This window comes from Hippopotamus amphibius, chromosome 9, assembly GCF_030028045.1.
Source record: "Hippopotamus amphibius kiboko isolate mHipAmp2 chromosome 9, mHipAmp2.hap2, whole genome shotgun sequence".
NCBI lineage: Eukaryota > Metazoa > Chordata > Mammalia > Artiodactyla > Hippopotamidae > Hippopotamus > Hippopotamus amphibius.
In genome coordinates, this window is record NC_080194.1 from 99,641,723 (window position 1) to 99,713,811 (window position 72,089).

The following is a 72,089-nucleotide window of genomic DNA, read 5'->3' on the forward strand; positions in this document are numbered from 1 at the left end:
GAGGACTCTTAAGTGCTCAGAAGTCCATGCTGATTGATGAGATAAGGTTGCTTGGGAAATGCCCCATAAGGCCTGTTGGCATTGCTGTGCTTGTGAACCCCCTGTCTCCTGGCGCCTTCCCTCCAGGATGGTGCCTTCAGGCAGGGATAAACCATTGCCTCTATGATGGAAAATTAAATACACGTCAGAAAAGCTCCCAGCAAGGCAGGTGGGCAAAACACTGCACAAAGAAGTAAAACTGCTTTCTTGGTAAACAAACAAACAGAAACAAAATAACACAACATAAATAAATCCCAAACCAAACTCCATTAGAAGGGAAAAGGCCTTCTGCATCCACTCTGGGAGCTTGACCACAAGATCTATTTGTTAAATGAGTCAAGCCAATTTGAACACTAAGTAGAGTTTGTCCCTTTTATGTTTCTAGAACACTGACATTACTGAAAAGCTTGTGGCAGGATATTTTCTCTGAGCTTCTTTTTCTTGCTTGAATGTAACAAGTTGCCTGCAGCTTAAAGAGCTGTTGGATCATTAGCTGTGGCCAGAATGCCGGCTCTGATCAGCAGCACGAAGACAAAGAAGCTTGCAGGAAGGGAGGACAGTGAGGAAGGGAGGAAAATGGAAAGTGGTGCATTGAAGCGGGGATCACAAAGGAAACCATGGCTGCAGGGGTCAGCAAGGAAGAATAAGAACATGTTGATGAATGGAGGGGAGTTGAAACTATCAGAAACGAAGAAAAGATAAGATTATTGAAAAAGGAACAGAAAACACAATATGGAATGTGGATCAGAGAAGAGCAAATGAATGTAAAAGTAGTTAAACAAAAATAGGTGAGGTGTAGATTAGTGGGAAAATTATATACTAAACTAGAAAAAATAATAACTTTTTTTAGGGTGTGTCTTGAAATACTTTAAGGCCTTTGGAATACTTGGCTGAGAATGATGAATAATAATGCCTTTAATGGAATGAACTTACTACGTTACTAATTTAACACGTGGTTGGAAAATCAGAAAAATTATACAATATATAATTTGTATAATTCATGAAAGTCACAAGGAAGAAATTTTTTTCTTCAATTACTCTAATTAACACCAACTTACTAACATATGTGCTTTCAGGGTAATCAGTGAGTTTTCATTGGTATTTCTACTAATAATGAGACCAAACTGTGGACCATGTAGTATTCCAAAACTAAATGTGAATAACAAAATGGAGAAAGCAAAGGGTTCTTTTTTCCCCCTAGCTGTCGCATTGAAGGAAGACTATTATTTTCAATTACTGTAGTTACATTCACAAAATTATAGGATAAAAAGTTGGAAGTTATCCTATGAGCACAGTTTGTCCATTTCCTCTGGCTCCAAATGCAAATCCAAAGAACTAAGATAGTTGAGACGATTTGATAATGGTCAAAATGAATCTAAAAAAGCTAAAATCTTTACTTACTAAATAATTACTGAGAACTCAGCCAATTTTTAGTGATAGCTAAACACCCATGTATCCATTCTGCCAAAAGTCATCAACCCAGGGGCTTCCCTGGTTTGGTGCAGTGGTTAAGAATCTGCTTGCCAAAAAAAAAAAAAAAAAAAAAAAATCTGCTTGCCAATGTGGGGGACACAGTTTTGACCCCTGGGCCGGGAAGATCCCACGTGCCGCAGAGCAGCTAAGCCCATGAGCCACAACTACTGAGCCTGTGCTCTAGAGCCCGTGAGCCACAACTACTGAGCCCAAGAGCTGCAACTACTGAAACCTGTGCACCTAGAGCCCATGCTCCACAATAAGAGAAGCCACCACACTGAGAAGCCTGCACACCGCAATGAAAAGTAGCCCCCACTCGCTGCAACTAGAAAAGCCCGTGTGTAGCAACGAAGACCCAATGCAGCCAATAAATAAATAAACTAATTAAAAATAAAGTCACCAACCCAGAAAGCATCAGTGTCCCATGGACCGTCCACACATGGTCAATCCATGGCCCATCTAGACTAGTGGAATGGCCAGTCTTTGATGTCTCCTGGGTAATTCACACCAAGGAGGGTGGGGAAATCATAGCATTATTGGCAAAACAATTAGTTGTTTTGTTTCATTCAAGTATTACTTTTGGTTCTTGCTGGCACAGTGAAATTAAAAAAGGTATCAAAAAATATTAGATTTGAAATAACTTGATTAGAAAGGGGCTAAGGACTTGCATAGACATTTCTCCAAAGACATACAAATAGCCAAGAGGTATATGAAAAAATGCTCAACATCACTAATCATCAGGGAAATCAAAACCACAATGAGCTATCACCTCCCTCTTGTCTGGATGGTTATCATCAAAAACAAAAACAAAAACAAACAAACAAAAAAAACCCCAAAGACAACAAGTGTTGGTGAGGATGAGGAGAAATTAGAACTCTTGTACACTATAGGTAGGAATTCAAAATGATGCAGTTGCTATGGAAAGTGGTGTAGAAGTTCCTCAAAAAATAAGAAACAGAACTGTCATATGATCCAGCAATTCCACTTCTAGGTATTTATCAAAAAAATCTTGAAATCAGGCTCTTGAAGAGATACTAGCACTTCTTTGTTCATTGCAGCACTATTCACAATAGCCAAGATGTGAAAACAACCTAAATGTCCATTGACAGATGAATGGATAAAGAAAATGTGGTATATTACAAACAATGGAATACTATTCAGCCATAAAAAGAGGAAAATTCTGTAATACATGACAAAATGGATAAAACTTGAGGACATTATACTAAGTGAAATAAGCCAGTCACACAAAGACAAATACTACATGACCCCATTTACATGAGGTACCTAGAAGAGTCAGACTCTTAGAAGCTAAGAGTAGAATGGTGGTTGCCAGGGGCTGAGGGATGGGGAAATGGGGAGTTGCTATTCAATGGACCTAAGGTTTCAGTAAAGCAAGATGAATAAGTTCTAGAGATCTGATGTACCTGCAGTCAACAAGACCATATGGTACACTTAAAAATTTGTTAAGGAGATACAGCTTATGTTGTGTTTTTACAACAATCAAATCGAATCAAACAAAAGAAAACAAAAGGTGAAGATCAGTGTATTGCCACAAATTTTTAATTGATGCTCCTTTGTTTTAAAGTCAGGAAGTCCAAATATATTTTAGAAATAAAGACAAAAATTCATTTGAGTGCAAAACATATATTAGATCTGAGTTTTACGATGGTTAGCTACAAAGTATCTGTCCATCCTCTTATACCAATGACCTAAGTGGCTTGTTCAGTGGCCACTTTTATACCCCATGCTACCCTGATCTAGTCTTTGGTTTCAAGGACTCTGTGAACTCATTTAGGTGGTCATGACAAAATGTAGACTCTGGGTAAGTTCACTCCAAAATATGGAGAAAGTTGGTCATGGCTTTAAACTTGTTTAAGAAGCCCCAAGAATCCTGGAGGAGGCAGTTGGTAATAGGTCTTCTGGGAGACTCATAATCTCTGGAATCAACTTGCCGCCGCAGTAGCTCTGGACCAGATTTTGGCTCAGGATCATAAAAGACCCTAGAGGGGAACTGCAGAAACATGGGGTGCCCAGGTGCTCCTCAACAATGTTGCCCATTACCAAGGCCACTTGCTAGGGGAAATAATTTGGGAGGGGAAGGTTACACATTTCCTTCTCAGAGTTCTCGGAGCAGAGCATCCGTGACAGAGAACATGATATGAATAAGTGCAAGCCCCCAAGAGCAGGCCTGTATTGCATCCTCCCACTTTGTGTCAGAGACAGGCACACTGAACTACAGAGGTTAAGAGATTTGCTCAGTTTTGCAGCCAATTGGGGAAGAAGCAGAGCTCTCTTCCTTCCACGAAACTGTATTCCTTTTGTATGACCAAAAATACTCTATGCCCTCACAGGACAAAAAGGAGCCAATAAGATAAAACCCCTAAGTCCATTCCTCAACCCTTGGCAGGTGGCCATGCTATATTGAGCTTTCCTTACAACCTATCTTCTCAGACGTGGCCTCCGTGCCTTCTCCCAGGGCAGCAGGCAGTGAATGGCACGCGCCTTGGAGAGAATGACCAGCAAAGCCTTTCATCAGAGCACAGGGCCGCTGTGTTTCGACTGACTCCACACTTGTCTTAACAGGCACAACCCTCCCTCTTGGGACACATTTTTCACGGTCGTGTCGGTCTTTTAGTCCGAATCAAGGCAGTGATTCATTTGCGTTTTTCACATTCTCTCTTTCATTATTGAGAGAATCCTTGGGTCATTTATAGTTTGGACCTCGGGCCCTGTCATTTTTTATTTAAAAAAGAAGCACGAACACTCTCCCTGTTCATAGGGAGGCCTGCTTCACTGACATCCTATTTCCTTTTGTTCACAAGGTCAGTATTTTTGTCTTCTCTCCTCACAAAAATTATTTCTACATATCTGATAAAAAGGAAGCTCAAAGAAGACTTTTAAGCACCCTTGTCACTCTGTGGTGTGTTAAATCCCATGTTGCTTTGTCTTTTGCCTCCCACCTCTCCTGTGGCCTAAAGTGTTTTCTCTCATGCATACAATGATGGGGGTGGGTTTTGACTCAGTACAAAGGTAAGCCACGAGCAGTTATAGGTAGTCGAAAAATAAATGGGGCTGTCTCCAAAAGTAGTGAGCTCCTTGGCTTTGAGGTATGTAGCCTACGTATTGGCAAGGGCCATGTGCCAGAGAGGACATCAGAGGGGATTCATGTACCAGATTAAGGGTGGCTCAATAGCACTGAACATTTGGGTATTTTTTATGCTAGGGACAAGGAAAGCACAAGTGAGATTGTCCAGCAGGGTTAGGTTAGAAGATTCCCCAGGTTCCTTTCAACCTGAAAATCTATCTAGATATATATGCCGGGGCCTTTAAGAAAAGTCTTAAATGCAGCACGTTTCTTAGAGTTATTGAATGATCTTTAGAGATCATCTTTGTTGAGCCAATTTTTTATCCAATAGAAGAAGAAAATTAGGCCAATTTTTTTCCAATAGAAGAAGAAACTTAGTTTCCAACAGGTGGAGTATTTTTTTCCAAGATCACACCACTGGTCATGTTTGTTTAAGAAACAAAAATAGACAAGCTCCATAGATTGCAGAGTAGGCAGAACACTCACGGCATGAGAGTATTCTAAATTTCCCTTCTGACCAGGTTTGGAAATTCCTGCCTCTTTAGCTGCTGTTATAGCTGCAGTTTGTCAAGGGGCCTCATTTTGCCCCTCTGTAAAACACCCTGATTCATTAGACATAGGGGAAGAAAGTGGTGGTGGTGGTGGTGTGGATTTCTGTTAAGACCTCAGAAGCATCACCCAAGAGGAAGTAGTGTAGCAACAAGCAGGAAGGTAGGTAATTGTTTCCATGGTGTGATTTGAGAGGGTACCGTGGTTATCATTCTGTACCTCAATGCCAGTAATCTTTCTATAAGAACAGTTTCATTGGGCCTTGAAGGCATTTGCAGTCTTAAAGAGTTCTCTATATAAAATCACAGTTAATGTGTCTAACTCTATCAGTTAATACTTTAGCTAACCGTTAGTACTTCGCATATCTCCTATGTGCTAGGCCCATATGTCCTCTTTTAATTCGCTGCCTGAGCAATCCTCGAAAGAAAGGCTCTGTAGCAAGTGGGATGCAAACCAGGCACTTTGAGGTGGAGTACTACCAAGATGCTTAGCTTTGGACTCAGATAGAACTAGGTTCTAATGTCAGCTCTGCCATTTATTTGTACTGTGACCTTGGGAAAGTTAGCTAGCTAACGTATAGAAGTTCAAGTTTCCTTATGTGTAAAATAGGGATAATAATAACAGCACCTGTTAGGGTTATGTTTGAGAATTGGTTAACCAGCCTCTGTGAGGCACTTGTGAGAATACCAGGAACATATGAAGTATTTCACGAACGTTAATTATTTCTGCTGTTATATCAGAATCAAAGAAATGGCCTGACTAGGGGACAGAGAAGGCCCCAAAGAAAAGCCATGCCTACAAAAGAGGTTTGCCTAAAGCCAGTTTTATCCAGACAGTCTTATCCTGAGAGGAAAGATTGTGCGTCAGAAAAAAGCCAAGGAAAGCAGTCCTGTGAACCCCATATTGCAGAAGGTCTTCTCGCCTTCGCGTGAGCCCTTGGAGGACGGTGAGTGCGTGTGGTTCACGTTTGCCTGGCGGCTGGGGTTTGGGTATGCCTCTCAGGGTCATTTTTTTCCCTCCTCATCCCAACCTTCATCCCAGGTGTTTGGAATTCCTAACCTGCTGATAATTACACTTGCTGCTTCTTCTGCCTGGAAAACATCCCACGGGATTGGCTTTGTTAATTCTGGTTTGAATGTCAGGGCTCAGCTTAGATGTAACTTCCCCTGGGAAGCCCCCTCCCCATTAGGCTGAGCTGAGTACCCCTCTGTGTGTTTTCCCACAGCACCCTGCCAGATAAGTTATGCTTTTATTATCATCATTTGATTACGCTGCCTTTCCCACTAGGTTGTAAATGCAGTGAGAGCAGGGGACTCATCTAGTTTATTCACTATACATATTGCGCCTAGCTTCTAGCATGATAACTGGTAGTTAACAGGAACACAATAAATGCTTATTCAATAAGTGAGTGAATGAATGAATTATATGCTGAAGTCTGAGGAAGAGGACGTTGCTTTGGATTTATTCTGGCATTTTGACCTTATATGTTAATTCTGATCTGAAAAGGTCCTTGTTAGGATAATATCGTTATTGTTCCCCTTTTCCCATGTAGAAACAGCCCACAGCTTATTTAAATGTCAAAATACTGGAAGGTTTTTCATAAGGTTACAAAATAATACATGTACAGATCATCTCTGCTTACCAAACCTATAGTTGAACAGAGTCTTGATATTTTATCAGATGAAGAAGAATGTATACCTGATCAGTTAGTGGTGAAGATGTCTTCTAAATCATTAAAAAAAAACCCAACCCACAGCACTAAATCACTGTGAAAGGAAAACAAACTTGGGTTTCTTCTCAGCTGGAATCTATTTGTGCTATTTTAACGACTAAAGACTCTCAAGCACTTTCCCCTATGCTTGGGACTTTTACAGTTTAGCACATGACCTTGTCTTAATCAGTGGTAACGTAGGGTGACCATACATTTATCATTCAAATCAAGGTAGTTTTGAGTTCCGGACGGTGCCCCAGGCCTGGGCACAGTTCCTTTTTGTGTCGTGTGTTCAACAAGTGAGAGGGGAATCACAAACGACTTAGTCTAGAGAGGGATTGGGAAGGTGCAACTACTAATGTGTAGTTTAAGATGCACGTGGAGTGAAAAAACTTAATCCAGTTGCTATGCAATAGAGATTTGGAGTGGAAGAAAAACAATGTGTGGTGGTATGGGTTTTATCTTTCCATTAAAAAGTAATTTATCTTGAAGTGATTTTCAAACTAAACAGAAAACTTGCAAGTCAGGTACAAAGAATTCCGAGATCCCCCTCACCTAGATTTCCCTAATTGTTAATATTTCGCTACATTGGCCTCATCTCTGTCTCTCTGTGTTTGCCTCTCTCTGTGTCGTGTGATTTGGAAAAAGAAAAGGAAAGTCCATTCTTTTTATTAAATTTGTGGGAGCAGTACCAGCAGGAAGACTTGGGAAACAACCAAAGAAGAAAGGCTAGGAACTGCAGAACAAAAGTATTTTTGGGGGCAGCCTCCATATGCTAACTGTGCTAATTGCTTTGGGAACATTCCCTCTTGAAATCTTTAGTAGACCCTCTGAAGTGGGTATTAGTCCCACATTACAGAGAGGAAACTGGGGCTCAGGAAGGATAAGCAGGTTGCCACAGGTTAGGAAACGGGCTGTGCCTGAGTGCACCGTTTTAAAGCTTTTAGAGCACACCTTGTCATTGTCAAAAGAACAGTTGGAAATAAAAAGGCCCAGCTTTGCCCCTAAAGCAGTGTGATCTTGGGCAAGCCACTTCAATTCATAGAAATTCAGCTTTCTAATTGTAGGAAGGCAAGATGAAATTTATCTTAAAATGCCTTCCAGCTCTAAACTCTGAATAATTTAATAAGTGTAATATTTTTGCTGGCTCACTGACAAAAGTGTTTTAAGCATATTGTTCACCACAAGAACTGGAGAGATGGCACTTAGAGCATATTCAATTCTGTAACAAAAGAGTGATTTTCCCCTATATGTTGGATTGTCTTCTATTTAGCCTTTTTAAAGCATCTGTGGGTCCTCGACCTTTGGCCGCTTTTTCTCCTATGCTGGTCCTGTGCTTGGAGCTTCAGGTGTTGGGATAATTCTGAAGGATAGGAGTTGAGTCCCTCTGATGGATGAATTGAAGGAATGAAGTGAAGGACTCTACTTTTTGTTCATGAGGTTGGTTTTGAACTTACCCTTGGTAGCTTAGAGGTCATCCTACCTAGGTACAAGTTTCTGTCATCTTGTCTAGGTACAAGTTTCCTTAGATAGGCCATTACATTCTCAAAGAGTTCTAAACATTTTGAAACACACCTTCTTTTAAAATATTTGCCCTTCAGAAATTGGAGTATGCATACCCACAGAGTGAGGCAGTGATGTTCTAAGAGGCCCCCAAACACACCATCGGATAAATACAGGACAGTGCTTCAAATTAAGTTGTTGGTAGTCAGAAAAATATTTTTTAAACACTGATGCATTATTTTAACATAAAAGCTGAATCCCAGGAATTTTTACTGTAAAAGCTGAGAACCGCTAACAACCTCAGCATTGGTATGGCTTCTTTTGCCTTGTCCCCTCTGATCTGGAGGTAAACCTTCTCTTTTTTCTGTCTTTAAATGTACTGGGGTTCAAAAGTTTGAGATGCAGTGATATTTCAGGAGTATAACGTAGTGTCTAGTATATAGTATGTGCCAAAAAAAAAAAAAATAGTCATTTTGGGCTTTCTAGGTGGTGCAGTGGTTAAGAATCCACCTGCCAATGCAGGGGACATGGGTTCAATCCCTGCTCCGGGAGGATCCCACATGCCATGGAGGAGCTAAGCCCATGCGCCACAACTATCGAGCCCATGTGCTGCAACTACTGAAGTCCATGTGCCTAGAGCCCATACTTCACAAGAGAAACCCCCACTCACTGCAACTAAAGAAAGCTCGCGCACAGCAAAAATGACCCAACACAGCCAATAAAATAAATAAATAAATAAATAAAAATAATAATTATAAAATAGCCATTTTTGTTAATATCGTTATACCAAGCTCAATTCTCTTTTAACATCATTTCCTAATCCCAGCTCTAACTTTTCCCCTATTGTTTCATTTCTTTACAGTGGGAATTATTTGACACCCAGTGAAAGCAGACCCAACTTCCTTTCACTTATTCTGAATCCCTCCCTTGATTCTGAACCCTATTGGTTCCAAATCTGGTCCTTGTAAAGACAGTGACTCTAAGATCATCAACACATGACAGAAATGTGATGGCAGCTAACCGATCCCTCCTGAGACCTTTCTCTCCTGACTGATATTCCTAGTTCCTTCAACATTTCTTCATATGATTTTTGTTATATGGTTTTATTAGGATGGTTCTCTCACCATCCTGATCCCCCCTTAAAAATACTTTGATTTATCTGTATCTCTCTCAAAGAACTGATCCAGTTGTGCTAAGAGACTTCTCTTTATTCATGTTTTATGCCTTCCACTGAAGACTGATTAGCTTTAAGAGGGGCTGATAGAAACCATCTTCATCTTACTGAATTTGTTCACCAGTACTAACTGGTGAACATAAACTATTTTAATTAATTAATTAATTAATTTTATCAGCTGCATTAGGTCTTTGTTGCTGCACGCGGGCTTTCTCTAGTTGTGGTGCACGGGCTTCTCATTGCAGTGGCTTCTCTTGTTGCAGAGCACGGCCTCTAGGTGCATGGGCTTCAGTAGTTCCGGCACACAGGCTCAGTAGTTGTGGCTCTTGGGCTCTAGAGCGCAGGTTCAGTAGTTGTGGCACACGGGCTTAGTTGCTTTGCGGCATGTGGGATCTTCCCGGACCAGGGCTCAAACCCGTGTCCCCTCATTGGCAGCTGAATTCCTAACCACTGCGCCACCAGGGAAGTGTGACATAAACTATTAAACAGTTAAAGTTTTCTGATTGTTCAACATTCTCTCTCTCCCTCCCCTCCCTACTTCCTTCCTTTCTTCCTTCCTTCTTTCCTCCCTCCCTCTCTCTCCCCCTTCCTTTCTTCCTCATTCCCTCCCTCCCATTCTCTCCCTCTCTTTTTTCTTTTCTCTCCTTTTCTTTTTTCTTTTCTTTTTTTTCTTTCTTTTCCCTTTCTCCCTCCCTCCCCCCTCTTTCTTTTCTTTTTTCTTTTCTTTTCTTTTCTTTTCTTTTCTTTTCTTTTCTCTTTTCCCCTCCTTCCTTCCTTCCTTCCTTTCTTTCTTCGTTTCTTTCTTTCTTTCTTTCTTTCTTTCTTTCTTTCTTTCTTTCTTTCTTTCTTTCTTTCTCTTTCTTTCTTTCTTTCTTTCTTTCTTTCTTTCTTTCTTTCTTTCTTTCTTCCTTCCTTCCTTCCTTCCTTCCTTCCTTCCTTCCTTCCTTCCTTCCTTCCTTTCTTTCTTTCTTTCTTTCTTTCTTTCTTTCTTTCTTTCTTTCTTTCTTTCTTTCTTCCTTCCTTTCCTTTCCGACCTGATTTCCTTTTTAGGAATTATCTCTTCCCCAGTGGATACTGTCTGTTGAGATTGTAATCAGGAGTCCTGTTTACTCTTCCCAAGGACTGGGTACTGATGCAAGCTAGGCCAATCTGCTGTCCTATCCTGGAATTTTGAATTTAAATTGAATTTTCAATAGGAGGACAATGGTTTTGAAAGTAGTTGGATTTCTATCCCACCCTAGCCAATTTCCTGGATCATACTGTTCTTCGTATGTGGTCCCATTGTTGCAATTCCTGCTTTCTAGCCTTGCATTCTTTTTGTGAAAGAAGTATGTCTTTGGCTTAAGCTAGCAGAGTTGCTATTTATTGCTTACAATGAAAGAACACTAATCAATCCTACCATTGTACTTGGTTGTGTGCCTATCTACTGCACAAGTACTTCTACATCTTTCCCTAAAAATTTCTTTAATACTTATTCATGCAATTTAAAAAATTATAAGTAATCTCCTGCCTTTATAATTTTTGCCATAGTGTACTATTTGTCTTTATTTCCAGGAGGCTGACCCTATGGTAGAAAAAGCTGAATGTGTTTTCATCCTCCTCTCCTTCCCACAACATTATTCTGCAATTTTCACTAGAAGGTTAATTAATAAAGCACCTAATTTAGACTGAACATAAAAGATTAGTGACCTTTTGAAAAGGCAGAATGCCTGCCTTTTAATGGGAAGAAGCCAGCTCAGGTGTGGAGTTGTGGGGGGGTGGGGGGGAGAAGGGGCACACGTGTTGTAACGCTGTGGGAGTAGGAAGCACTTGTATCTGCCAAGATATTAGTATTCTGCAATTGGCAGATTTCATCCTCTTATTGGTGTTGAAATGACAACAGGAAAGCAGGGGTACTAGCCTAATGCTAAACTCAGTACTCGACTGAAGACGAAAGCTTTGTCATCTGAGCAGCAAAGCGACACGAGGCCACTGCTTTAGCGATGCAGGGAGACAGAAGCAGCTTAGCATCCCGCTGCCCCTCCGCAAACCATGAGCCAGACCACCTTCTGCATTCATCACCTCCAGTGCAGATTTGTGTTACTGACCTTTCATACTTCTCCCTCACTGGTGAGATCTCAGCCAGATACTTCACAGGGAAAAGCTGATATTTCCTCTGAGAAGTAGATGCTGAGATGGAGTTGGTAGTTCAAGAAATTTATTGGGAGTAACACCCGTGAAAGGAAAGGGATGGGGAAGCAGATTGAGCAGGGAGAGCCTCAGGCCACGGTGCAGATCTGACAGTTTCAGCCAACGCAGCGGGGGAGGTCCAGAGCAGAAACTGCCTGTTCCAGCGCCGCTTTAGGCAGAAGCAGCCAGGCCCTCGTGCCCTCACCTCGTGGTCGCTGGAGGAGGACTGCCTGGGGAGAGCGTGGGTCCTGAAATAGCAGAGCCTGTGAGTTTTGAGCTCCTGTAACTGAAGGGAGACCTGAGCTGTACACTCTATGGCTGTTACACTGTCCCTCTCAACTGTGTCCTAAATTCAACGTGGCATAATTCCCCGTGCATGGACTCTGGAGCCGGATAGTGTAGGTTGGATCCCAGTCCCAACACTTGCTCCTGTGTGACCTTAGGGAAAATTTTAAACCTCTCTGTGATTCATACTCCTCATCTTTAAAGTAGAGATAAATCAGTAATAACCTTATAGAATTATTGTAAAGCACTTACACCATATATTACTATTATTAGATTAACAAATCTTCTAATATATTATTAATACATTATGTTAATATACTGAAATGTTTGACACAGCATATACTGCATATGAGTATTTAAATGTAAAGTGCTTGCACAGTATATATTTGCTATTATTTCACTGAATATCATCCGTGAGTCAATCCCCACTGACCTACCCTGCAGGAGGGTTCACATGATCTCTTACTCAGCTTGGTTGTCTGAGTATCATTTACCTTTTATTGAAAGCACATCTGAAGACTTGGGAGACTCAGTGACAGTTCTTGGATCAAGGACTTAGCTCATGTCTTGTGTACAAACTTCATTGTTTCTGGTTTTTATTATTTTTTAAAAGATTATTTTATTTTATTTTTCCTTAAGAAATTAGCTTTGGCCCCATTGGCTAACTGTAATGTGGCAGACTTTCAGCTTTAAATGTCAAGCTTCCACTTGTCTGTTGAGATGGAACAAGGAACATGCTTTCCAAACAGTCACAGCAGTGTGAGGAGACAGGACCACGTTTAGGAACTATGGAGAAAGAACTTCCTTAAAAGACATCCCCTAAATGTTGTTGGGGAGATCATTTTGTTTATTCAGCAAACACTAAATGATGTAGTACTTGAGGTCCCAGTTACTCTAAGTGCTTTAAAGCATCAATTAATTTAATCCTTCCCACTATTCTATGATGTAAGTTCTCGATTTCAGTACCATCAATACCCCCATTTTATAGCATGGCAACTGAGGTTAAAAGACTTGCCCAAGATGGAAGTCTAATGAGAAACAGAGTTGGACTTTGAACACAGGTAGAATTTGTGTCTCCAGGGTTTGTGCTCTAAACTACCAGACGTCCTGTCCCTTGAGTAAGGGCTCATCTTAAAACGCATTCTTTGCTTCTATCAGCTAATTGTGAGGTCTCTTTGGAGCACAAATCTCTGAAAGGAAGGTCCTAATTTATTCAGGGGTGAAGATCCATTTATCTTGCTTTCGAGAGGAGCTCTTAAGTTGTGTGGTTTTGGGTTTATGTTACCCTGGGACTTTTAATTTGGAACTTGACAGAGAAGCCCCCTGAACTCTTTGTGGCTTCTTGGGTTCAGTGTGCCAATCACCTGACAAATCACCTAGGACAAGTTCCCAAGCCTATGCCACATCTGAGGGCAATAAAATTGATCACTACTTGACAAAATTGACTTATCTCTAAGAATGATGGAAGATTTTGTATTTAGAAACTTCACTTTGTCTTAGGTATATTATTACTTTAAATTGTGTGCTCGTAACAACTTTTTTTTTTTTTCTTCTGGCTTTAACTCCTATATTTCTGGTGTGTGCATCTGTGTATGAGTTTCCTGTGTTTCACCTTTCATACATAGGTGGAATAATCCAGCCAATGACAATATAGTAGAATAGCAACATTAGATTTTCATATCAGGCTGTCATGATTTTTTGCAGATTTTCAGAAAGCAAAACCCTATTCTAAAAAGAAGACAAAGAAGGAAGACATAGAACTCCCTACAAAGAAAGAAGACTCATGATTGACCAAATTTCACTCAATACTACTGAACTGGGAGTTAGACAATATGAATTCCAGCTCCAACTCTTCCATGAATTCAGTGTACAACCTAGGGCAAGAAAATAGTTAACTTCTCTGAGCTTGGTCACTAGTGACTTCTATGAGAATTCCAACCTCAATAATCCATAGAATTTTAAAGAAAGGGTAATGACAGAATTCTGGATGGGAAAAAAATAAAGCAGTATTTATTATATTAATTCCTTCCCTACCAACCCGCCTGCCATTGTAAAGCTGTGTATGTGCTATTGTCTAATCGACAAAAGAAAAAATTACCCTGGAGTGCCATTTACAATGGGAAATAAGGTGGATGGTAAATCACTAATAAATTTTATAGAAACAAATGATTGTAGTAATGTTATTTCCAATGGCATTGTTAATTCAGTTCTGGAGATAAGTTAGCAGGTGATGTTGGGGGTGTGGTATATTATACTGATCTAAGCAGGTTTACTTGATAATTTTTTATAATAGAGATCTGCTAGCCACAGTGAGAATCTTTTTTTTTTTTTCTTATTCACTAGGCTTATCTCTCTTCCCATGTCTTTTCTTCTCCAGTAGAAGAAGATTGTTACTAACTACTGCTACCAACAGAGTAGGTCTATGCATAAACCAAGCTTTCTGTTTCTCATTTTAAAAAGAAAGCAAGCCAGGGCAAAAGAAAAAAGAGTGTTATTGTAAATTTTAATTTAACAAACATCATAGCAGAGAACAACTAAAATTTGAGTTCAATGGCATAATATTTAATTAGCTAAATAATTCTTGCAGCCAATCAATATTTCTTGGACAACTGCTATATGCCTAAGCACTATACCAGGTACTGGGGAGACACTGGTGAATGAAAATACATCTTGCAGTCCATGGGAAACTCAGACAAGAAGATAATTTCACCAGGATATAAACTGTGGTTCATTTTATGAAGAAGAGCACAGGCAGCTCTGAGAATGTGTACCTGGTGGGGCTGCCCTGGTCTGGGGCAAGAGGTCAGGGAAGGTTTTCCTGCGGAATTGACTTTTGAGCTTGAAGATTAAACAAAAGTACAGTATATTCTGCTACTCTGACTTATTTCTGTTAATCAAATTGGCTCAGGCTTGATTGGTATATTGGAGAAGAGTGTCAGTATAAAATGAAAGTCACATTCTTTGCTGGTGTAGATTTTTGCCAGCATACTAACTGTAACCAAGCAATGCAGTTGAGGGCAAAATCCACACACAGAGTTGAACACACAGAGTGCCGGAGAATGCAGTACTTTGCACGTTGCCCATTCATCCTATTTATCCCCCAGTTTGGATATATGCTCTGTGTTAGAAGTATTTACTGTGTGATTATTTTGACTTTTCAGCATTTGCCTTTGTCGCTCTATGAATAGGAAATCTCAACCCCTCATCACCTCCTTTCACCATAAAAACTTTACCTTTGGGAAAGATTCCTATATTTATAATAGTATTTCTTTATCAGGAGTGTAATTTTTTTTTAATGGGACCACTGTTTTCTATTGATATTATTGTTTTTCTGTTGCTGAGATTAAAACATTGCATAAATTTTGAGTTGTTTTTCCCAAGTTTAATTTTGCTTTAAGATTTTTAGAAGGCAGTACAGGTATTTTCAAGTAACTTTTAGCAGAAACATGTTTATCTGAAAGCAAACTCACAATTAAAAAGTATATACAACGACTATAAATTCTAATTTTTAAATGAAACTTTTTCAAAGAGCTCAGTGTAGGTATGTTAAATCTCAGCTTTTTAGTTTAGTCAAAATTTAAGAAGCATACAGCTTTTCCTTCACCTTTCTAAATAATTTGGACAAAGAGAAGGTATTTGACTTATTCAAGATGACAAACTCATTTCAGTTGAATACTCCATGATGGCATATTGCCTTTGACTTGCGAGTTATTTTTACTTACCACTCACACATTCTCTCAGACATATACTAGTGATAGGGTTAAGGACAAAGTATTTGAAAAACACATTTTATTAAAGTGTACTCTGCATACAATAGGAGGCATACATTTTAAGTTTATAGTAGGATGAACTTTTTTTTTTCTTCTCTTATTTTTATAGTTGTGGCGCACGGGCTTAGCTGCTCTGCGGCATGTGGGATCCTCCTGGAGCAGGGACCGAACCAGCGTCCCCTGCATTGGCAGGCGGACTCCCAACCACTGTGCCACCTAGGAAGCCCAGTAGGATGAACTTTGACGGATGTAGTCACCATCTCCAAAGGTTCCCTTCTTCTTAGTAAGTCCTCGCCACCCTGGTCCCAAACAACCATCGAGCTACTTTTGATCACTCTACATTAGATCTGTCTTCTCTAGAGTTTCATGTGTCAGTCAAGCAGTTCCTAAGCAATAGCATCTACTGGAGATGCTGGTTTGACTGACTACCCCTCCAGAGATGCGGCCAGGGAGGCGACATGAGCCCGGATGATTCAGTTTTCAGTCACAGCACCGTGGGCAGCATGAGTACTGGGTTCTTGCTGGTTCTCCTCCCCCACCACGACCCATGGGGGTGATGTGGAGGAGGGCCAGGTGAATGCTCATGCACGCAGTGAGTCTGTGTCACAGCCGAATAACACTGAGCCCAGGAACCTCTAATATTATAGAGGGACTGCCAGTAAACCTGTCCATTCTCCTCTATAGAAACAGACATCATTCTTATTCTCCGGTCAGGAAAAAAAATCTGCCTATTGACTTAGAGGAAGAATTTGTAGTCCTAGAATGTTTCAAGGGAGAAGAGACCCTGAGCAACTTGAGGGTAAATATCAAGCAGTCTAACATATGTGTATTTGTAGAAATAATTCCCCCAAATGTCAAGTAATCAGAAGGCCCCTAATTGTTCTAGGACTTGTGTGCCCTCTATTTTTCTAAGGTATCTACTATACTTATTAAAATTGTCTTCTTTGAACTTGAAGAATTCAGTGTCTCTTTTCCAGTAGATGTTCAATGATATTACTCCCATTTGTGATGGCAGAGAATGAGCTAGAGTCTTAATATAAGTCCAAACAGTAGAACTTTTTCTTTTTAACTCTACATATATGGATTGCAAAATCAAATAAATAGAGCCTATAGATGTTAAACATAACATCCAGCTCTGATACATAATTGCAGCTAACCAAGGAGCAGCTGTAATTATATTTTGAAACAAATCTTATTTTATTATGCTACAAAAAATTATTAAAATTAAAAATTAGACCAGCATAGCTTAGAATTAGAAATCTTCCTATGAACATCTACAAATTCAGCCTGAGAGGTCACTGCAAATTCTCCTAGCTCTCTAAAGATAATTTGTTTCTTTTGAATAATGCTTAAAGGAAAATAGCCTTTCAGCTCTGTGAGTGAGCTAATCTTCTGGGGATTTTTTTCCCCCCCAGAAGGACATTCCTCTGAAACTATATCATACAAAACTATAAAAAGAAAGGGAAAAAAACTTAAGTTGATAAACAAATAAGAAATCAAAATTGATTGGTTCATTCAACTATCCCTTATTACATCTGGGAAGAGCTTCTGTGCTATACGTTTTTACCAGCTAGAAATGAGAGGCGAATGTTCCTAATAGAAGTTGAAAGTGCACATACTATTCAGGTGCTCAACAAGCCAAGCACCAGCACATCTTGTTAGACAGTGAAAGTGGCTCCAAGACAAAGGGCCATCCTAGACTAGCAAGGGGACATCTAGAGACAGAAAAGGAGCACATCATCTTTCATACTCCAGTATCCACTGAATATCAGAAATAAAGTTTGTTAGTACATTCATTCAACATACATACTTCATTATTACTTCTAATAATTATATTTCTGTTGTTAATAAATGGTTCATTATATTGCATTACTGGCTATCAATATTATTATTCCTATTTACTGGTTATTATTATTATTCCTAGTATTATTAGGAAAAGAGTCATCTTCCACTCTTAGAATGCATCCAAACTAGGCACTATCTTCGGATTGCTGCCAAGGCTTTCTTTTCCTGTAGTAAGAACAGTAAGAAACATGCAGCATTGTAACTGTGCCAGGGGGACAATCAAACTGAAATAGACTCTAAGTGTAGTAAAACACAAAAGGCACAGTATCTTATCCTTAAGAAGAAAGTAACACTGGATTGAATGTAGACCATGAAATCACTACCCTAGAACCTAAAAGTTTTCACTAACCAAGGGATCTGGACTATCTGTCATCTGGAAAGCAGAGCCCACAAGCATGGTGGGAGGACTGGCCATAAGACAGGCAGTGCTCAGCAGTTTGAAGTATATCTAATTGGTCTTCTTCTACATCAGACATGTGGTGTCTTTGTGGAACCCATGATAAATAGGATTTTTCCAGGAAATATTGCAAATACAATAATTGAAATGACTAAATTTGTTGGCGTAGGAGGGTAAGAACACTATGAAAGAAATAATGTATTCTTAAGATTTCCTTGGCTCAATTTTGTAAGGTTGTACCTTTCTAAGAATTTGTCCGGTCTCCGGCCGTACCACTCTGAACGTGCCGGATCTCATCTGATCTCGGAAGCTAAGCAGGGTTGGGCCCGGTTAGTACTTGGATGGGAGAATTTGTCCGTTTCTTCCAGGTTATCCATTTTATTCACATATAGTTGCTTGTAGTAGTCTCTTATGATCCTTTGTGAACCAGGAAGAAATAGAAAATATGAACAGACCAATCACAAGCACTGAAATTGAAACTGTGATAAAAAATCTTCCAGCAAATAAAAGTCAAGGATGAGATGGCTTCGCAGGTGAATTCAAACATCAGACATGTAGAGAAGAGTGAACACCTATCCTCAAACTCTCCCCCAAAATTGCAGAGGCTTTTATATTTTAACTTTTAAACTATATATATTAGGGTGTGTTATTTGACACATACATTTATGACAGATAATATTCATTGTGAACTTTCAGTTCTTAACAACAGTGACTCTATTATAGCTAATTTCCCCCCCTTGATTTCTACTTTGATGTTTACACTATAACACACTTTTTTTTTGTTCTTTGTTTTTTTCTTAAATTTTGTGAGTCACTTAATTTTAGTATATCTCTTAATGACAATGTATAGTTGGATTTTGTGTTTTGACCGATTGTCTTTCCTTTTAATAGATGAGATTATTTCTTTTACATTTATTTTTATAACATATGTTTATTACTTTTCCTATCTCATTTCATGTTTTCTGCCTTTTCTCTGTTTCCTTTGTTCTCTATCTTGATATAGTGTCTGTGGTTTTTCTTTATTCATTTTCTTAAATATAAATAAGTATATGATTCAGTAATGTTGTGAATTAAAGTCAACATTTAATTTCACTAATGATTTCTTTTAAATCTTTAAGTACAAACTTTCTCAGGTTATTAATATGAAATAGTACCTAATGACTATCATCTATTAAGATGAAAAGTTTATTAGGGGTAACATTTCTTTACATTTCCAGGTTTCTGTTGGTATACTTTGGGAATTTTTCTTAGATAACTCCTGAATTGTTAAAATGTTATTCTTTTTAAATTCATTGTCTTTTCTTTCAAGAATTATATTTGCACTTTGTTTTATAACCTTATTTGCCCAGTGATTTAGGTTTGGTTATGTGTTTTAGTTCATGTATCTGGGCCTTTCATACCACTGCATCTCCATCTGTTACTTCTTTATTTGCATCTCCTCTTGACCACTAGTACATAATCTCAAGTCATTTTTTTTGAGTAGAGTATATAGGTTGTATACTTTCTGAAGATTTGCATATTTGATTTTCCTGTTATCTCTATATGAAAAACACACTTTACTGAGTTACATAACTACCATATTATTTTCGTTACTGACTCAGTGTTATAGCTATTTCCCTTAAAAATTAATAATTCCCTTTTCTTTTGGCATTTAATGTTGCAAAGAAGCTGTCTGACTCCAGTCTGTTTTTTAAAAGAATTTTTCCTCATGGATAACCTGGAGTGTTGGATGCTGTTGGAAAATGTTATCCGCTCAATCATTCAGTAGCTTGAATAGGGTAGGGAGGGAACGGGGTTTACATGTGGGTCAGGAAAGGAGGAAATCTATACGTTTGTCTCAGAAGTTTTGTTTCCACTCTTTGCTGGTTATTGTACTAAAGGCCAGATTTTCTACATTTGGTATTTTGTTCAGCCCGACCTCTAACTCCAAGTACACAGGGTGGGTATAGCTTTCTCCCTCATTAATAGGGATTGCTAGTGAAACTTCTCAAGCTATGCTTTACCCTCTTCCTGCAACCCTGCACTTCTGGGGTGGGAAAACTGAATTGGTTTTTAGTAAGATCTTCTGATCCTATTTATCCTTTATATGTCAGATAATCTTCCTTGTCTGTTGACAGCATGCCTTACTTTCAGTACTGAGGAATTGTTTCCTATATTTTACTTTCATGATTTTGTCTGTGTCTGGGGAGAGATTTGAAAGTAGTTGTTCCACTGTTACCATCCCCAGAATTTAAAAGATTAAGAAGATTTTTTGCATAAATTGCAATTCATCTCCTTCTTAAGAGTCAGAAAGATTTCTTTGCAATTTCTTCTCAGCATGTGGCTTAGCTCATTCATCGACAATTGATTTATATTAGCTTTCTTTAGACTTGCTCCCTCCCCTCCCAATTTGGGAGTACTTGTGGGTTTTTTTGTTTTTGTTTTTGAATAGTAAGTATTTAATTGGTAAGTATATGATTTCAGTGGCAGTAATAAATTCACTTGAACAGGAGACAATAAGCAAGTCAAAGAATAAATGCCTGCTAATTCTCATAAAATCTGTGGCCATTAAGGCCTTCAGGTAGAAATCCAAAGCACTCAGAGGCCAAACCTTAAAGGAGACACATCCTCTTATTAGTCCCATTGAATAGGTCCACAGCACCTGCAGTCTGTAGAATTCTGTAAACTACCACCTTCTAACCAAGCATGATCCACTGGCACGTGACTGTAGATTTTAAAGACACCCGATGGACTATTGCTGAAGATTTTGTCTCCTGCCCAACCGATTACTCTTCTACACATATTTGATTCTGGATCACCTGGGCTTTTTGCAATCCCAATGTCAGCATTTTGGATGTCACAAAATGACAACTAAGATTCTCTGCAAATTTGCAAAAATTTTAATGTCTGAATTTTCAGTTGTAGGCTCCATTGATGGTCCAGAACACATGACAGCACCACCATCAAGTTCAAGGGCACAATGAGCTACAGTCATACTGAAGAGTGTAGCCAACATGATGAAAGGTTTTTCCTAGAAGACCATGAAGCAGAGTTCTATGTAGACTCCACCACTATTGGCCGTAAGTCTATTCTACAATACATTCAATTTTTAGAGTAGTTGCAGGGCTTCTAGAAAGAAACATCTAAAGCATGTCTCAAAACATATCTAGGTGATGTGTGGTTTCAGCATTTCTCTGGCCCTAGAGAAGTCCAGGAGGCTCTCATCCCAGACTCAGGTGGTGCTTTCTCATGAGGCCTGCCCTCCGCAATGCTCTAACCACGACAGCTCTGAAGAGGTGAGCTGTGTGCCTAAGGGAAAGGAGAGGGACTGCAGTGAGCAGGTGTGCTTGCAACCATGCTTCTCCTTGGGCCACCTGGGGTGGTTGATGATGGCAGAGCCATCAATAACGTGCTTGGCCTTATTCTCCTCCACACTCTCAGGATTCCATGCTTCACCTCCTACTCACTTACATACAGTTTGTTTTGTTGATTATCTCTGGCAAAATTTTATCTTCTTGGCGTCTCTGTGCCCTTGAGGGTGCTATTGGGTATGTTTCCCCATCCATCAGGTAATGCATATCCAAAAAGGGAGACAAATTCTAAATATAATTGGGAAGATAAATCTACTGCAAATAATAATATAGTACAAAAGCAAATATAAAAGATTGTTGGATTATCTTTGTTGCTGTACATCATTGCTAGTGTAGATGATGAGTTGGCTGTAACAGTGTTGACCTGTGCATTATTCTATAATTCTTTGCCCCTATTCCTTAAGTAAATTCCTTACTGAAATGATTTTATGTACGGGCAATCACATTTCGGCTACTCTCAACACAGCACCTTGGCTGTCTTTCTGAATGTTATTTTTTAACCATTCCTACCAAATGAGGCTTAGATTTTGAATGTTATTATATTTACATTATTTTAAAGCTTTTTTCTATAAAGTGTATGCATTCTAACTTATTTTGTAAGGAATTAAGTGTGGGATTCTAGTTTAGAATATTTCTATTTCTTTCTGACATTTAGCTGTTACAGAAAACTGGTGAGTGTAGCTTACTGTCTTCAAGTTACATCAGTTATTTAGTGAATTGGATGAGAATACATTAAGCTTATTTTTAGAATGTTCCTTCTTATAAATGTATCATGTACATCATAGAGACTTAGCAGCCCCACTAATGTGGGAAGTCAGATATCATTCCTTTTGTGGGGTCAGGTTTAATTGAAACTTCAAGAGGGAAGTAGGGGACCATTAAAGAAAACTCCAAATGATTCAAGTAGTGGTATTTATAAACCTCTGAGTCAGTAACGAGTCAGCACTGAAGCACAGTGCTAAGGTCACTACTTGGCTGAAGAGACAGTGGTGTGAAATGAAAGCTGAGACCACTTGTAGTTCTTATTTGTGGGTATGTGGCATTATGAGCAGGCTAAACATTTGGCACAAGACTTTTCACTCCAGGTTCATTTGTGTAATTCTTTACAAACTTGGAGAAGCAAATTTAAACTCTCCCTCCCAGTTGCTTTATGAAAAATAATACAGACAGAAAAAAAGGTATCTTGTGTAAGTTTATTTGAAAGTAAAATTCAGAGTCTAATTAGATAAAAAATACTACTAGCATCTCCTGAATACTTTATAACAAATATATTATAGCTGTGCTGCTTGTCTTATAATACCCATTTTACAAATGATGAAACTGAGGCTTGGAGATGTTAAAAGCTTGCTGAAAGTAATATAGCTAATAAAAAATATTCAAACTCACACATTAGAAGGATCATACACCATGATCAGGTGGAGTTTATCCCTGGAATGCAAGGATTCTTCAATATACACAAATCAATCAATGTGATACACCATATTAACAAATTGAAGGATAAAAACCACATGATCATCTCAATAGATGCAGAAAAAGCTTTTGACAAAGTCCAACATCCATTTATGATAAAAACTCTCTAGAAGGTGGGCATAGAGGAAACCTACCACAACATAATGAAGGCCATATATGACAAACCCACAGCAAACATCCTTCTCAATGGTAAAAAACTGAAAGCTTTCCTTCTAAGATCAGGAACAAGACAAGGATGTTCACTCTTGCCACTACTATTCAACATAGTTTTGGAAGTCCTTGCCACAGCAATCAGAGAAGAAAAAGAAATAAAACAAATTGAAATTTTTTTGTGTGTGATTTTACTCATATGTGGACTCTAATAAAACCAAACAAATGAACAAACACAACTAAACAGAAACAGAGTCATAGATACAGAGAACAAACAGGTGTTTGCCAGAGGGGAGGGGGCTTGGGGGAGGAAAGAAAGAGGTGAGGAAGATTTTTTTTTTTAATAGACAATAAATAGCATATATTTAGAGTGTACAATTTGGTGTCCCAATCTCCCAATTCATTCCCCCCCCAGCCCTCCCCGCTTTCCCCACTTGGTGTCCATGTGTTTGTTCTCTACACCTGTGTCTCTATTTCTGCCTTGCATTTCCTCTTTCATAGTTGTTAGCATTTGCCTTATGTATTGAGGTGCTCCTATATTGGGTGCATATATATTTATAATTGTTATCTCCTCTTCTTGGATGGATCCCTTGATCTTTATGTAATGTCCTTTCTTGTCTCTTGTAACATTTTTTATTTTAAAGTCTATTTTATCTGATATGAGTATTGCTACTCCAGCTTTCTTTTGATTTTCATTTTCATGGAATATCTTTCTCCATCCCCTCACTTTCAGTCTGTATGTGTCCCTACATCTGAAGTGGGTCTCTTTGAGACAGCATATATATGGGTCTTGTTTTTGTATCCATTCAGCCAGTCTGTGTCTTCTGGTTGGTACATTTAGTCCATTTACATTCAAGGTTATTATTGATATGTATATTCCTATTACCATTTTCTTAATTGTTTTGTTTTTGTTTTTGTAGGTCCTTTTCTTATGTTTCCTGCTTAGAGAAGTTCCTTTAGCATTTGTTGTAGGGCTGGTTTGGTGGTGCTGAATTCTCTTAGCTGTTGCTTGTCTGGAAAGCTTTTGATTTCTCCATCGAATCTGAATGAGATCTTTGCTCCATAGAGTATTCTTGGTGGTAGGTTCTTCCCTTTCATCACTTGAAATATATTGTGCCACTCCCTTCTGGCTTGCAGAGTTTCTGCTGAGAAATCAGCTGTTAACGTTATGGGAGTCCCCTTGTGTGTTATTTGTTGTTTTTCCCTTGTTACTTTTAATAACATTTCTCTGTCTTTAATTTTTGTCAGCTTGACTAATATATGTCTTGGCGTGTTTCTCCTTGGGTTTATCCTGCCTGGGACTCTCTGCACTTCCTGGACTTGGGTAGCTATTTCCTTTCCCATGTTAGGGAAGTTCTCAACTATAATCTCTTCCAATATTTTCTCAGGTCCTTTCTCTCTCTCGTCTCCTTCTGGGACCCCTATAATGCGAATGTTGGTGCATTTAACATTGTCCCAGAGGTCTCTTAGGCTGTCTTCAGTTCTTTTCATTCTTTTTTCTTTATTCTTTTCTGCATCAGTGACAATCATCATTCTGTCTTCCAGGTCACTTATTCGCCCTTCTGCCTCAGTTAATCTGCTATTGGTTCCTTCTAGTGTATTTTTCATTTCAGTGATTGTGTTGCATATCTCTGTTTGTTTGCTCTTTAATTCTTCTATGTCTTTGGTAAACTTTTCGATCTTTGCATCCAATCTTTTTTCAAAGTCCTGGATCATCTTCACTATCATTATTCTGAATTCTTTTTCTGTAAGCATGCCTATCTCCTCTTAATTTAGTTGTTTTTCTGGGGCTTTTTCCTGTCCCTTCATCTGGTACAAAGTCCTCTGCTTTTTCATTTTCTCTATTTTTCTGTGGCTATGGTTTTCAGTTCCACAAGACAAAATAGTGCTGATACTGCTTGATACTGCTGTCTGCCTTCTTGTGGAGGAAGCTATCTAGGAGCCTCCTGTGTGCTTCCTGATGGGAGGAACTGATGGTGGGTAGGGCTGGGTGGGTGGAACTCAGTAAAGCTTAATCCAATTTGGTGGGCGGAGCTCAGTAAAACTTTAATCTGCTTGTCTGCTAATGGGTGGGGCTGTGTTCACACCTTGTTGGTTGTTTGGCCTGAGGCCACCTAGTGCTGGAGCCCACAGGCTCTTTGGTGGGGCTAATGGTGGACTCTGGAAGGGCTCACACCACTAAGCACTTCCCTAAACCCCTGCTGCCAGTGCCCCTGCCTCCTCAGTGAACCACAGCTGCCCCCCCCACCTCTGCAGGCAACCCTCCAACACCAGCAGGTAGGTCTGGTTCAGTCTCTTATGGGATCACTGCTCCTTCCCCCTGGGTCCTGGAGAGCACATTTTTTTGTGTGCCCTCCAAGAGTGGAGTCTCTGTTTCCACAAGTCCTGTGGAGGTCCTGCAATCAAATTCCACTGGCTTTCAGAGTCTGATTCTCTGGGGATTCCTCCTCCCGTTGCTGGACTCTCAGGTTGGGAAACCTGATGTGGGGCTCAGAATCCTCACTTTAGCAGGTGGACTTCTGCAGTATAACTGTTCTCCAGTTTGTGAGTCACCCACCCAGCATTTATGGGATTTGATTTTAACGTGCTTGCGCCCCTCCTGCCATCTCATTGTGGCTTCTCCTTTGTCTCTGGATGTTGGGTGTCTTTTTTGGTGAGTTCCAGTGTCTTTCTGTCAATGATTGTTCAGTAGTTAGTTGTAATTCTGGTGCTCTTGCAAGAGGGAGTGAGCGCACGTCCTCCTACTCGGCCATCTTAATCCTATCTGTTCAAAACGAATTGAAATTTGAAAAGAAGTAAAACTGTCACTGTTCACAGATGACATGATACTATACATAGAAAATCCCAAAGATGCCACTAGAAAACTACTTGAGCTAATCAATGAATTTGCTAAAGTTGCAGGATACAAAATTAACACCCAGAAATCTCCTGCATTCCTATACACTGACAATGAAAGATCAAAAAGAGAAATTTAGGAAACAATCCCATTCACCACTGCAACAAAAAGAATCAAATATCTAGGAATAAACCTCAGGAGGTAAAAGACCTGTACTCAGAAAACTATAAGACACTAATGAAAGAAATCAAAGACGACACAAACAGATGGAGGGATATACCATTTTCTTGGATTGGAAGAATCAAGATTGTGAAAATGACTATACTACCCAAAGCAATTTACAGATTCAATGCAATCCCTATCAAATTACCAATGGCATTTTTTAGAGAACTAGGACAAAAAAATTCTAAAATTTGTATGGAGACACAAAAGACCCTGAATAGTCAAAGCAATCTTGAGGGGAAAAATGGAGCTGGAGGTATCAGACTCCCTGACTTCAGACTATACTACAAAGCTACAGTGATCAAGACAATATGGTATTGGCACAAAAACAGAAATATAGATCAATGGAACAGGATAGAAAGCCCAGGACAGAAAGACTATGGTTAACTAATCTATGACAAAGGAGGCAAGGATACATAATGGAGAAAAGACAGCCTGTTCAATAAGTGGTGCTGGGAAAACTGGACAGCTACATGTAAAAGAATGAAATTAGAACACTTCCTAACTCCGTACACAAAATAAACTCAAAATGGATTAAAGCCCTAAATGTAAGTCCAGACACTATAAAACTACTAGAGGAAAACATAGGAAGAACACTCTTTGACATAAATCACAGCAAGATCTTTTTTGACCCACCTCCTAGAGTAATGGGAATAAAAACAAAAATAAATAAGCAGGACCTAATGAAACTTAAAAGCTTCTACACAGGAAAGGAAACTACCAGCAAGATAAAAAGGCAATCCTCAGAATGGGAGAAAATATTTGCAAATGAATCAACAGACAAAAGATTAATCTCCAAAATATATAAACAGGTCATGCAGCTCAATATCAAAAAACAAACAACCCAATCAAAAAATGGGCAGAAGATCTAAATAGGAATTTCTCCAAAGAAGACATATGGATGGCCAAGAGGCACATGAAAAGCTGCTCAACATCACTAATTATTAGAGAAATGCAAATCCAAACTACAATGAGATATCACCTCACACCGGTTAGAATGGGCATCATCAGAAACTACAAACAGTAAAAGTTGGAGAAGGTGTGGAGAAAAGGGAACACTCTTGCCCTGTTGGTGGGAATGTAAATTGATACAGCCACTATGGAGAACTCTATGGAGCGTCCTTGAAAAACTGAAAATAGTTACCATATGTCCCAGCAATCCCACTACTGGGCATATACCCAGAGAACACCATAATTCAAAAAGACACATGCATCCCAATGTTCATTGCAGCACTATTCACCATAGCCAAGACATGGAAGCAACCTAAATGTCCATCAACAGATGAATGGATAAAGAAGAAATGGTATATATATACAATGGAATATTACTCAGCTGTAAAAAGGAACAAAATTAGGACATTTGTAGAGACGTGGATGGACCTAGAGACTGTCATACAGAGTGAAGTGAGTCAGAAAGGGAAAAACAAATATCGTATATTAACACTTATATGTGGAATATAGAAAGTTGTAGAAATCAACCAGTTTGCAAGGCAGAAACAGAGACACAGATGTAGAGAACAAACATATGGACACCAAGTGGGGAAAGTGGGGAGGGTTGGGGGGGAATGAATTGGCAGATTGGGATTGCCATATATACATTACTAAAAAGAAAAAAAAATCAAATTGTACACTTTAAATATATGTAGTTTATTGTATGCCAATTGTATCTCAATAAAAGCTCTTAAAAAAAAAAGTTCAAACTTAGATACTTGCTGTCAGTCAGACCAAAGTTCCCTGCACCATGCTGTCTCCTGTGGAGGAGAGAAGCGAAGCACTGTGTCAAATGAGCCAAACTGCCAGATTCAACCTGGGCTGAAAGTAAACTTCCTCAAATTTTAATCACTAAATGATGGAGAGAACATCAGAAATCATTTTGAAATTTTGGAAGGTAAGAGCATGATGTAAATGAAAACAGTACTTCTCTGTCTTTGGTTCAATATTGGTAATATTATAACCTCCAATTTTCATTCTTTTTTCTATTGAATTTTAAAGACAGATTCAGGGCAACTTTGTCATATTTGTGATGATTGCTATGTGTGTATCTGAGAACTTTTCTTTTAGAATGACATTGGCTAATGATGAGTTTCCCCAGTAGAATATGTGGGGGGCCCAAGCGTATGACATCGGTTGGCAATGTGGGGACATCCCCATCAGGCTCTCGACACTTGGCAGTGCAGTGAGTTCTTCCATCCTCTCAGGACTGGACTCTGTACTGTGTAGCTCCCATCCCTCCAGGGGAAATCTGGTTCCTTGAGTGACTGGAGCATTTCCATTGCTGGTCAAGATATATTTGAAGAGTGAGAGGTGACTGCAAAAATATATCCTTTTAGCATCGATAGTCCTTAGAAGTACAGAGGGGGGAGGGGGACTTCCTTGGTGGTTCAGTGATTAAGACTCCGATCTTCCACTGCAAGGGGCACAGGTTTGATTCCTGGTTGGGGAACTAAGATCCCTCATACCCACACAGAAAAAGAAGTTCAGAGAGGAAGCCAGAGAGTACAGAGATCCCGAATTCACAGAGTCATACAGGTTATATCCATCATACATTAAATTATTGGGGGGGGGGGCACCTTCATAGGGTTGTCAATGTTTTATTTTTCAAGTAAGAATATTAAAAAAAGAAAAACCAAACTCTGTCACCTGCTATCATTTCATAAAGGAAAGGCTACTTTAAGTTATAAAGAGGAAGGACATAGTATCAGGATAAAGAGCATTTGTCTAAATGGAATAGATTTAGCTTCACTAAAAACTCACTCTATTGTATTAATCTTGATACAGTCATTTTTGCCTCAGCCTGATGGAAACTAAGTCATAGGTCAGCACTGCCTCAAGGACCATTGCCAGACAGCCCCAGAATGTGGTACATTTGGGAGTCACACATGAGTCCTAGAACTCTGGCTCATTCACCAGACCTGAGGGAAATCTTGGGGAAAAAAGTGCCCTAAATAAAGAAGCCCAGAACAGGGTCTTGTACGTACTGCATGCTCAAAACATGTTTGTTGTTGAAACTGAAGACGGATGACTGTTTGCCAAGTGCCAGAACTGAATCTAGGGAGTGGCTGGCAGAGGACAGAGAGGACTTCTGGTCTCCTTTTAGGACACCCACCCCTCTTACCCCACTGGGGTAAAGTATTAGGGGTGGAGCTGTCATGTGAGCCTCAGATGGTCCTGGTGGAGGCCCAGAGTGGAAGGATGGCCTGAGCTGTGCTGCCCCAGTAATCACAGGACATTCCCTCAGAAGAGCCCTAGGAGCTCTCCATTCAGCTATCTGCCTGGTAGACCCTGAGGCTCCCTGATGGGTTCACTTTGGCCCTAAGGGAGTCAGTGCAGTGCGGTAAGGAGATCAACAGCTTTCAAAACAAGCAGATCTGGTTGGAATCTTTATAAGTAAACTTAGTATCTGCAGGCACCCTTCTTCTAAGATTAACTTTACCTAAGGGTCTCTATCAAAGCATAAACATGGCCAACTACACTAAACACAGGAATAAAAATATAAAAGTGATATAATAAAAGTAATTATTAAAATAACCCACTATAAAGTTAAGGTTTATATATCATTTTTTTACAAAGATTTTAATGGTTTTCTTCATATATTTAGCTTTTTAGACATTTGATGATACAGATTTGTGACTGCTACATCCTTTTCATAAATGGTGCCTTTATGTTTTATAACCTTCCTCTTGCCCCGATTAATGCTTTTAATCTTAAATGCTGCTTTGCTAATTATAATTGTATGCTGCTTTCCCTCCTTTCCTTTTCTAAAAAAAAAAATAAAATGCATTTTCCTGATATCTGTTTACATATTTCTTTCTTCCCAATATCAGAAAAAAAAAAACTTTTTCAGTGTGTTTTGAAAATGATACATATACTTTTTAAAAAAAGTCCAATCTGACAATCTTTGTCTTTGAAAGATGAATCCATTCCATTCACATTTAACTGAAAACAGATATTTTTGATTTTATTTCTGTCATTTTACCTCATGCATATTATTTATATTATGTTGTTTTTCCTTTTGTCTGCTTAGTTTGGTGGGTTGATCAAAGTACTATTAATTGCCTACCTTTCCCTTATTAAAGGTAGAGGTTCTATCACATTCCCCACTCTTCTAGGTATTACTTTTCCATTTTGTTTACTTCTATTGAACCACTTCTTTCTCTGCTATCAATACGAAAACAAGGTACCGATCATATCTCTCCATGGAAGTGTTTTATTTTCTCGCTGTCCTCTTTTACCTTTATAATGCTTTCATTTCCCTACTTGCTTCTTAGGCGAAACCTTAAGAAAACTTCTACTTCCCTTCTCTACTTGCTCCTTCCTCCCTTGCCAAGGATTCATGAGATCATTTAGTACTTTTAGACATTTTTAGGTTTTCCCCTGTAGGATGTTTCTTCTCTTTCTATGATCATTGTTTAGCACGTATATTACAAATTCCCAGGCGTTCTATCATTTTCAACTTAGGTTTAAATATATGTACATCTAAGTGGAAAACTGTGTACACACACACACACACACACACACACACACACACGTGCGCGCGTGGAGAGACAGAGACTCATATGCATGCTATTTCCTCACTTCCTGTACCCTACAGCGGACTGTGTTTTGATTATCTTGTCGTAGAGTCCTTCCAGAAGCATTACCTTATATGGAATGTGTGGATTCCCACATGTTTGCCCACCCCCTCTCTCACCCTGCCCAGGTGGCTTTCTCAGCGAGGAGTCGGATTTGGGCTTGGCATCCTCCTCCGTCAGTGTTCTATGGGGGTAATTCTTCTGTCTTCTGTCTAGTGCCTCAGTTCTATTTGTGTTGGCCCTTTCCTTTGTGTGTAAAACAGTTTTTATATGTGACAGCCCATAAGTTTTCTTTATGCTTGAATTTAGGAATGTGGATATGCCTAGGAAATTAGGGAAGCCTGGATATGCCCAACTGGGTTTTTAAAAAAGTTTTTCTTCATCCATTATGCCCGGAACTCAATGAGCACTTTAAATTTTCAGGCTTGAGTCTTTCTTCAAACAAGGGAAAATTTCTTCTATTTCCTTAATTAATGCATTCTTACATCTGTTCCCTTTCCCGCCCTTGGAACTTTCATTATTCACATGTTGGGTCCCTGCATCTGTCCTCCAAGCCCTTTTAAAAATTTTCTCTTATGATTTCTATCTTTGTGTTTTTACTTTCTGTGTTGAGATATGTTTTGCTTGATCATACAGGCCCAAATTCAATCCCCAACAGAAAATAGCAGCTCCTTCAGTTCACCTATGGAATTTGCAAAGGGGGAAAAAAAAAGAAAAAGAAAGAAAAGAAAAAGAAAGAAAAAAGAAAATACTCTTTGAATTCCAGTCTGTTTTTTTTTTTCCTCTCACTTCATTTATTAGAACTGAATTTCTTTGAGCACCATGGTTATTATTATTTTTTAAATCTCGTTCAAAAATTAAAGCTATCATCTTTCTTCTCCAGCAGTTCTGGCTTATAAGAAGCTGTCAGTTTGGGGCATTCTGCTTCTTTTTCTTTCTCTGGTTGCTGGGTCCTGTAGGTACTATTGTTACTTTCTTTTTCCTGTGCAAGGCTCTACTCACCCCTGGGATATTAGCTGAGCAGCTGAGGAGGCTCTTGAATGATGGCAAAGCCAGGCGGAGGCAGTAATCTGGGCTCCGTCAAACTGGTGATGGACCTCCTGGCAAGCAGTCAGTCCTTGCTCCTGGGAAGTTCAGTGCATACGTCGCTGCTTGGGAGGTTCTTCTGGACAACTCTGCTTCAAGCAGTGACTCAGGGATTCAGGTACCTTCTATCTTGTGGATCTTCAATCATTAGGACGTTTTCATGATCTTTTGTGGGATGTAGCAAATACAATAAATTGTATACTTTTTAGAAAATGGTGCATGCTATTAAATTAGAGCAGGATAAGGAGTGTGTACGGATGTAGTGGGAATATGTATGGGGGCATAATTGTGTTTAAATAGGAATGATCAGAGTGAGCTTTATTAGAAAGGTGACACTTGTGAAAAACATCAAAGAGTGTTGACACCTGAGGATAACTGGAGTGACAGTATCCTAGGAGAGGAAACAGCCAGTACAAAGGCACTAACATGAGAGCAAGTCTGGAGGACCTGGGAGCAGCTGGTGTGGGTGGAGTGCAGTGGGCTGAATACGGAAGAGACTGCTAAGAGATGGGGTTAAGAGGTGATGGAGGTTAAGATGGGTCAGTTAAGAGGTTACTGTAATAATCCAGAAAGAATTGGTGGTGGCCAGCTCTGTGGTGGTGGCACTGAGGGTGGGGGAGGCAGTGTAGTGTAAAGCAGTCAAATTTTAGATCTGGTTTGAAGCTAAAGCCAAAAGGATTTCCTGATCGATTTGAGGGACCGTGTGAAGCAAAGGAAGGGATTAAGGATTTTATTTATTCAAGCAACATTTATGTAGCACTTACTATGTATAGGCATTTGACAAATACTAACTCATTTAATCCTCGTACCACCTTTAAGGGATAGTCCTATCTCATTTTTAAGATTCAGAAACTGAAGCACAGAGAAGTTAAATAAAGTAGTTTGCCCAAGGTCACACAATTCATGTCATATATGGGATTTGACCCCAGGCAAGCTATCTCCAGAGTCTATGATCTTAACCATCCTTATTCTGCCCTTCCTGTGGGGATTCTGACAGTTCCTGAAAATGTTGATTCCAATTAAAACTTAAGGCATTAGGGAAATAATCACAGATTGGGTCTCTGCCTCCACTGGGTTCATGAAAGCCTTGGGTCAAAATTACATTTATCACCTGAGTTCCATAGGTCCCCATTTGGTCTCATAGGCCACGGTGGCATTTTGGGTTCTCAGGAATGAGTGTCAACTCAGAGCCAGTCTTCAGTAACCCCAGAAAAGTTTGGGTATTTCCATTTCTATAGTGTACAATGACCCTGGTAAATTGTCACATTCCCTTTGGGGAAGACTGGAAGGAAGATTTGTGGTATTTGTGGCACTGAGTCCTTCCTCAAAGGGATCCAAGACATTTTAGTAGGACCTCTCTTGGGAAAAGAAAAAAAAAACCCTCTCACTTTGAGGAAATTAGACACAAATTCTGCGATTTGGGGCTTGAACAATTAGAAGGATGGATGCCATTGACTGAGATGGGAAAGATTATAGGTGATCCAAATTCGATGGTGGCAAGGAGATCAAGTGCAGTGTAAGGCATGTTAATTTTGAGATGTTTTTAGACATCCAGATAGAGTTGCTGAGTAGATGGTTGGATAGATAAGACAAGATTTCAGAGGAGAGGTCCAGCATGGCAGCCGTCAACAGAGATGGTATTTTGTGGGAAAACATTCAGAAGTCTTTCTGAAGCCCTGAAAATGTTACAGAAAATTTGGCTAAAAGTAATTACAGTATGTGGGCTGAGCAACTGGGTGCAGGATGTCCTGCTTGAGCAGCGGAGGAGCTAAGGGTGCAGACTTAGGAATGCCAGGTCAGCGCAAGTTAGAATGCTGCTTGCGCATGCACTGAATGTCCTTCTGCTGTTCTTGCAAAAGACCACTGCCCTCAATCATGTGAGGCCCTTTGTGCAAAAAGATATACAAAAAAGAAATTTGGTTACTTCAAAGAAAACATTGATTGTGGGACAGAACTGGGAGTGTGAGAACCTTATACTATCTTGCTTCCTGAATGCCGAGAGCTCAATAAAAGCAACGTGGGATGAATCAGCGGGGCTCTTGATCCTAGAGGTCTTGAGTCCCCCAGTCCCATCTTTCTCTTAGATCTGTGTTTGTGTTTCTTTAAGCTTGCGGCACCCATCATTCGCCCGGAGTCGCGGAGCTGGTCTCGGCAGTATTTAATGCCATGAGGTCTCAAGAGAGAGGGTGGAGAAATATGAGAGGTTCAAGAACCAAGCACTGGGCTTGGAGAAGAGGATAAACCAGTAAGGGAGGCATCCAGTGTGTAGCCATGGACTCCAAGTGAAGAAAGTATTTCCAAGAAATTGAATGTTATCAATTGTATCAGATGTTGCTGACATGCCAGGTGGGATGACTGAGCATTGATCATTGTATTCAGCAACATGGAGATCATTAATGAGCTTGTAAAAGTAGTTTTGGTGAGAGGTGTTGGCAAATGCCTAACAAGAGTGTGGTAACAAACCTGGAGGAATAGTGAATAGTGAATAGTCAAATCTTTCAAGAAGTTTTGCTGGAAAGGAGAACAGAGAAATGGGCAGTTGCTGAAGGGGGAAGTACACTCCAGAGAGGACATTCCTATAAGACAATAAAGAAAAAAACATGTTCATATGTGTTGGAAATGATCCAACCAATAGACAAGGAAAAATTAATGATATAGGACAGAGAAGGGGATTTTCCTGGAGTGGTGCTTTTGAATAGGTCAGAGGCTGTTTAATTACAAATGTGAATCAAAGCATAAGCTCTAAACCACAGAGATTTACTCTAATTCCCCACTCTTTTGCTTCTTTTCTTCCCCTGCTAGGTCTCCACTGTCAAATCTTTGTAAGAGTCATGTGTCCTTACGAACCACTATGGAGAGGAACCTCCACTCTGTCTTATGTTTACATCAGTGCAGACCCGCTTTATACTTGGAACTGCACAGTATGCACTCTGAGAATGCCATTTACCTTGGCTCCAGACAGAAGGAGGTGGGTAGGAGGGGGCAATCACTGAATTTTAAGACCTAGAGAATATTTGGTTCCATTTCTCATAGCACATTGTTCACGTCCTCTGCCTTCATACACATTTGTCTTGCCCCTGAATATGCACATGGTGTTTTACTGGGAGAGACCACAGTTTCTACCTTCCATTTAAAGCACCACTATAGAGCCTTCGGCCAGCTGTCCCCTGATCATCACTGTAGTCATCTGCCTTTTAGTATCCTTGATGTTTATTCATTTTCTATTTTTTCTATCAGATTATCTATTAATCTACTTTAACTAAATACTACATTGTTAACAATTGTTTAATCCTCTTGTTATTCCACTTAGAAATCAAAACCCAGCCAGGCAACTTTTAGCTTATAAAAATTAAAAAGTGGGAACATTTAAACACAAATAATTACAAGGTTTCATTCTCTTTTTCCTTTCATTTTTTTCCAAAGCAAACATTTCTTTGCCAGTATTATCTGTAATATCATGCAAAAGTATATTCCTGGTGGACATAAAGTTGAAATATTTCAGCTGTGGCCTGATGGGTACAATTGTCTGAGGCTTAATGAAAGAGAAAGAATATTAGATTCTGAAAAATCACCTCCCACTTGCTCTTGTCTGCTGTTATTCTGATTATTACATCCTTGTGAATCTGATTCTTAATTTAGTAGCTTCTAAATTCAAACCATGGTGCATTTTGTGCATCCGGCTGAAGTCATGTGGGAGGCAGCACCACTGTGCCCAAAGGGGGATCATTTGAGGGAAGTGAGGACACCACCATATGGGTCCCTTATGCTTGCTGTCTGCTTGCTGAGATGTCAACTTCCTCCTCCAGGTGATGGCCTTGCTGAGGAGGCTTCATGCCTCCTTTACCTCCTTTTCTGCAGTGCCTGGCGCAGTGTCTGCCTAGGCATAGAGACATGCAAGAAATGTATTTATTCAATTTGTCAAATGAATAAATACATTATTTAATGAGTAAACCATATAACCTGGTCATGGATTTATGCCTGAAAGTAGCTTGTAGAAGATAGAAAGATAATATATTAAGTAACATATTAAGTTTTCAGCTTCATGGTGAATGAACTCTATTGATCATCCACTCCAATCACTCTCAGTAAAAGGTCACTTACTCAAATGACATTTTTCTGTATAATTAGTGAAAAGCTTCTAGCAGAGACTGTAATCATTTTCTACTCTCTACCAGGCACTACTTTCTGTGATTGTGGACTGCTGTCCCTCACTTCAAAGCCTTTGTAGACACCCACTCTGCCTGAGATGTCCTTCTTTTACCTGTCCGCGTGACAAACTTCTGGGCAGAGAGGCTGAGAGTATTAGTATAAGAAGCTATTGTTGGAACCAGAGGTTTTGGTTTAACTGGAAGTTTTGTTAGACAGCTTTGATTTCACCATCTCTTGTGTGATTAGGTAAAATTAACTTCCTAGATCTCAGCTATTTCCTTTGTAAAGTGTGGGCGAAGCTGATCTCGATGGATGAGTGTGAGGATTTAGTGAGATATTATATAAACACAGCACATTCATAGGCCCTTAGTAACGATAGCGGCTATCACCGCCACCACACCACCGGCACCACCATCTTCATCATCGTCATTGTCATCCTTCAACCCCCAGTTCATGGATGGTCTCCTCTGTGAAGGCCTCCTAGACTCTGGGCAGCATTTGATATTCCCTTTCATGCATCCCTGTAGCATTTTATACACCCAGCACTCATTGCATTATATTGTCTTTGTTCCTTTACGTGTTGCTTCTCTATGGGGCTGAGCCACTTATTGACAGTAACCTTGTCTTATTAATCATCAGCTCTCTAGTATCTAACATCTAACATTGGACCTGTCGCCTAAGGTTGACTCATTAAATGTGTATTGAGTGACTACAGGAATAAAATAAACTTTTATTTGGGCATAAAGTTGGCATTCACCATATATCTGAAAAAGTAACGTGAAAATGATAGACCCAAATCTGGGAGACTGAATACAAGTATAAGAATAGTAAATATGGAGATTCAGTAGGGTTATAGTGTTTGTAACCTCTATGTGCAATTATAGCAAACATCAATACACAAGATAAACATGCTCATTTACAGCACTTGGAGTATTATTTTATTTTAAATAATTGCAAAAATTGTAGTTTTTTTTTTTTTTTACGTGTTGTTGGATATATCTTAATTTTTTTTTTTTGAGATTGTTTTTTGGTCAATAATGCAATCCCTGATCCAAATAATATCTGTCTGAGAGATTGCAACTGCTTTAAACTTGTTTTATTACAAAGTTTTAAGACACTTTTGTTTTTGAGAAAAATGGAGTCTGCTTGATTTTCATTATGTTTAGAGTCATCATTCAGTAGTTACCAGCTCTGCAAAATTTGAGGACAAGGAGGCAAGTATGAGAGGTGCCATTTGAATCTCTGTCTCCTTACAGCACTCTCTGGCCATTCTCAACAACTTCTCCACCTCCTTCTCACCTCTGAAATGCTAAAAGCTGGTACCAGGAGTTACGGGTTGGGGGATGATCACTCAGCTGACATTTCATAATTTCTGTTGTTTTTGTGGATATTAATTGGAAATATCTAAGTGGTTAGAAGTTTTGACACGCATTCCTGCATTCATGACAGAAACCCAGGTTTCTGGGATGCTTGGGCTCAAATTTGCTTGGATAGCATTTCAAAAGTAAACACAGGTTGTCTTGAGCTTTGAAGGAGGCCCAAGTACATGGTGACTTGGGAGGCCATTGCTAGTGGAAAGAACATGGGCTTTGGAGTCAAGGAGGTCCGTGGATATAAACTCCGTTCTGCCACTGCTGGTGTATTCATTTTTCTAAACCTTCATTTCCTGATCTTGTGTCTAGGTAATTATAATATCTACTTGTAAGGGGTTCTGGTGATAAATAAATATGATGATATCCACTAAGCATCTAGAGTAGTTCCTGGCCCATTTATTGTTCAATTTCAATATAAAAGGAAGAAGCCAGGGGAAAATAAAGATGAAAAGGGAACCTATAGATTGAAAGACTCAGAGGACACATCAACTAACTGCAGTATGTGGAGCTTACTAGGGTCTTCATTGGAACTACTGGGAAATACATTGGGAAGTTTAAATGCTGAGTGGACATTCTATGACATTAGGGAGTTATTTACTTTAAGATGTGATAATGGTATTGCTATGTTTAAAAAAATGTTCCCAGCTTTTAGAAATACATACTGAACTATTTATGAATAAAACAAAAAATTGCTTATAAACATTTCCATGATAAAAAGTTGTGCCTATATACTGCTCTTTTTAAAATTCAAACTTGTCTACATAGATGCAAATAAAATTTTGCAAGCAAATAAAATATTCCTGCACATGTGCACTGGGATAAACTAAATGCCGGGCAAAGTTCAGGTACATCTGCTCTGTTTCTGCTTTCACTGGCATTAATAATCAGGTGGAAAAGAGTAACATTGTGCTGTGATATTTCACTGTAGGTATTTTTGGTGTTTTTTTGTATATCATGAGTGCTTCTTTTCTGACATTATGAAATAAATGCAAGCAACTTTTAGATATTGTAATTCATATTTCAAATAAAAATGACCACTATTCCTCTTTTTTAATTTAATTAATTAATTGGCTGCGTTGGGACTCTGTTGCTGCATGTGGGCTTTCTCTAGTTTTGGAGAGCAGGAACTATTCTTCGTTATGGTGTGCAGGCTTCTCATTGCAATGGCTTCTCTTGTTGCAGAGCATGGCCTCTAGGTGTGGGGGTTTCAGTAGCTGCAGAGCATGGGCCCATTAGTTGTGGCTCACGGGCTCTAGAGTGCAGGCTCAGTAGTTGTGGTGCATGGGCTTAGCTGCTCTGCGGCTTGTGGGATCTTGCCAGACCAGGGATCAAATCCATGTCCCCTGCATTGGCAGATGGATTCTTAACCACTGCTCCACCAGAGAAGTCCCACCACTATTCCTCTTTTAAGCCTCTAGATTTGTTTAATTTTAGACCATCCTAAGATTGCAAGGTGAGCTATCAACAAATAAATACATTTTCAAAACTACTTGTCTGTGGAAGTCATGATCTTATTGTTTCCGTACAACCAGAACAAAAGAAATAATGTGGACGCTAAGTTTGTTATAAATCTCAGTACATTGAAATGCAAGATTTTATATTTGTCTGGGTATTATTCTCATTTACTGATTATAATAACAAGTTACACACTTTGGGGAAAAACTGTCTAGCAGGAGAGGAACAGGCAAAAACGAGGTCTGGTTCCTCTGTGAAGTGTTCTCACTAAGTCGTCTTCCTGAAACGTCAGGGATGACAGAGGTGGGAGTCACTCCTGCCTGCCCTCCGTTCTCACTGACAACCATAGCTCCTATTTTAGAAAAGTCGGGTTAACGTACACTCTTCTTTCTGTTTTCTGGGCTGATGTCTCCTAACTCCTCATCAGCATCAGCTTCATTGCCTTGTCTCCAGCTTCAGTGGAAGATGGTCTCCTTCCATCAGTGTCTTGATTGTTCTACCTTTGCTGTTCATCTAGGTTTGAAAAAAAATTTTTTTTTTACCTTGTGGTAAAATACGCATAACATAAAACTTACCATCTTAACCATTTTTGAACATGGTGTTACGTATCTTCACAGAAGTCTTTTCACCTTGCAAAACTGAAATTCTATCTGCATTAAATGATAACTCCCCATTTCCTGAAGGAATTGTACAAACTTCCTTTCTTGGCTTTCTTACCTCTTCCTCGCACTCAGGACAACCAAGATCCTCTCTGTTTGCTTTACTCTGAGGTCTGCTGGCGGCCGCCATTGTGTTGGTAGCATTTCACATTCCCGCCCCTGCCCCCCATAGTAATAAAACTCTCCTGGCTTCTCTCCTTTCTTACTGAATGTTTCTTCTTTGTTGCCACTGCTCAGTGTTGACAAATGTTCCCTTGTGAAACAGTCTCTAAATGTTGTTATTTGTTGGGTTCTTTCTGCCCTTGGCTTTTATCCCATTCTACCCACATCTTGGGTAATCTCACTCACCCACCCCTGTTTCAGAGTGGAACAAGAGAGACATGGACAAGCTAGGTCCTGCAAAAGAAGTTCTGCCCTATTATAATGATAATATCTTACTTTTTCTTTTTTTAACTTATAATCACATTCTAAAGCCATTCATCCTTTTTTTGGCTTCTGTGATGCCACAGTATCTTTTTAAAATCATATTTGCATCTCCTCAGCATCCAGAGCTGGTTTTGCAGTATCCTCCTCTCTTCCAGTTACACCACCTCCTTGGTGTCCCACCCAGTGCCAGGGCTTTAGAAACACTACATGGGGGTGACTTTCAGATCTTAATCTACAGCTCAGACCTCTCCTTGGAACTGCAGACGTACACCCATTTGCCATCTCGTCATCTCCACTTGGATGCAATATTTAACATGGTCCCATAGAAATTCCCATTTTCCTCTCTCCAGCCTTCTCCTTTCTCAATAAGCATTTCCAACATCCACCCATTGCACATGCCGAACATTCAGCAGTGTTCTTTGGTTCCACTCTTCCTCTTGTTCCCCAGATTTAATCCACCACCAAGTCCTTTTTAACTTTACACATGCATGTCCCAGTTCCCTCTGCTTCTCTCCATCTCTACCGCCATCACCCTAGTCCATCTGATCCTTCCCACAGCTTGCCTACTTCTTTCTGCTTCTGCTCTTGTCTGCTTTCCATAAAGCAGCCTGTGATCATCTAAAAATATACACCAGACCATATCACTTGCCTTCCTAAAGCCATGCAATGACTTCCTATGGCCCTTAAAATAAAACCCATGTCTGTTGTCTCAGGTCACATGGCCTTTGAATTCTAGTCTGGGTCTACCTATTAAACTTAATCACTTACCACTCACCTTCTCAACACAGTTCACTGACCTTGTTTCCATTTCTTGAGCTGGCTAAACTTCTGTCTTCTCAGCACCAGCTGTTCCTTAGCCTGGAATGCTTACCCCCCCAGTCATAGATTGACTGATTCTTCTTGTCATTCAGATTCTGCTCAGAGAGTTCTTTCTTTCCATGCAATTTAAAATAGCCATCGCTCAGTCTCTTTTATGTCAGCCTCTTTTCATTTTTGCACAGTGCTTAACATTATCTTCTATTTTTCTTGTTTATCTCTTCACTTGTCTGGTTATTATCTATCTGCCTCTGCTAGAATGCTCTGTGAGACCAGAGATCTTGTCTCTTTGGTTCATTCCTGTATTCCTAGAGTTTAAACAGTATCTGGCACTTAAAAGATACTTTTCAAATGTTTGAATGAATGAATAAAATGTTTCCAGACCTCAAACTTTCTAAGTCAATCTCTAAACAGCTGCCAGAATGAGCATCTGTCTCACCAAGTCATGCTCTACTTGAAACACTCCAGAAATACCATATTGCCAAGAGAATATAATCCAGACTGCTCAGCACCTTGCACAAGACACCCCGCGACCTGGTCTCTGCTTATCTCTCCCATCTTACTTCTCACTGAGCTCCACTCTGTGCCCAGTGACCTACAGGACACCTAATGACCAGCATGTCCAGGGTGTCATGCTGTTTCACATTCCTGGGTCTTTGGTCCACTTTATCATGTCTGGATTACCCTTTGTCCCCATTACTCCTCTCACTCCAACCCCCTTATTTACTCAGTTTTTAAGATACAGCTCAAGCCAGGAAGCCATTCTGACTCCCTATTATCCCAAACTCCAATCTTTTCCTCTCCTGGTTACACTTGCCTCCACTGCAGCTGCTTTACTCTTTACTGCTCCTACATGCTTTTATGTCTGTCTTTCCACTTGGACTATAAACTCCATGAGGGCAGGCATAGTGTTGTATGTCATATCATATCACACATCACAGTGCATCTATAATTCTGTTCCTGGATAAGACTCATGGTTGGCACTTGCACACGGTAGTTGACTGATTCACTGAATATATGGATCAAATTATATTACTTATCAAAAAAATGCAAGAAACTTGAAAATACTTGACATCACTTGCCATTGGGTTAACAGACGCTATTCATTATGTTGTGTTTACTGTAGCTCAGGCCCCACTGCATGATAACTCAGATGAGTGAAGATGAATGTTTTCAAACTCTTAAGAAAAATACACTCTGGGAGGACATAGTCAATTTATGACCTAAAACCAGTTCTTAGATCATCACAGGGGAAAAGAATGGGCCTGACAAAAATTTGAAACACTTATGAAAAAGTTGGTTAAAGAAGGCTTCATGAATGATTAATTTTAAAATTTAATATCTGTGGGAGAGAGTGTTACTGACATTTAAATAAATGCTAACAAAACAAGCTGCAATTAAGCACTTGTGGTAGCAAATAAAGCATCATAAATGTATTTGCTCTGAATCACAATTATATAAAAATGGAATGTGAAACTGAAATAAATGTTCATGTTAGGTGTGACTCATTGGCTTAAGTCTTACATTTTGGACACTTGCTTTTACATGATAATTACAAGTCTTGCTATGCAAAGGTGAGTGTACTCTACCTCCTTTCCCTGGGCTCCCAGGCCACCTTCAGCCTACTGCTTTCTGTTTTCCAGTTATCTCTGCTTTAACCGAACCTTTTCATAAAGTCTCCAGTGACCTTCTGATGAACATATCCAATGGCCCCAGCTTACCTGAATCTTTGGGATTTTTAATTTATTGATTCCATTAATATTTATTTATCATTCACTCTGTATTAGTGTTAGGCACTGATTTGACACATGGTAATAAAAAAAAAGGAAAGGACCCTTCCCTCTGAAACCAACCAACCAAACGAACAAAAAACCCACCCAAGAAAATCCCCAAACACACAGACACACATGTGAAACAAACAAAAGATAAAAACAAAAATCAAACGAAACCAAACGACAAATGAAACAACATCAAAGTAAAGTACAAACAGACATAGTTCCTGACCTTAAATATTCTATCATCTAGTAGGAAAATAGACATTAAATAAATAAGCACAGAGATAAACATTTAATTAAATTGTGATGAGTGCTGTGAAAAGTGAAGCACATTGATATTCTGAGAAACTATAACAGGAAACTCAATTTGAATTGAGGATAAAGGCAGCACCTCTGAGGAAGAGAGTTGAAGGAGGAGAAAGGAGAAAAAGTCCAAATGGAGAGAGAAAAATAAGTAATAGCTTGGAGAATATGTTTGATTGGACAACACGTGAAGACTATGAATCCCGTTTGTCTGATCATTTCCCCTAAGCAGCAGATGAAGAGGAGGAATTGTCAGCTATAACAAATAAATCAAACAGTCAGGGGAAAAACACGATACCGTCAAAGAGAAAGCATTCTGGAGCCATATTTTAAAGTAGATAAGAGAGAGACTAGCTTGCAACATATTCTTCATTTTGCGGTAGTTTGGAAAAAAAGAAGAGAGAGCCAAATTGCTAAAGCATACATATGAAGAATGTGGAGAGTATTATGCAGATACTCCAGCAGAAGAAAGAAAAGTTAGGTCCCTGTCAAGACACTGATTCTGCTACATTCCACCCAACACACCAGGGAATTTCTGGGAAGCTGTTTTACCTTCTGACATATGGCAGACATTCCCTTAATCCTTGATGGTACGTAAATGTAGGGCACATCCATGACCTCAAGGTTGGGGAAGATGAAATCATAGGCTGGAAATTATTTTATACGTCTAGGATTACAAACAACAAGTATGAAAGAGAAACTGATAGTTTTTGCAGAAATGAAACTTCCTTTGTGTGGTTAGCCCATGTGATTAAAACAAGAACAGCAAAGTATACTCGCTACCCCGTTTGGGCTTTTCTGGATCTTTGGCACTTTCATTCCTTGTACAGAAATGGGAAAAAGTTTCTCTTTCTCTTTTTAAAAATTGAAAAAAATTTCTAAGACAGTAGTTCTCAACCTTGTCTACACATCAAGATTACCTTGGGTTGCTTTGAAAATTCCATGTGCCTTGGGAGCGCTTTAGGACCTCCCTTATCAGTGTTTCTGGGATGGGTTTAGGGATTAGTACTTTAAAAATCTTCCCAAGTGATTCTGATGTGCTACCAAGTTTAAGAACTATTTTAGTAAGTCTTTATTATCTTTTTTCTTTTAAAAAGAATCTCTTTTCTGAAAATTAAATGAGCATTGAAAAAACCCCCAAACTTAAATGATCAGATTTCTTAAAATAAAAAGGAGGAGCTTAGAAACTTCCACCAGAATGTTTGCCATCTCACTGTCCTGCCCTCAACAGCCTGCCTTGTATGTGATGATGAGTAGCTGGGCCGCAGTCCCCATAGGCAAGTCTGGCTTTGGCTGGAGGACTTGATAGGGCTTCCCAAATATTCTCACTCACTGCAGCCTCTGCACTACTCCAGATGTCTACAGCAGTCCTCTATCTAGTGTTCTCTGCCTTTGACAGACCACATGTTCTAACCAGGCCTTCTGAAGATTGGCCCCCTGGAGCCATACCAGCTTTCCCCATTGGCCATTAGTTCCCTTCACTTTGCTCTCGGTTTCCTCTAGCAGATGTCAACATAGGTGCACAACCCTCGGGGCCACATGTGTCCTGGAATCCAGCATGTCTTAGACTTTGGAAAGGAAGCGCCTGCATTCCATGTCTTAGGTACTTCCCTTAGTGTGGCTGGAGGAGCACACCCTGTAATCAAGCCCTTGCATGTTTCTTCAGGAAACACAGGACTCCTCCCATGAAATAGGATGAAGAATGACTACAAACAGCCTCATGTCTGTTCAGTTCAAATTTTGCCACCAAATGACGTTGCTCAAACTTCATGAAAAAAAAAACCTTTAGACCCAGAGAGGAATGGAGGACCTGTGGTAGCAGCATTATTTAAAACTTGTTTTGCAAGGTTGGCTTTTCACTGACTTTTCTGGTTTTTCTCTTTGCTTACAACAGAAACATTGTAACATGAAGTTAAACGGATTTCCATTGTCAGTTGCTTTCTGAATGTTAATACTTTCCATTTGGTCAGAAATGGAAACCCCAGATAACCCTAGATTTTTTGTTGGGGAAGAATAAAACGAAAATAGATTAAACAAACGGACCTTTAGAAGCTGTTACCATTGAACCCTGATGACTCAAGCTCAGAAGATGAAATTGCTGACTTCAGCCTCAGGTGGGCCATTTCACCCAAGGTCATCTTAGTAAGTCTCTGCAGCCTTCAGACATCTCTCCCCACTCTAATTGTAAGTTATTTAGCCTTCACAGTCGTATTAGCTGAATTTCTGTTGTATTGGCCTTCCTCATATCTGTCAGGACATGGGGCCTGGGGTACCTGGGGGGAGGTGGCCATGTTGTAGAGACTGAACTGTTAAATACCATGTAACCACATTGCTTTCACAGGCTGGTGAGGCCCAAGAGAACTCCGAGTTTTGTGCATCTGTTTCCCTATTAGATTAGCTACTCTTTAAGAGTGGATTTTCTTCCCTGTGTGCTCCTTATATCATGTGGTATAGTTTGTAGGTGGTTTAAAAATTCTATTGTTTTCTTAATAGTTGATAGTAGAATTTCCTTTGCAAATAAGTGGTCTTAAAAGAAGAAAATACCTTGGAGCATTTGGGTATGAAAAAATAGGTCCACAATTGGATTCAGAGTGTGGGGGTAGAACAAATGGAGGGTAGAATTACTTTGCATTAAAAAAAAATTGGTGGTGGCAGGAGGGGACAGAAAGGAGAGAGAACGGCTGAGCAACGTGGAAAATCAGTCAAAAGACTTTCTAAAACAGAATGATTATTACTCAATTCTAATTGCGATGGATTGGCAGTGCAACCCCATCTGTTTCTTAATTTCTCTCAACTTTTTGTAAAATCTGCTACACAAAGGCTTTGTGTGCATAATTTTGTTTTGTGTGTGTGTGTGTATGTAGAAGTAAGAAAGATAGCTGAAAAACCCATGCAATAAAGAACAAATTGCAAGATGCCTAGTGGAGAACAAGAAGTCAGCTGAAGCAGGAGGTGGTCATGAGGACATAAGCCCCCCAGGAATGCACAGAAATCTTGGACATGGATTTGGACTTTCAACACGAAGTATGTTGGAGACCAGTCTTATCTAGATTTTAAGAGGCAAGATGACCCTGGATGTCATCTAGATTAAGTAATGAGTGCTCTACAAAGGTTACAAATGACGTTAAAAATGATAGACACTGACTTAGTAGAATGTTACAATTATTTGTAAAATATATAGAGTCCTGGAGAAGAAATTAGAAGTTCTGGGTTTGAATTCTCTCTCTCTCTCTTTTTTTTCCCTTAAACTCCCAGCATCTTTATTTTTCTTAGAATCTAGATAAAATGAACTCTAGCAGGGCAGTTATTACTATTTAAACCTTACACTTTAGATTCTTTAAACTACTTCAATATTTGTAAATTTGAGAATGCACATTCCAAAAACTGTGAAACTAAAATTTGAATCATACCCAAAAATTTGTGCAATATTGTTGTAACTACACAAAATTTTGTATACAACATGTGGACTTTAATATTGCAGAATTTGGCCTTTTTTAAAATTGAAGTATAGTTGATTTACAATGTTGCGTTGGTTTCAGGTGTACAGCAAAGTGATTCAGTTATATGTATATATATATATATCTATTATTTTTTAGATTCTATTCCATTATAGGTTATTACAAGATATGGAATATAATTTCCTGTCCTAGACAGTAAATCCTTGTTGTTTATCTATGTTTATCTATTTTGTATATTGTAGTGCGTATCCGTTAATTCCAAACTCCTAATTTATCCCTCCCCCACCTTTCCCCTTTGGTAACTATAAGTTTGTTTTCTATGTGTGTGAGTCTATTTTTGTTTTATAAATAAGTTCATTTGTGTCATTTTTTAAGATTCCACATATAAGTGATATCATATGATATTTGTCTTTGTCTGACTGACTTCACTTAGTATCATAACTTCTAGGTCCATCCATGTTGCTGCAAATGGCAACACAGCATTCTTTTGTATTTTTTTATGGCTGAGCAATATTCCATTGTGTATACGTACCACATCTTTTTTATCCGTTCATCTGTCAGTGGGCATTTAGGTTGCTTCCATGTCTTGGCTATTGTAAATGATGCTGCTATAATCCTTGGGGTGCATGTATCTTTTCAAATTAGAATTTTCATCTTTTCTGGGTATATCAATTTGGCCTTCTTACAAGAGCTTACCTATAAACAAAAATACTTTTTGCTTGTCTGTTCTAGCCTATGAAGGGTTGCAAATAACAGACTCTGTCCCACAGCTTTTCACTGTGTCCTTAAAAAACATACATGATTCTTCCTCTTAGACAAGGGGAAAAAACCAAAATTCCCACGCAGAAAAAAATGTTAACCCAGAATTATCAAATTTTGGTTTCAGCAGATAAAACACCAAAAATAGATTTTAGGAAACTCTTACTTAAATATTTTACCTAAATAATACTATAGGAATTTACAGTCTTGCCCAAAAGAGGACAGAGGTTTCTCATTAAACTTTATTTTAATGGGTCTCAAAATTCTGTGACAGATTTTTGGTCAAATTGTTTCCATTAAAATTACTGATTTTAAAAATTAATAATTTAGAACTGCCACACACACACAAAAACAAGTGGTCCACAACACATTTCCCTTTTCTGCTGAAAGTTTTAGAATGCATTATCATTAACCAGTCTTTTATCATTAAACTTAAACGCCTAGACTTTCCTTGTGGCGTAGTGGTTAAGGATCTGCCTGCCAATGCGGGGGACGTGGGTTCCATCCCTGGGCCAAGGAGATGCCACATGACTTGGAGCAACTAAGTCTGTGTGCCACAACTACTGAGCCTACATTCTACAGCCCATGCGTCACAACTATTGAGCCCACATGCTACAACTACTGAAGCCCGCTCGCCTAGAGCCCGTGATCCACAACAAGAGAAGTCACCGCGATGAGAAGCCCGCACACCACAGCAAAGAGAAGCCTCCTCTCTCCGTAACTAGAGGAAGCCCACGTGCAGCAATGAAGACCCAACGCAGCCAATAAATAAATATATAAATAAATTTATTAAAAACAAAACAAAGCAAAAATCTTAAATGGCCAACAGAAACAAACAGTTCTGAGAATGTTCTTCCACAACTGTTTAAGACTGGGGTGGCAGATATAAGGGATATTACTCGCTTAACTTTCTGAACTTTCTGGGTAGACTTGGTGACCTTCCCAGCTTCAGTTGTATTCTCATCCGCTGCTTTGATGACACCCAAGACAACCATCTGTTTGAGGTCACAAATAGCAAAACAACCCTGAGGAGGATTGTCAGAAAAGCTCTCAACACACATGGGCTTTCCAGGAACCATATGAATCATGAAAGCATCACCAGCTTTACAGAATTTAGAGCCATCTTCCAGCTTCTTCCCAGAATAACAATCCACCTTCTTCTGCAGCTCAGCAAACATGCAAGCAACATGAGCTATGTGACAATCCTGTGCAAGTGTATAGCCAGCATCGATCTGGCCTGGATGGTGCAGGGTACTCACCTGAACTGTGAAGCCAGATGCTCTCACTGGTGGGTCATTTTTGCTGTCACCAGCCACGGTGCCACAACAAACATCTTTGACAGATGTGTTCCTGACATTGAGGCCCACTTTGTCCCTAGAAAGAGCTTCACTGAAAGCTTTATGGTGCATTTCAACAGGCTCGACTTCAGCTATAATGCTGACTGAGCAAAGGTGACCATTATGCTGGGTTTGAGAACACCAGTCTCCACAGGGATAGTGCCAATACCACCAATTTTGTAGACACCCTGGAGGGGCAGATGCAAGGGTTTGTCCGTTGGAAGAGGTGGTGGCGGGATGCAATCCAGAGCTTCAAGTCATGTGTTTTCACTGGCATTGCCGTCTTTATGAGTGACTTTCCATCCCTTGAGCCAAAGCATGTTTGCACTTAGCTGCAGCATGTTGTTACCATTCCAACCAGAAACTGGCACAAATGCTACTGTGTTGGGGTTGTAGCCAATTTTCCTAATGTAGGTGCTGACTTCCTTAATGATTTCCTCATATCACTTCTGGCTGCTGGTGGCTCAGTGGAATCCATTTTAACACCAACAATGAGTTGTTTCACCCTCAGTCTGTAAGCTAGAAGAGCACGTGCATGGGTCTGCCCATCCTCAGAGATACCTCCCTGCTTCAGCTCCGCCAACACCAGCAGCAACAGACAGGACAGCACAGTCAGACTAAGGCGTGCCTATAGTCGTGTTTTGGTAGTCTCTGTGTCCTGGGGCACCCATGATACTGTTGTACCTGCGGGTCTTGAATTTCTACGGGGAAGTATTAGTGGTGATACCATGCCCACATTCAGCTTTCAGGATGTCTAATACCCAGGCACACTGGAAGGGGTCCTTCCCTGTATCAGTAGCCTCCTTCTCAAAATTTTCTATGGTTCTTTTGTTGATCCCACTACATTTGTAGACCAGTTGGCCAGTGGTGGTAGACTTGCTCTAAACTATGTGTCCAGTGACAACAATATTGATGAGTCTTTTTCTTTCCCATTTTGGCTTTCCCATTTAGTTGTGATACTTGTGTTCTGGCAGCAAACCTATTGTGAAAAAGTAGGTTTGAATTCTGTGGCATTAAGTAATTATGTGGCTTTGGGAAGATGCTTAATTACTCTGAGCTGCAGTCTTCTTACCTATCAAAGGATAGAAGAAACTGATTATTGGTTCTCTTATCTGTAAAATGGCTCCAATGGTAACTAAGATATCCTAGGAAGGAACACAGAATTTGGAATCAAAAATGTACACATAAAATATACCTGTGTTTGCATCACCTGTGTTTGCATCCTGCTCCTGCCACTTTCTGGCTGTGTGACCTTCAGTTAACTGCTTAAATCGCTCAGCCTTCTTCATCTATAAAGTGGTAATAAGAACACCTATGCCTCAGATGGCTTCAAAAGGATTAAGTATTTTAGCCCTAGGTAGAGATGGTTGATAAATATTAGATCCGTCTCTTTCAGATTTAAATTCATATTTTTTTTGCTTGGTTTCCTTCTCCATGACCTTGAAAGAGAAAAATTTCTGGTTCTGTTTTACAGGTTGGCCCAACTTCACACCAACTTACTTCTGTTGAGCAGAAAAGGAAATAACGTTAATTCATCTTTGCATTTGCCAATTTTATTGAATTTAACAGCAATATTCAAATCTGTACGCTGCTATGGTTATTGATATAATGTACTAAGTATTAACCAAGAAAGTTCTGTTTAAGGAATGGCATCCAGAGAGGTGATAAATTTTGCCTACAGATTCTTTCATTACTATGTAGCTTCTATATCTACTATAAAGATAATACTTTCCCAGCATCAATTCTAAATCCCAAGTCTTTTTGTTTTAATAATCCTGGAAGAGTAGTAGTCTTCCAAGACTTCCAGTGGAACTCTTACTCACTTTTTATTCTCCTGGGAATAACTGGAGGCCGGGAGTAATTGGAGCTATCACCCACCTCACTCCCAATCCTACCAAGCTACAAGCAACTCCCTTTAGGTTTATAGCAAAAGGCAGCCCACAGAAAGGAAGGTATGAAACCCTCAATTTTCCTATGCAAATGGGAAGTGCATTTCTTCATCTGGTTCATGTCCTAACGTTTCTACTCACTAAATAGCCAGCCATCATCAGGATGCCTTGGACAGGACTTTGTCTCACTAAATACTGCTTTTGCGGTATTGTTGAAGAACAGCTAGAGCAAGGGGACAAGTCTGTCTTATTTCTGTCCGTATTTCTTGGGTGCCTACACTTGCTGTCTCCCTAGGTTTCCAATATCATGAAGAAAGGGGAAAGGGAGCTCTTCCCAGTACCTAAGAAGTATTGATGGGCCGCTTTTTTTGTCCTAAATCTTGTATTTCGTATTGGCCTCATGGTGTCTCCATTTTACCCACAGTGTGTATCTGAGCCGTACCTACCAAAGAAAGTTAGATTAAGGGGAGTGTGTCTGAGCATGGGTGGAAAGCATGTGTAATTATATAGGATGTACAAATATATTATTCTTAATTTTGATTCACATTCTCATCTGTTATCTTAATGGGAGGAGTATATACTGTATTCACCCAACCCCTTTATAGTCACACCTAGGTTGAAAAAGATATAGTTCTTAGCTGATGAAGAATTTCCAAATGATTATTGTGTTTCAAAAGATGTTCTTCTAGGCCTTGTCTTAATATGTGCTGCTTATATTTCTGACCTAATATTTCTTTTTATTTGTACGGCCCATAATCTTTCTTTGATGAGGATTAGTGATTCTAAATTCTAAATTCCTAAGAGAAATGGGCAGATTATGAAAGTTTCTCTCCCATGCTGTCATTAGGATGGTAATGGAGTTGGTACTGATTTAATTTATTTTGCCCTGGAGACCTGCAATGCCCTAAATTATAAATATACCAGGTTCAGTGTTTCAGTGTAGGTATAACGTCAACACTATGTCTTAGATTTTGATTGATGAAGAAGAAGACCTTTTTCAGGTCAGCAGGATGAAATTGTGCATATGTATCTTGCTCTACAAAAGGAAAATGAGATGTAGAAAAATAGTTTTAGGGGTTCAGGACCTTATTAGAATTAATAACTAAGTGAGAATGTAGTTTGGGGGCTCTAGATATGGGAATCCAATCGTGAACAAAGGGCAAGGGATATCTAACCTTAATAGGCTATTTTCCAGAAGCTGATTGTTTTGCAACTCAACGCAATTTCACATAGGATTAGTAAATGGTGGTTGCTTCCTCAAGGCAGTATATGCATTTACAAATGTGGAGTGCAGGGCCTAGGAGTTCAGAGCATGGTGTAGGTGTGGGGTGAGGGAGGCAGCAGGTGCAGGGAGGTGGAATAAGATTGGGCTCCTCTGGAGCACTGGGGGGAGTAGTCAGAGTAGCCTGGAGCATGCTTGCCGGAGGCTAGTTCCAGAGGTGGCCCTTGGCCCTTGGCCTTCTGACTTATTGAAGTCTGACCAGTAATCACGAAGCCATATCAATTCAACTTCCTAAGTGCTTATTAAATCTGTGTAATTCTCCTTATTTTTAATACCACCACCCCAACACCACATCCCATTAGGATTCCTGGAATAACTTTCTAACTAATCTGCTCTGCATCTACACTTTCCCATCAAGTGTCCATAATACAATCAAACTGATCTTTTAAAGACTCAACTTTTAGAGGATCATGGCTGTGTGTGAATCTGTCAATAACTTTCCATTGTCCTTACGATAAGGCCCCAAGTGCTTAATGATCAAAACATTTAAACTCCATTCAGTGCTGTTGTAAGGTAGGCAGTCCCTTTCCCCGATAACGAGCAGTTACAATGAAAAGGAGACCGCAATTCATTTGGCCAATTAATTGACATTTCAATACATAGTTATTAATAAAATAACTCCAATATTTACCATAACTCAGATTCTGTTCAGAGGTCATTAACTGGTGGTCTGTAGGCCAGAACCAGCCTATGAACATGTTTTGCTTTGCCTATACAGTATTCAAAACTTTTCAGGCAGTATTTTAAAATTGGGAGAATGAAAATAACTGAGACTTTCAGCTTTCTTAAACCTGGGAGAGTCTGATGACCTGGGATTCACATTCCCTGCCTGGCAGCAAGCGGCTGGAGCAGAGTGGCAGGTGTTCCTTTTAAGGAGAGCCGTGGTTCTCAAACATTCTAGGTGAGCATGCGGTGCGTTAGAACCACCTGGAGGCCTTGCTAAGTCACGCATTGCAGGCCCCACCAGGGAGGTTTCGATTCAGCAGGCCAGGATCCAAAAATGTGCATTTCTAACCATCTCCCAGGTGATGCTGTAGCTGCAGGTCCGGGGTCCACACTCTGAGAACCACTGAGGTACGAAATGTGCTTTCAGCAAAGCATGGTCCTTCCACTTCCCATTGGTTCCCATACCCTGGGTGTCCACTGCCATGTACCTCCAAGCTCACATTATTGCCTTTGGTATATTTAGAGAAACATTTTCCCCTATGTGTCTCTCCAGAAAGTGGGAGTAAAAAAAAAAAAAAAAAAAAAAAAAGAGAGAGAGACACATATGTCTTTGTGGAGGCAAGGAATATTCCAACATGTTTAAAATGCAAACACTTAGGCCTTTTTACTCAGATTTGACTTTGCGAGCTCAGTTGCACGGCAACTTTCACAAACAAGAGGAGTTTGTCAGTAAACTGGGGCAGTAGGACTTGGGCTTTCAATCATTCACAGCTGGGCTGGAGCTCCTGGCTCTGCCGTTTTACCAGCTTTGTGACCTTGGAAAGCGTCTGAATCTTATGAAGACTCGCTCCCTCATCTAGGGATTTTTAAGGATATCTACGTTAAAACAAAAAACAAATGGAAACCAGCCTTGAAAATTCCCTAAGCAGACGAAACCAGCAAAGCTTAATTTAGCTTATTTTGCGAGGCTAAACTTGACCTGGTCATTTCTTGCTTATGCCTCTGGAAATCATAAGGAAAACTTAAACCGTTTCCCAAAATTGTTGAGGTAACCACTGACCAATTCCCTATCGCTTATGAAAATTCTAATATTATAACCAATCACTGTGAAGAATAAAGAGTCACTTCACTGCTTTCTCATTATATAAGCTGCTTTACAAAAATATACCCTGGAGCCTTGTCTCACATACTGTCTTTTTGGTGTGTGTGTGCAGTAAACTTTCACGAATTACTACTTTGCTGATTTCATTGGATTTACTTCTGTTATTTACAAACTTTTGACGCCTACTCCATTGGTTTTTATGAAATTAAAAGTGTGAGGTGCCTGGTACCCAGTAAGTGCTCAATAACTGCTATCTGCCAATGTTACTGTTGTTGAAATTTTAATACAAGTTTTAAAATGATATAACCATAAGCTGGAAGGAGAGGAAAGAAACTAAGCAGAAATGGAAAGCATCAGGAACCTGGAAAGGCAGGATCAGGAAGGTTAAAACCCAGGCTGAGCAGAGGTTTGCAAAAAGGACACCGGCCAACAAAAGTAGAGCCTCAGTTGGCTTTAGGGAAGGAAGAAAAAGGAAGGAGTACCTACTACTTAAAGTAAATTGTGTAATGTTAACAGACGGCAGAAAGAAAGCAGAACTATGGAACTGTGTTTTAATTTTTGTTTCTTGGTATTTTCAGTCAGAAAGGGAAGAGTAAACATGGATAAGAGGAATCTAAGTTCTTAGAGACAGAAAGAGAGCTATCCAGTGAGTTCATGTCAACCACAGGCACAGGCTACTGGGAAAAGGGCAGCAAGATTGTGGAACCGCAGATGGCAGTCCGTGAGGAATTGCAGAGCACAAGCACGCGGCCAGACGATGACCCTGAGGCAGAGTTTATCCTGATTTCCAAAGGAGAGAAGAGGAAGAGTCTACTCAGTCTCATAACTTCATGTATTATAAACCAGTAAGCTTGATGTTTACCCCAAGCAAAATAGTCTATGGATTGTTTGTAAACATTTAGGAAAGGAAAGGGATGATCATAAACAGTTGACGTTGGTTCCTAAATGTGAGCTTTGCCGTTTTCTTTTCTGGTAGGATTATTAAGCTAGAAGATCATGGAAATTATTCACTCATCCAGTGAATAGTTAGTGAGCACTAACTAGGTGCAGGAATATTGTCTGTCACATTTTTATTGGAGAAATAGACAATGTGTTCACTTATTAATGAACATGGGCTAGAATCAAATATCCTAGGAAGGAATGAAACAGAGATCTGACCAGGTACATGAAAAAGAATGGTGGCAGCCTTTACCAAAATTGGAAAGGCAGAAGTTGCTGAATGTGGTAATGGAAAACAAGTTACATTTTAGACTTAAAATATGTCAGTGATGTTGAGATGTCTATTAACACGCAGATATGGAGCCCAGGAGGCTGTGAACAGGAGACATAGATCTGGGATCAATTAGCTTGTACGGCTGTCAGATTTTCACCGAGGCTGAGATTTCTCAGGGGTGTTGAATGAGAAGAGAGCTAGAGTGCAGGGGAAAGGCTAGAATGCAGGGAACACTAATATTTAAGAAGAGAAGAAAAGGAACTTATAAAGAAAACTGAAAAACAAAGGTCAGGGAGATGAGAGGAAAGTCAGAAGAGAGTGGTGTTGCCTTGGTGGAGGGAGGAGGATACTGCTACGCTGTGTTTGAGGGCTCAGGTGGTTTTAGAGACATGCTTTGTTGTCACACCAAGCGGCACTGATGTGTGACTTTTGTGCAGCAGTCCTCAGGATGTAGAAGAGGAAGAGGGAGATGGACTGAGTGGTCTAAGGATGGGAGATCTGCAGAAATGGTAAAATGAGAGAACAAGGAGTAAGGGAAGAAGCTGTTGAAGAAGTAGATTCATACGGTGATTAATTAAGATCATATGATATTGAGTGGGCTGCCAAAATACTGGTTAGCATAATTGAGACTCAAAATAGCACTGTTGGAACAAATGGTCAGATCTAGCAGAGTGAAAACACCTCACAGGACATGTCCGTACCTCCACTTGTCCAAGGAATTGGCAAAGTGCTAAATGAAACAGAGACCAGGACAAATTCCCGTGGAATGAAGACATACACTCCACACTCTCTCCTTTATTCTTTCCCTAAAGTGACAATATGTCTTTAATTAACACCTTTCTTTTTTAAAGAATGGATTTTAAGAGAGCAATGAACTGAATCAACATTTTTCCATCTGGACACAAAAAACATGTGGAATTCAACTGACAGTCATACAAATGAAAAATATCTTTCAGATTTTATAGTTGACTTTGAATTCACTAGTAAAACATTATTAATAGCATAGATAACATTTTGTGCATTTATTATGTATTAGGTAGTTATAGATCTTTTGTATGTAGAGTAGATATACAAATCTCAGTCCATAGACTCAGTTAATCTAGAAAAATAACTTGGACATTTGTTCTAACTCAATTCTATGTCAACCCTCCTACTGCCAGGCTGAAGAGTTATAATCTCAGGCAATTTTTGTTTCTCCCTTCATCCGTAGGGTTGCGACAAAGACCCTGGAGAGACTTACACAGTACCTTGTCCGGTACATTGGGGAAGTAGGGAGTCATCTGTTGAAGCTGAGTTACCCTGAGAATATGTCTGGCCTGCAGCACAGCCCTTCAGTGTTGGAGGCTCACACAGATATTTTGCTGCATCACTTAAGAACAGGGAAACTTTAAGCAGCAATAGACTATTTGTGCCAAGATTGTGCAAGAAGCCATTTCCTCTTTGGGGTCTGACTCCCCAGGGCACTGCCTAGAAAGAAGGGAACTTGGCTCCTGGACCCATCAGTCTGTCTGTTCTAATTGCCTCCTCTTTACTTCCCCTTCCTCAGCCCATGGAAAACCCTGTTCTAGGCAGGGAGTGGAGGAAATTATGGCTCTCTGACCACTACTTCTCCCACACATTTTGTCTATACATCGTCCCCCAAACTCTAAGATCCCACCTTTAAAACACAGAGACAAAACTCGCCCATTTGCTATTTCTACTTTTTACCTAGTGGTATCCCCTCCCTGACGCAATGAGCTCAGGGCTGCCCATGTGCTTAGAAAAGGGGAAATACCAGGAGAAAAACATACCCAAATAACTCTATCACCACAGTCGCAATAAATTCTTTGTTCTTGAAGCAACAAAATTAGATATCTAATCAGTAGGGTCTTAGTTGCAAGAAAGGGTCCTCCCAAATCTAAAATTCTGCAGTTCTACTAACGCAAGGGGAGGCCAGTTGGCTTGTGCTGCCAAAAGGGATGGGAGAAGTCAGAGGCATCTTTTGAAGCAGATGGCAGCAGTGGGTCAGACGCTGAGAAAGGTTTGAGAGTGCAAGAGTCTTAAGAAATAACAGTGAACAAAACTGAAAACTCTTCACTGATGCCTAATTGTCGACTTTGCCTCCTCTCTCAAAACCTGTAGCCATTAAATGGAGTGTTTACTTCCCTGCCAGGCTAGGCCCTGCCTTTTCCTCAGCTCTAGTCCCCTGATGGTGCTTTGACAAGATGTCTCAGTCCTTGGGCACCCTCACTCTTCTGCCTCAGGGTCAGGACATGGTGGCCTCTGAAATTTTACATCACTGTGCGGTGTTCAGAGCCCTGTGATACGGTTTCACATATTGTAAACCTCAAGGGGCTTCCAGTCACGTTGGAGAGATGGGGTATGTGTGTTATCTAGCACAACCCATCCCAAACACCCTCACACCATTGCTCTAGGAGCGTGGAGGAGAGGAGTCCGAAGCAGATCTCTCAGCTGCTGAGTCAAAAAGGCGTGCACTGGTGCCGCTTGAGTTGCAGCTGCTTTTTGGAGCCTCACCTAACAATAAATAGCTCAAGCTCAATCTGCAGAAATTCTGTTCTGAGTGGGTATGCCTGAGTTCAAGAAGGGTGAGTGGTTCTTAGACCTCATAAGCAACTGAGAAGGAAATCTCAACCTCAGGAACATCAGCAATTAGGACTGATAATATCTATCTCTGGCTCTGTTTTGAGAATGAAGAAGACTCTATAGCTGAAAGAACACTGGTTGTCATTTAGATATTTACCGGGATTGTTCATTATTATTTTATATTCAAGAGGTACAGCAGGTGCTTGTACATTCTGATCTGACTACTAAATCCAGAGTGAGGCCCTTCTCTCCAAACCAATCTCTCTGGTGTTTAATCAGATTCTGAAAGCCTGAGACTACCAAAGCACCCATTTTAAAAATTGCTATTTAAGATGAATGTCCTATCTTTTATGTTGCATTTTTGAAACTGATTTGATCAGAGCAGTCCTTTGATGTTGTAAATATCTACACATCAGCTCATTTACTTTCAGATTAATCAAAATATTTAGGCATCATCACAGAAATTTCTCATATTCATAAAATAAGGCTATGGTTATTGACTTCCTGGTATTATACTATGTTTTGGGAAATCTCTATGTGACTTGTGTAAAAGGAATAAAAGCTAGTTTCATGGGACTACATTGTCAGAATAATGAATGCTTTAAAACTACTTTGATTCAAAGCCTGCCTCTCCCCCTCCGGCTGTGGTGAGTGTGCCCCAGTGAGTCTTGGAAGGAAGGAAACCCTTCATTTGCCCCACTTCCTGTGCCTTCTTGGAGCTGGGCTTCTAGCCAGTGGGAGCAGAGAGCGGCCAAACTGTTAAAAGGTCAACGGCCAAGGTGGTGTCCTCAGCATCTCTCAAAGGTACTTAGGAAACTAGTTGCAGGCACCGAGTGGCAGCGAGTGCACCCCAGAGAGTACACTTGAGTTTTTTATTCCGCATGATTACTTATGCAAATTGGTTTTGATTCCCTGGGCACCAAGGGCGGGGGGTGCTGTTGAGGGAGGTGGAAGAGAAACATGCTGGGTTGGGGCAGCCGCTGCAGAGGAAGCTGGGCTGCCGTTTAAAAATGTGCTACAGGCACTGCCCTAAGGTGAAAAAGCCCCACAGTCACGCAAATCCAGATGACCAAGCAAGAGCTGTGCATCTAAAAAATGAGGCTGAATTTCCAAGTGACATATGATAATCCCTCAATACGTTAAGAATTCTACCTTGCATTAGCAAGGACTTTTTTTTTCTTGAATCCTTCATAACTGGCTTTTTAAGATTTTTCCTATTACAGACAGGTAAGTTAACACATACCCACCCTGCTCTCTAGACGAAAAACCCCCAGGAATGATGAATAAATGTCTGTGACATTTTGGTTAATTGGAGCTGGTGTTGGGGGAACCTTTTGAATGGCAGCGGCTACCGACATAACCTTTGGTTTTCTTCACCACTGTGGTTTGAGAGGATGCAGGGTTGTGTTGGAAAGCGTGGGCAGAGGCAGGGAACGTGGAAAACATATGAAATTGTTTATTAGCTTTGTACATTTGTGACATTTCAATGACAAAATATGAAAAGAACTTTGCAAAGTCATACTCTTCCATGATAGAAATAGTATAAATAGGATATGAGCATATAGATAAAAGAGAATGCAGTCTGCTTAAAACACACTGTAAGGTTGAAAATCCTCATCAAGTTTGCCATTTCACCAGGGGAAGTGTAAGAGATTCTGAGACCTGCAGCCAGACATGGGAGGGTCAACCACGGGCGGAGGGAGCTGAATCAGGAGGAGGCGGGGCTTGGGGAATAAAACGGAGCAGAGACTGGAGGCGAGGGGTTTGGACCCAGCATAACGTTATCTAGACCACAGGTGGCGGCTGTGAGGCAGGCGGCACCAGGAGACCCAGCGTGAGGGTGAGGGCAGTGAGCGTTTTACCCACAGAGAACTTCAGAGGGAACAACGTTCCAGGGTCTTACCAGCACTGCCCAATAGGCATATGTAATGTCACTTCTAGTAGCTACACTTTAAAAAGTAAATAGAAACAGGTGAAATAAATTTCAATACTATGTTATTGAACCCAGAACATCCTGTCAGCAGGAGGTACTAGCTACTTTCAGTACTCAGTAGCCACATGTGACTAGGACAGCACAGAAATCAGTCAGGCTTGGGCACTGGGGAAGTCTGTCAGGCGGGAGGAAGGCTAGCCTTATGAGGACTGATGGGAACTCTTATGTTAACTGTTAATTCACAGAAGAGAAAACACATGCTATAAAATTTGCTAAAAAATTTCCATCTGATTTGTAGTGAAAGCTATAAAAATTAAAATATCAGTGAGATACTGATTCCCACCTGTCAAAATAGCCAAAGTTTTAAAAAAATTGCGGTTGTTTGAAAGTACCCATGCTGCTATTAGCAGTGTAAGTTAGTATACATCTTTTGGAAAACAGCTTTACATTTCTTGACAAGAGTTTTTATTTATTTTTTTAAACGTCGAAGACTACAACAAAAAACAAAAAGATCCTTTATTGAATGCTTATTATATAACAGTTAATGCTTAGTATATGTTTTAAGTCTTTTAATTCTCACACCAGCCCTATGAAGTCGTTATTATTATCCAGTTTTAACCCCATGAAAATAAACCAAAATATGGAAAAATTTATATATCACTGTGTTATTATAACATTGCTAAAAGGAACAAAAAATAGAAGCTCCCCCACCCATAGAAAAAAAACTGAGAAAAAACGTTAACAGTTCAAAATCAAGGAATGGTTACTAAAGTGAACGTACTCAGTGGAACTGATCTTTTTAAAAAATAATAGACATAATTCTTTTCTAAAATTTTATTTAATATCTTGTTTTATTTTTGGCTGTATTGGGTCTTCATTGCTATGCAAGGGCTTTCTCTAGTTGTGACAAATGGGGGCTACTCTTTGTTGTGGTGTGTGGGCGTCTCGTTGTGGTGGCTTCTCTTGTTGTGGAGAACAGGCCCTAGAGTGCATGGGCTTCAGTAGTCACAGTGCATGGGCTTAGTGGTTGTGGAATGAAGGCTCTAGAGAGCAGGCTCAGTACTTGTGGCACGCGGGCTTAGTTGCTCTGCGGCAAGTGGGATCTTCCCGGACCAGAGATCAAACCCGTGTCCCCTGCATTGGCAGGCGGATTCTTAACCACTGTGGCACCAGGGAAGTCCTAGAATTGATGTTTTTACTAAAGTGTTCTTAAAGATATGTAATGATGTGGAAGACATATGTCTTAGTCTGCTATTGCCTCAATAAAGCTCTATAACAGAAGCATTTATTTCTGATGCACATGTTTGCAGATTACCTGGGATGTGGTTCTGCTTTTGGCTTCAGACAAGCTGGCTTTGGTTGCAGGTTCAGGTAAGATGCACTGTATTCATTTTAGAGCCTGAATTGAAGGACATCTGCTACCAGGGGGATTCTCTTCTCATGGCAGACCCCTGGAGTGCATGAAGGCATGAGTAACTTGCGTCCATGAGGCACAAGAGCAAGACTAACTGGACAGCACATTTTAAACATCTGCTTGGGCTTCCCTGGTGGTGCAGTGGTTAAGAATCCATCTGCCAATGCAGAGGACATGGGTTTGATCCCTGGGCTGGGAAGATCCCACATGCTGTGGAGCAACTAAGCCCATGCACCACAACTACTGAGCCTGTGCTCTAGAGCCTGTGAGCCACAACTACTGAGTCCACATGCCACAACTACTGAGGCCCATGCACCTAAAGCCTGTGCTATGCAGCAAGAGAAGCCACCACAATTAGAAGTACTGCAATGAAGAGTAGCCCCCACTCACCGCAACTAGAGAAAACCCGTGTGCAACAACGAAGACCCAATGCAGCCAATAAATAAATAAATTAATAAAAAACAAAAAACAAAAAACATCTGCTTGCTTCATGTCTGCTAACTTCATTGGCCAAAGCAAGTCACATAGCCAAGCCTAAAGTTGTGGAGCGGAAAAGTATCCTCTACCTGTCATGAGAAAGTGACAAGAATGTATATGCATAATTCTATTATAGGAGAATAAAGAACTGACACCAATAATTCAATCTACCACAGTCTGGTTTCCAACACTGTTCTTCGCATCCCTGCCACATATAGTCATCCCCATCCCAACATCTCCCTAAATCTCATTCCATGATGGCACCAGGCTAGAGAGGGTGCATCTCTGGAGTTACGTCAACCACAGATGTGATTCCTCTTGGTCTAGAGACCTTTGAACTAAAAAGACAAATTATCTCCCCCCTCCCACGTCCAACATACAAAAGTGGAACAGGAACAAGATGACCACAATGAACACCCCCGTTCTAATAGGGGAAAAGTGAGAAGCAGAGAGTAGTCATGGGTTTACAGCAATTGTGAAATTCTGGCAGGCAAATGTTGCCAGGTTCCCCTACTGGGCTGAAGGGAATGTTCTTGGATTAGATTCTGTTACTGCGCCCTGGGAGTAACTTCCCAGACCCTAGTCTGGTTTTCCCTCAAGCTCTTTGGGAGATCCTTCTTTGCCAAAACTCCCCCTTGGCCACACCTGAAGACAGCCTTGGAGAACATGTCCAATTTGGTAGCTAAGCAGACTTCTCAGCTTGCTTCCTGCCTGAACAAAGTTGGGAGAAGAGGAGTCTAGAGGTATTTTCATATTTCAAAAGTCATGATCACTTTTAGTTCAAGCTGACATAAATTTTTCTCAATACAGTTTAATTTTTCATTCCTGCAAATCCTAGGATTTCTGAGCTCTGTTCACTCTCAGTTCTGTTTGAAAACCAGCCATGTTTTTCTCTGCACCCATCTCTTACAGTACCTTTTCAAAAACAATTGGCAGCAACCCGCTTGCCCTGTCAACATTGTGCATTGTCCTTGTCCATCATGACAACTTTATCAAGTCCATTTTCTGACTTTCGGTTTATTGCAAGTAACAGCTATAACAAACGTTTCATTACTAAATAACAGGGATCAACATTTTTTCAGCCTCCCATGACAATATCCTTGTTGCCTAAATCCCTAGACCCAAAGCTAATGGCATGCATTTTAGGATTTATTTTGGCAGTGCCCTATTTCTAGTACTTAGTTTTATTTAGCGATTGCCATAATAATGCTATGTAACAAACAACCACAAAATCTTAGAGGCATGCAGCAATAAACATTCATTTCTCACTTACGTGAGTTGGCTGGGGTTTGGCTCAGCTTCCAGCTCAGTGGCAGCTGGGCTTAGATCTTGGGCTTGGGTTTGTTTAGGTCTGCTCCCCTTGTGGTTGTTCTGCAGCTATGGCTGTGTAAGCGCTTCTCATAATGGACAACCACCTTGCAAGAGGACAAGCCCAGCCACATCAGCACCCTCCAAGCCAGCGCTTGCATCATGCTATCTTTTTCTTCTGTATTTTTGATGCTTTTTGACCCTGGAGGGACTGCCCCTCCCAGGCTTAGCTGATTCCTAGAGATAGTGAATAACGAGGTTGTCCAGTATGCCTTTCATATGCAAACCAATACAAAGGCCATACCCGCAACCATCTCCTTTATGGAGCTCTTGTATCCCTTGCTAATATTCCCCTGCCCTAATTACCCAGGACCAGGTCCCAAACAAGTAGGAACACTACAGAGCCCACTGAAACTATTAAAAATAGCCAATCCTACTTACGCTGCTTTGCCCATTCCTTCCCACAGAAACCACAATAGAGCTCTTGCCCACATTTTCCTCTTGTTCCCTCGGCCTCCTGACTGACCCTGTGTGGCTTGTAGTGTGGCATACTTCCTTTACTTGAGATCTGTGAGTGAACAATGCAGACCAGGGCCTTGTGGGGCTCCTGGGCTTGGAGGCTTTATTTTGTTTGTTTGTCCCCCATTTCTTTTAGGCAAGACTTCAGCCTCTATGACCTTCACTGAGTTCTGAAGGGTAGATACGCAAACAGCTGCTAGTCAAGGGAGGAGCAGCCGTGAAACCAGCTGAGGCCAGATTAAAGGGACCAGAGAAGCTCATCAGAGATTAGGAGACCTTGCACCTGAGACCTTGCACACACCCTAATCCTGTCAGCAACCCCACCCTTTTGAAACTTTGCAGAAGAAAGGAGAATGCAAGACTGTTATTGCCCTGATCCTTATCACATACCTCTGACCACTACTCGTGACTGTATAACCTCTCCCTATTCCCCAGTGAGGGGGGCACAGTTCTTGAGGCACTAGCCTACTGAGTTCCCCCTTTTCCTGGCAAAGAAATAAAGCCACTCTTTCTTTTTCCTCCATATTTTGATTTGACATTGGTGCACAGGGAGCCAAGATTTAGCAACAAGCTGTTGACCTTGTCATTCCTGAATAATAAAGCCTACATTTTAAAATGCCTATCAGCTAATATTGCTAAGTCACTTGGCCAAGCCCAAAGTCAAGGTGTGAGGAAGTACCCTCTGCTCACCAGCTTTGGCAAGAATGAATGCATGTTTCTGTTAGAAGGGAGTGAGGGACTGGACACTTTACCAGAGTGGCAAATACGTGGATGTCTAATTCTATTAGAGGAATTAAAGTGAAGGATTGGGACTAATGACTCAATCTGCCAAAGCTGAGATAGGTAATACCATTTCAAATATATAAGATGGAATCTATGCACAGAAAGAAGTCTTGAAGGAAATACAGTAAAATATTAATAAGATATATTTTTGGGTGCAAGGACTGTGGATGATTACAATTATTCTTTCTTGGGAGAAGGATCAAGATGGCGGAGTAGGAGGACATGTGCTCTCTCCCTCTTGCAAGAGCACCGGAATTACAACTAACTGATGAAAAATCATTGACAGAAAGACACTGGAACTCACCAAAAAAGACACCCCACATTCAGAGACAAAGGAGAAGCCACAATGAGACGGTAGGAGGGGCGCAATTGCGTTAAAATCAAATCCCATAAATGCTGGGTGGGTGACTCACAAGCTGGCAAACAGTTATACCGCAGAAGTCCACTCACTAAAGTGTGAGTTCTGAGCCTCACATCAGGCTTCCCAACCTGGGAGTCCAGCAACTGGAGGAGGAATCCCTAGAGAATCAGACTTTGAAAGCCAGTGGGATTTGATTGCAGGACCTCCACAGGACTGGGGGAAACAGGGACTCCACTCTTGGAGGGCACACAAAAAGTAGTGTGCTCACCAGGACCCAAGGGGAAGGAGCAGTGACCCCATAGGAGACTGAACCAGACCTACCTGCTGGTGTTGGAGTGTTGCCTGCAGACGTGGGGGGCAGCTGTGGCTCACTGAGGAGATGGGGGCACTGGCAGCAGGGGTTCTGGGAAGTGCTCATTGGTGTGAGCCCTCCTAGAGTCTGCCATCAGTCCCACCAAAGAGCCTGTAAGCTCCAGGGCTAGGTAGCCTTAGGCCAAACAACCAACAAGGTGGGAACACAGTCCCACCCGTAGGCAGACAAGCAGATTAAAGTCTTACTGAACTCTGCCCACCCAGTACCCACCATCAGTCCCTCCCATCAGGAAGCACCCACAAGCCTCCTAGATAGCTTCTTCCACAAGAGGGCTGACAGCAGTATCAAGCAGTATCAGCAGTATTTTGTCTTGCAGAACTGAAAACCACAGCCACAGAAAGATAGAAAAAATGAAAAGGCAAAAGACTTTGTGCCAGATAAAGGGACAATATAAAACCCCAGAAAAACAACTAAATTAAGAGGAAATAGGCACCCTTTCAGAAAAAGAATTCAGGATAATGATAGTGAAGATGATATAGGACTTTGAAAAAAGACTGGATGCAAAGATCGAAAAGTTTACCAAAGACCTAGAAGAATTAAAGAACAAACAAACAGAGATCTACAACACAATCACTGAAATGAAAAATACACTAGGAGGAACCAATAGCAGATTAACTGAGGCAGAAGGGCGAATAAGTGACCTGGAAGACAGAATGGTGATCATCACTGATGCAGAAAAGAATAAAGAAAGAAGAATGCAAAGAACTGAAGACAGCCTAAGAGACCTCTGGGACAATGTTAAACACACCAACATTCACATTATAGGGGTCCCAGAAGGAGAAGAGAGAGAGAAAGGACCCAAGAAAATATTGGAAGAGATTATAGTTGAAAACTTCCCTAACATGGGAAAGGAAATAGCTACCCGAGTCCAGGAAGCGCAGAGTCCCAGGCAGGATAAACCCAAGGAGAAACCCACCAAGACATATATTAGTGAAACTGACAAAAATTAAAGACAGAGAGAAGTTATTAAAAGCAACAAGGGAAAAATGACAAATAACATACAAGGGAACTCCCATAAGGTTAACAGCTGAATTCTCAGCAGGAACTCTGCAAGCCAGAAGGGACTGGCACAATATATTTCAAGTGATGAAAGGGAAGAAACTACCACCAAGAATACTCTATGGAGCAAAGATCTCATTCAGATTCAATGGAGAAATCAAAAGCTTACAGACAAGCAATAGCTAAGAGAATTCAGCAAAACCAAAACAGTCCTACAACAAATGCTAAAGGCACTTCTCAAAGTGGGAAACATAAGAGAGGAAAAGGACCTACAAAAACAAAAACAACACATTTAAGAAAATGATAATAGGAACATACATATTGATAATTACCTTGAATGTAAATGGACTAAATGCACCAACCAAAAGACACAGACTGACTGAATGGATACAAAATCAAGTCCCATATATATGCTGTCTACAAGAGACCCACTTCAGACCTAGGGACACATACAGACTGAAAATGAGGGGATGGAGAAAGATATTCCATGCAAATGGAAATCAAAAGAAAGCTGGAGCAGTGATACTCATATCAGATAAAATAGACTTTAAAATAAAAAATGTTACAAGAGACAAGAAAGGACACTACATAAAGATCAAGGGATCAATCCAAGAAGAAGAGATAACAATTATAAATATATATGCACCTAATACAGGAGCACCTCAAAACATAAAGCAAATGCTAACAACTATGAAAGAGGAAATTGACAGGAACACAATAATAGTGGAAGACTTTAACACCCCACTTACACCAACGGACAGATCATCCACACAGAAAATTAATAAGGAAACACAAGCTTTAAATGATGCAATAAATGAGCTTGATTTAATAGATATCTACAGGACATTACATCCAAAAACAGCAGATTACACATTCTTCTCAAGTGCACATGGAACATTCTCCAGGATAGATCACATTTTGGGTCATAAATCAAATGTTGGTAAATTCAAGAAAATTGAAATCACTCCAATGTTCATTGCAGCACTATTTACAATAGCCAGGACATGGAAGCAACCGAAATGTCCATCAACAGATGAATGGAGAAAAAAGATATGGTACATATATACAATGGAATATTACTCAGCTGTAAAAAGCAATGAAACTGGGACATTTGTAGAGACATGGATGGACCTGGAGATTGTCATACAGAGTCAAGTGAGTCAGAAAGAGAAAAACAAATATCCTATATTAACACATATATGTGGACTATTGAAAAATGGTAGAAATCAACTGGTTTGCAAGGCAGAAATAGAGACACAGATGGAGAGAATAAACATATGGACACCAGGTGGGGAAAGTGGAGAGTGTTGGGGGGAATTGAATTGGGAGATTGGGATACCAAGTTGTATACTCTAAACATATGCTGTTTATCGTGTATTAACTGTATCTCAATAAAAGTTCTTAAAAAAAAAAAAAAAGACAGGGGATCCTGCATAGACCTGTTTTCCTAGCAGGCCCCTTCTGGTGAGTGTGCAGTCCATATTGATGGCAAGAGACTGTTCATCTATATCCTTTTGTCTTTTGTAAAATCTAAGTTAGCAACAGTAGCGCCTGAAACAGGAAGTCACCTTACTGAAAGTTATGTCTTTGGCGTTAGTATTAAGAAATATTCACAATTTTGTATAGTTTTGCGTATGAAGTTTTCTTGGGAAAATAAGCCAGATTTAAAAAAAAAAAAAAATCACTATGATGTAGAAAAAATAAAGTATTCTTTCTTCCTCTGTTTGACCAATTGTCTTTCATGAGAATATATCTATTTTAAAATTTAAAATATACAATATTAACTAGAAGCTGTCTTCTAAGTATTAAATTAAAATTACTTGAATATCTTCTGCTTAAGATCAGTAATGGTCCTAAAAGCATGGTCATGGAGAATTTGCCGCTAATTCCACCAGTGAGAACAGAAAGGCTTCCAGAGCAGAGAATCATGAAGGGTCTGGCATGCATCACCCTCTTTTTATTTGCTATTGAAAGTGTGGTGCACAGACCACCAACATTGGCATCACCTGGGCACTTGTTAGAAATACATACTTCTTTAGGTGGTTTGCATGCACATTAAAATTTGAAATGTACACTCTTTATTATAACATCATTTAAATAGAAAATCATTTAAATTACTCCATAATTCAAAATAGTAGATAGTTATCCTTATTTTAAAATTAAAAATAGGCAGATGGTGGGATAGATAGGCATATAGATTGACTGGCCCAATGACCAAATATTAACAGTTTTCACACAATAACAATTAATTATTCAATATATAATATTCTTTGATTGCAAATTTGATGTGAGCCCCTGTTCCAGGTGGGATAGCATTTCCACTCCAAATTGTAACACAGAACTATAATTCTGGGAGGTGTTAGCTGGAGGTTAATAGGTATCCCACTGAATGTTATGGTGGCTGTAATAAATGACTACAAACTTGGTGACTTAATACAACAGAAATTTATTATCTTACAGTTCTGGTGGTAAAAAAGTCTGAGACAGGTCTCATTGGGTTAAAATCAAATTGTGAGCAGGGCCGTTTTTCTTCTGGAGGCTCTAGGGGAGAATCCTTCCCTTGCCCTTCCAGCTTCCACGGGCGGCCTGCACTCCTTTGCCCCCTTCCAACTCCGAAGCCATCAGTGGCCGGCTGAGTGCTTCCCATGCTGCCTTACTGACTTTCCTCTGCCTCCCAATTCCACTTTTAAGGACCTTGGCAATTACGTTGGGCCCACCCAGATAACCCAGAATAACCTCCCTACTTTAAAGTCAGCTGATTGACAATCTTAATTCCCCTTTGCAAACTGGGCCAGATCAGAGCCTAAGTGGACCCCAGAGGACCCACAGCAGGTCCAGAGTCCAACCCAGTGGCAGAGGAGGGCTTCTTGGGGAGGTGAAGGTGGCCTGAGGCTCAAGGCGTCTACAGGGACACTTACAGCTGAGACCCCAAGAAACAGAATTATTATTAATTCTTTTGATCTGATCCATTCTGTGATCAGTTCTAGCTTTTTTTTTTTTTTTAATGATCTTAGTCCTAAGGGATCTTCACGTTTTATAACATATTTTTTATTCTATTTTTACTTTTATTTTTAGCCTTTTTATATATTTCTATTTCTAGCTACCTTTTTTGTACTGCTGAGTTTATCTCCCCATCTTCTTTTCTTCTTTATCTTTAATACATTTCTATTTTCTTTTCTTTCTTTTCTTTTTTTCTTTTCTTTTTCTTTTTCTTTTTATATTTCCAGTCATACTACGCTCTTCTGTTGCTCTGTGTTCTATCCCCTTTTATTTTATCTTATTATACTTTTAATTCCCCTTTGCCATGCTAGGGTCAAGGGATTCGATCATGGACATCTTTGGGAGGCCATTGGTCTGCTTTCCATACCCATGAGATGGAGATTTGGTGGTCACATAAATCTGCAAATAGCATTTCCTTCTTGGATTTTGCAATCTTCATCAGCATAGTAAAGTCTCAGATTATTCTTGAAGAAGGCTTTTAACTTTGCCCAGCCCAGAAACTCTTCTTTTTCTTGCACATTTCATGAAGCTGAGCCTGAAAAATGAGAAGAAATTCAGAGAAAATCAAAGAACCGGTTTCTGCCCTAAAGGAGTTGAAGAAAGCTTTTTATTTTTTTAATCATGTACTGTATTTCAAATTAATCCTGAATTCATTAGTGCTGAGGGAATGCAGGGCCCAAGAGTGAGTGAGGACATCTGTAGAAATAAGAGGCCCTAATTACCAGGCTCTATTCCATTGTAGGGCAACGCTGAGTACAGCAGTGGTTGTGGGAGTTGACGCCTATTTCCATTTCTACCAGTGACATATTGCGGCATTATGAATAATTTAAAAAAATCTCTCCTGGTCTCTATAACTCTGTTTCTTATATGTAAAATTGGGTTAACAGTATCCCTTTCATACAATGCCATTGTAGGGTTTTAATTAATGTTAAAGTGCTCTTTGGCATCTATGTGCAGAAGGAGTTTTAAAATTTCAGCACCAAATATTATCATGGTAATGAGGACTGGCTGACCAATATTTCATTCTATTCGCAACTTTTTTTCATTAATTTACTGCACAAGTCACCAATGGCTACATACAGTATTATCCCTATAGCCAGAACAAAGAGCTTCCTTCATCTTTTAGATATCTCATGTTGAAACCAAGAAATATAAACTAGAGAAAGCTGTGTCTTGTAAAAAAAAATTCCCATAAGGCATTTTTTTATGTGGTGAGCATAATGATTGCTTACAGTAAAAAAGCCTTGAAAGGTCTCACTTGTTCTAAGATTATTCATGCAGCAATTATGCTATTGATGACAATTTGTTTTTATGATAATATATTACAAGCTATTCTGAACCCACTCAGCAAAGCATAGTATAATGCTTGCAATCTTCCGCAGGACCTTTCCTGCCAAGATACCTATTCTCTTCCTTGATTAGAAAAAGCTAAAAAATATAGGCGTTTGTAAAAAAAGAGATAAAGTGCAAATCAGTTGTAGTCTACATTGAATTGGAACTTGTAATATTAAAGTGAAGAATCACAAAAGAGAGAAATTGTTGTGTGCTCTGGCTTAGATTCTTGATCATCCTATTTATCTTAGTACAAACACTGTACTTGAGGACCCCTACATTGTGTGCATGGCACAAAGGAAGAGGGCCTGTTTATTTTATTTACAATTTGCCAAGAGCAAAAGGGCTTTCCCAATCCCGTCTTAAATTTAACCTTGGCTTTCTACAGGTTTTCAAGTAACTATTTTTATTTCAAGTGAGTGTTATTATTTAGGTTCTTAAGGTTCTTGCTTGTTTTTGCAGACTATGTAACATGTACCCTGGGGGAGTCTATACAAAAAGAGAGTTGAATTACATATTTAAAGAAAGTGTGCTCCCTGATCTTAAAAAGGTTAAATCTCAGTCTTGTTTCACTCAAGTTTAGTTCCAACATTAAGAAATTAGATCCCTATGGATAGAGTGGAACTGCCCCCGCTGAAATAGCTATTTGATGTCATCATCCGTGTTCACAGTCTGCAAAACTTACTAGTTATTATATGAAAGATGCTTTTCATCCTTAAGAGCAGGATTTTTTTCCTTGTTTTCCCTCCACTTCATTTTGACTTGTAGATATAATTTGGGTAAATAATTTAAAGACGGGTGAAAAAAAGGTTTGCTGAAGCTGCTCAGCACAAAGAAAATGATTAATATTCTAATTTTTGTAAACTGGGCTACAAAAGCATTTAATTATGTAAAATAAAATTTAAAAACAGGTGTAGAATTCAGGGTAAAGGAATATGGACACAGAAAAGTAAAATGAGACCAAGTGTGAGGTCACTTAAAATGCACCCTACTTTTGTAGCACACACAAGCAGGTTTCTCGAGCAACACACACAATTCCGGCTAAGTGGGTTACATACTCCGTAGGGGTGGGATACACACATTAAGTTCTGTGTTTTTTAGCAGCTCATGAAATGAGGGAAAATAATCTCTGATGAGAATCTCTTGAAGATAAAAGGAAGTCAGTTAGCCAGAGTCTAACTATTCTCCACAATGAGGTAAGAGGAGAGAATGAAATTGTCTCTCTCTGTGTGTTTCTGTCTTTCTTGGTCTCTGTCTCTGTCTCTACTTCTCTTTTTCTCCCTCTCATTTTGGGATGGAGGCTGAATCTGTTCAGTTGAATTCTCTGAAGTCAGATGTGCTTATGGTACAAAGCAATTGTTCTCTGAATTGGGCTGTTCAAAGAACAGAATTTTAAAATCCACTTACCTCTGTTATTTTCAGAAAGGAGGGGAGTGGTGGAGTTGATCATCTGAAAATATCAGATGATACAATGTAATTTTATTTTTAGCTTTGAAATGCAACCATGGGACTTTAAAACAAAATCCAGTGTGCTACAACCAGTCACGACCAGCTGGCACTGCAAAAAACTGAAAGTCACCAACAAAGGGAATTATCAGTGAAAGCACAGAGCTAAGGGAAGTCCTCACTGATAGCTGATTGGTTTGCCCCAATGGTAAAGGATGTGTGTGTTGCTTATAAATCTGAGATAGCAATGTCCAGTGAACCTGGTGGTTTCCACCATCAGTTGCTGTGAGTGAAAGTGGCTCTTGGTTTTGAACACTCACATATCAGGTGCTTCGGAGATGTGGAATGTTGTCCTGGCTCTGTTACTAACTAGCTCTGTGACCCTGAGATAACTACTTCCCTATTTCTCCACCTGTTTCCTCTCAATACAATGTGAACTGGACTAGATACCTTTAAATTCCATTCCAGGACCCGAAGTTTAAGCAGGTCAGTAACACCCTCTCTGCATGTGTAAGCATGTAATACCTGTCTATAGCCAAGCTGAATTCTCGTAGTCCCTATTCTCATGATGAGGCGAGAGAGAGAGAGCGAGTGCGAGGGAACAAATGAAGCAAACAACAAACAATTGTATTTAGCCACTTCAAGGTACTTTATTTTCTTCTAGTTTAGAATTTACCTTTTGGTGTAGTTACTCAGAATTTAGAGTTAGTTGATTAAAAATTGAAGGTCTCCAGCTTCCCTGGTGGCACAGTGGCTAAGAATCTGCCTGCCAATGCAGGGTACATGGGTTTGATCCCTGGTCCAGGAAGATCCCACACGCTGCGGAGTGACTAAACCCATGCGCCACAACTGCTGAGCCCATGCTCTGTAACTACTGAAGCCTAAGTGCCTAGAGCCCGTGCTCGGCAACAAGAGAAGCCACTGCAGTGAGAAGCCTGCACACCACAATGAAGAGTAGCCCCTGCTCGCCGTAACTAGAGAAAGCCCATGTGCAGCAACGAAGACCCAATGCAGCCACAAAGAAAAAAAAAAAAAAAAAAAAAGTGAAGGTCTCTGTCAATGTTGTCTTTTCCCCTCTAGGGTTCTACCCTGTTTGGTTGTCCTTGCCTTGTCCTCCTGATCCCCTCCTCCTCCTCTTCCTCCTCTTGTACTTCTTCTCCTCCTCATGATGGCTTCTGGGTACAGGGGACACCTGTAGGATACTGTGGGGTAGA

The 72,089-nt window shown here is 40.0% G+C and overlaps 2 pseudogenes; both read right to left on the minus strand.

The window, feature by feature from the left end:
- Positions 1-20,522: 20,522 nt before the first annotated feature.
- Positions 20,523-36,289, minus strand: LOC130860981 (mitochondrial inner membrane protease subunit 1-like; annotated as a pseudogene).
- Positions 36,290-44,830: 8,541 nt separating this feature from the next.
- Positions 44,831-52,516, minus strand: LOC130860983 (elongation factor 1-alpha 1-like; annotated as a pseudogene).
- Between the last annotated feature and the right edge of the window lie 19,573 nt (positions 52,517-72,089).